At 48.4% G+C, this 72,089-nt stretch overlaps 1 protein-coding gene across 3 annotated transcripts; it reads left to right on the top strand.

The window, feature by feature from the left end:
- Positions 1-32,399: 32,399 nt before the first annotated feature.
- Positions 32,400-69,669, top strand: OSGEPL1 (O-sialoglycoprotein endopeptidase like 1). 3 transcript variants are annotated; one of them, XM_088475495.1, is made up of 9 exons: positions 32,487-32,505; positions 35,829-35,898; positions 42,354-42,577; positions 53,555-53,942; positions 56,343-56,550; positions 61,728-61,876; positions 65,160-65,290; positions 68,191-68,262; positions 69,182-69,669. In XM_088475495.1, exons 2-9 carry the CDS (start codon positions 35,881-35,883, stop codon positions 69,258-69,260), a joined length of 1,269 nt encoding a protein of 422 aa, XP_088331621.1. In that variant the 5' UTR covers positions 32,487-32,505; positions 35,829-35,880; the 3' UTR covers positions 69,261-69,669. The 3 variants fall into 3 exon arrangements, with proteins under 3 accessions (XP_088331622.1, XP_088331621.1, XP_088331620.1); XM_088475496.1 differs by lacking the exon at positions 35,829-35,898 and having other exon boundaries at positions 32,400-32,505; XM_088475494.1 differs by lacking the exons at positions 32,487-32,505; positions 35,829-35,898 and adding an exon at positions 35,104-35,282.
- The last annotated feature ends 2,420 nt before the right edge of the window (positions 69,670-72,089 follow it).

The raw sequence follows: 72,089 nt of genomic DNA, 5'->3' as shown, positions 1-72,089 counted from the left end.
ATTGGGCATTACTGTGGCATAATGTGTTCTAAGGGGCATTACTCTGGCAGAATGTACAAGGGGCATTACTGTGGCATAAATGTATAAGGGGCATTACTGTGGCATAATGTATAAGGGGTATTACTGTTGCAGAATGTGTTGTAAGGGGCATTACTGTGGCATAATGTGTAAGGGGCATTACTGTGTTGTATAATGTGTTGTAAGGGGCATTACTGTGGCATAATGTGTTATAGGGGTTATTAACGTGTACCATAACGTGTTGTAAGGGGCATTACTGTGTCACAAAACCACACACCCTTTTCGTTCTCTATGTCGTATTTTTTTTTGGGGGGGTGCCAAATTATGACCTTACCCCAGGTGACAAAAATCCTGGTTTTGGCCCTGCTATGGGAGGGTTAGGCTCTGGGAGGAGTGTTATGGCTAAGCTATGGGAGAGTTAAGGATAGGCACAAGGGGGAGGCTGTGGGAGGGTTAAGGTTAGGAACTAGTGGGAGGGTTAGGGTTAGGCTGAGGGAGGATAGGGCTAGGCACTAGGGGGAGGGTTAGGCTATGGGAGGGTTAGGGTCAGGCTGTGGCAGCAGAGGGTTAGAGTTAGGCTACAGGAGGGTTAGAGTTAGGCTAAGTGACGAGTATGGTTAGGCTGCAGCAGCAGAAGATTAGAGCTAGGCTGCGGCAGGGAAGGGTTATGGTTAGGCTCTAGGGCTAGAGTTACAGTTAGGCACTAGGGGCTGGGTTGGGGTTAGGCTATTGAAGGTTAGGGTTAGGTACTAGGGGGAGGGCTTTAGTTAGGCTACGGGATGGTTAGGTTTAGGCTGCAGCAGCAGAGGATTAGAGTTAGGCTATATGAGGGTTAGGGTTAGGCTATGATAAGGGAGGTTAGGATTCGGTGCTAGGGGAGGGTTAGGGGCCAGTAATACTCAATGCTGGGACCACCGCAGGATCATTAGGACATCGCTGCCACACCCGGAAGCCACAACTGGAGCCGCTGGACCACCAGGAATGTTTTGTTGGCATTCTATCTATTCATGTCGGCATTTCATCAGTGTCGACATGATGAATGCCAATGTGGTCAGTTTCAACATGTTTACATTACGACCATGTCGACATTATGAATGTTGACGAAATATACCAAACTCCTCTAGGGAATTACGCAGGCATCTATAGCATTAAACAATGAAATAAACTGTAACATATGATAAATGAGCCGTACACGTCAGCTCTGTCTTATCAGAGCACATTTTCCATATCTCAGGATTGGATAATATAACCATCTTGAATATTGAGGTCTATTCTCAGTTTTCTACACTTGTGAGCACAAATCTAAATAAATAATCTCCAATAATGTCTTACAGGAACAATTTCCAATGTTATAATCACCGTTACAGGCAGTGGAGGAACTGCTGGCCGTGCGGCCACTGCACTGGACCTTAGGACCCTGGGGACTTTGTGGAAAGCAGAAAGGGAGACACTATGGAATGAGTGGGGGAGAGACTATAGAAGTATGGGAAGAAAAGGTTGGGGTAGAGGGAGCCAGGGCCATAACAGGGCTTAAATGTGCATGTGGCGGCCCCGCCCCCTTATGATGTCATTACATTGTGCAGAGGAGGCCGTCAGCACTGGTGAGTGCAGCGCTAACCGCAGGGCGCCTGTCTGGTGCTTCGAATGGACGCTGCGGCAGTGATCCTGGCACCGGATTGATTGTGCATTCAGCCTACCAAAATAAAGCATTTAAATGACCGGTCTCAGTGAATCCAGCAGCTCTCAGTAACCCGTGGCAAAAGCAGATTGACGCGTTTCATCTGACCGTGGACACTTTTACAAAGATTACATTTTTGAAAACTGCCTCTCGGTCATAGATCGGGCAGGACGGCGGTTAGCGCACAAGACAACATATACGTCTGAGCAATGAAGGATGCACTGATCAATGTCATTAGTGCTGGTGACCATAATCCTCGTGAGTGTGTATGAGCCTGCCGCTGACCACCTGCCAGTAGTACGGCTTCCTCGCTGGCATATATGTCTATGTACCCTGCTCTGCATGGGCTCGCAATTATGGGAACACGCCCTAACTGCACTCGCCATACTCTAATACTGATACAGAAAGAGATAGGAAGAAGAGCTGACAATCTAATAGCAATGCATAGTGAGAAAGGCAGGAGAGCTGACACTCTAATAGTACTTAATACACATTACTGTGACATAGGAAGAAAAACAGATGTTCTAATACTGATACACCATGTGATAAGAAGAAGAGCTGATGCTCTAATGGTTATACGTCAGGTTATGGGAAGAAGAGCTGACGCTCTAGTACTGATGTAGAGAGAAAATGCAGATACTGTGAATTAATTCCTCCATCCAGCAAGTAGGGAGTCCTACATCCTCATCACTATCGTGCTGTAAATGCTGGTTTTAATCTCTTGAAAAGCCCTCTTGTGATCTTCAATTAATTAGTTAATTAGCATCTTAACCTACTAAATAACCTTTCCTGTGCGCTAAACACACTCAGCGAGCGAGGCTGTGATATTATCAAACTGTTTTATTGACGGATGTGAAATGAAATCACATTATACGCGGAGGAGATATAAAACCGGGTATGGAGGGGATGTCTGATGACGGGTACAGAGATCACATTAAGATTATCAAAGTTTTCTGCGCAAAAGAAGTTTTGGCCACAATTTTAGGGTGACCCAGAATTTTAGGGTTACCCGGAAACAAACTCTCTTCAGTGTCTTCTATATTCAAATGTAAAAGGTTACAAGAAAAACGAGCAGACTTTAAAACAAAAACCTAAAGTAACATCTGTAAATGTACAAATAACATCTATAGCGTGGAACGTACAAGAACAAGAAGGGATGTAGTCAAAAGGTCGAAAATGACAATGCAAAACATTCAAAATGACATCACCGCAATGTCGACATTGTTAAAATCCAGACAGGCAAAGTGTTGCCATTCTCAGAATGTCGACAGGTGAAATGTCGACATTGGGCCTTATTCAGCTTCGGATGGAATTGCAAAGCTGCTTGCAAGCAGCTTAGCTATTCCGTCTGTGCTGATATGGGGTATCACGTCTCCTGCTGCATTACGTATCCTATGGTATCGGATAACCTGTGGAACATCGGTCGGCTAAGGTGACTGGCCGCCGCAGATGAGAGGAAGAAGCCATGAATTCTTCGTCAGCTCTTCCCTCAACGGCGGCGACACACCTCCGTTTTCGAGAAACGGAGGCCATTGCCGCCCCCTCCCCGCCCAAATAACGACAGCAGACTGATTGTTATCGTTCAATCGCTCAACTTAATCGTCTAGTAGATGGGCAGCATTAGTCTGCAGTGGGTGGGTTAGTGTTAGGCTGCAGGGGGGCTTAGTGTTAGGCTGTGGTTGGGTGGGTTAGTCTGCAGTGTGTCAGAGTTCAGCCGGGGATTAGCCGTCCCTTACCGTCCCGCCGGCTTCCTCTGACTTCCCGGGCAGTCGGGCGGCTGGTGCGGCGACGTGGGAGGTGCTGAGCATTCTCCCTGATGCTGGTGCGCAGGGATCGGAGTCTTTGTCATGGGCGCCGCCATGACACTTCCTTCTCTGACTAGTCTTCCTTACCTGACAGTCTGGCCGGTCAGCTGACACTGTGGGCTAATCAGTGGGCTTCCAGGGGTATATATCCGGCTCCTGTGTATCAGGTAGTTGCCTGAACAACCATTGTTGCTGCTAGTGTTACTAGTGGTCTCTCGTTCCAGGTTCCCTTGCTTCCAGTGATCTATGCCTGTGAGCAGCTATATCGTCCATCTCACCAGTGCTTTACCACCTCAGCCTGTGTGCAGCTATATCGTCCATCTCATCAGTGCTTTACCACCTCAGCCTGTGTGCAGCTATATCGTTCATCTCATCAGTGCGTTACCATCTCAGCCTGTGTGCAGCTATATCATCCATCTCATCAGTGCTTTACCACCTCAGCCTGTGTGCAGCTATATCATCCATCTCATCAGTGCGTTACCACCTCAGCCTGTGTGCAGCTATATCATCCATCTCATCAGTGCTTTACCACCTCAGCCTGTGTGCAGCTATATCATTCATCTCACCAGTGCTTTACCACCTCGCCTGTGTGCAGTATACTATCCATTTCACCAGTGCTTTACCATCACAGCCTGAGTGTAGTTATATGTACCCATCTCTCCAGAGTCATCATCTCTGACTGGTCCCAGCACCACTACCCACCTCGTTACTGGACTCTGTGGTCCCTACCTACGTGCTACAGTATTGCACCGTGGTGCACTCCTTCTGACCGGCAACCCAGTAGAGTGTGTCCGTAGTGCACACGTCCTTGTACCTCAAGTACAGTATCCCGAACTAGGGGTTCCACCCCTGTCCTTACGTGCCTCTTACTGGCACCGACCCTTTGGGCCACTAGTGTTCGTCTCTCCTTTTTCCCACAGGCTTTGGTCACCTAGTCAAAGGACCGCAACCTGCTTACGAGGTGCAGCTCAAGCCCATATCCCGATTGGTGGGGTCACTGGCAAACACCATCTCGTGGGTTAGATTCCGCACCTTTGACTAGGTCTTGTCAACAACCAAGTCCCGTGGATGCGGAGGTCGTACACTCAGGCCCCTCACCTCCATTTCCTCCCGCAGCCTCAGCTTTCAGAAACCCGCCTCCTAGAGTGACAGTTTGTTCAGGCCCAATAGAAGCTGCAGGCTCCCCAGGTACTGGGAATCTCCAGGAGCTAACGGCTCGCATGGATAACCAAGAGGCGGCACAGCAGCATGTGGCCCAGTACTTACAGGAATTATCCAGTCAACTCCTGTCCATTCAGAACACCTTGGCAGCTATGTCTCATGCTCCACCTTCTGTCGTTCCTACGGTTTCTCCTGCATTACCTTCAGGGGTCGTTCCCCAAAAATCCCGTCTGCACTTGGTTACTCCCGAGAGGTTCAATGGTACTCCTCAACGATGTCGTGGTTTCATAAACCAGTGTGAGATCCAGTTCGAATGCCTACCCCAGAATTTCCCTACCTCCCAGTCTAAGGTGGCCTATGTAATTTCATTATTAACCGGGGCAGCTCTGGATTGGGTATCCCCATTGTGGGAACGAGCAGATCCGCTCGTATCTAGATATGAAGAGTTCGTGGCCGCTTTCAAAAGGATCTTCGATGAACCCGGGAGATCGGTCTCTGCTTCTTCAGATTTGCTTCGTGTCCATCAGGGTACACGGTCCGTTGGGCAATATGTAGTACAATTTCAAACCCTGGCGTCCGAACTAAAATGGAATGAGGAAGCACTTAAGGCAGCCTTCCTACATGGTTTATCGGAGAGGATGAAGGATGAATTGGCATCTAGGGATTTACCTCCCGCCTTCTCGGATATTATATCCCTCTGTATTAAAATTGACCTTCACCATAGAGAGCGGTGGGGAGGTAGGGGGCGTGGAGATCGTCCTCGGTATCGCCCATCCTTGGGAGGTCATTCCTCTCCTTCCTTCCCTAGCAGTGAGGAGCCGATGCAAATTAACAAATCCCGGTTGAGTACCGCCGAACGGAACCAGCGTTTCCAAAATAAATTGTGCTTGTATTGTGCTGCTCCTGAGCACATATTAAGGAATTGTCCTGTATTGGCGGGAAACGCAAAACCCTAATTGATGTTGGGAGCATGCAATTGGGGGTTATTTCTGACTCCTCCCAGATAAATGACAGTTTATTGCCCGTGTCGCTCTCCAGTCCAGGACGAGGATGGTTAAAGCCCTTGTAGGATCTGGGGCTGCCGGCAGTTTTATTTCTAAGTCACTGGTTCGGACCCTAGACATTCCGGTGGTTCCATTGCCAAACAGATTACTGCTCTCTGGTGTAGATGGCAAGACCTTGCTAGGGAGATCTATTTCCTCAAAAACCTCAAAAAATTGAATTTTTTGTTCTTCCCGATTCAGCCTATGAACTAGTTTTAAGCCTCCCCTGGCTAAAAAAGCACAATCCTACGTTTGAGTGGTCCAGTATGCAAATTTTATCGTGGGGTCCAAGTTGTTTTCATGGATGTCTCATCCAAGTACTCCCTGTCCGCACTAATGCAGTGTCCTCCAGTGGTAATGTAAGCCTCCCCCCGTCTGACAAGCCCAAGTGTTCCTCTGTTCCCGGTCTACCAGCAGCTTATCAAGATTTTGCCGATGTATTCTGCGTGCAGGCTGCGGATAAGCTTCCACCTCATCGTTCCTGGGACTGTGGTATTGAGCTCCTGCCAGGGAAGAACCCTCCTCGGGGTCCAACCTACCCATTATCAGTACCTGGAACAGTCGCTATGGTGGCATATATAAAAGAAAATCTAGCTAAGGGGTTTATCCGGCCATCCACTTCTCTAGCAGGGGCAGGGTTTTTCTTTGTTAGCAAGAAGGACAGCGGGCTTTGGCCTTGTATTGACTACCGTGGTCTCAACCAGATTACAGCAAAGAATCGATATCCTCTGCCTTTGATTCCGGAGCTTTTTGACAAAGTTCGCGGGGCCTTTTTGTTCACCAAACTTGATCTACGGGGTGCGTATAATTTAATACGTATTAAAGCTGGAGGTGAGTGGAAGACCGCTTTTAACACCAGAAACGGACACTTCGAATATCTCGTAATGCCCTTCGGACTCTGCAACGCCCCAGCGATATTTCAGGGTTATGTGAACGAGATATTTCGGGATGTCCTCTACAGCTTTGTTATAGTCTATTTGGATGATATTCTAATTTTTTCCAAAAATGTGCAAGACCATCGCCAGCATGTCCGCGAAGTCTTGTCATGCCTCCGGAAGCATCATCTTTATGGAAAAATATCCAAGTGCCTTTTCGAACAAACCTCGGTACCCTTCCTAGGGCATATCATTTCTGGAAAGACCCTCCAGATGGATCCGGAGAAGTTAAAAGCCATTTCTGACTGGCCGTTACCCAAATCCTTGAAGGCTACTCAACGCTTCTTGGGAATTTCAAATTATTACCGGCGGTTTATACCAAATTTCTCCACACTAGTGTCACCTATCACTAATCTCACCAAGAAGGGTGCCAATCCCGTCCGCTGGCCAGATACTGCCATCCAAGCCTTCCAAAAATTAAAAGAAGCCTTCTCCACTGCACCTATCCTGTGCCAACCCCGATTGGACAAACCGTTCACAGTTGAGGTAGATGCCTCTTCAGTAGGGGTAGGGGCAGTGCTGTCTCAAATCTCAAGTGATGGAAAGTACCATCCCTGTGGCTATTTTTCTCGTAAGTTTTCCGTTGCCGAAAGAAACTACGGAATTAGTGATCAGGAACTACTAGCTATGCGGTTAGCTTTAATGGAATGGCGGCATTTGTTGGAAGGATCATAAAAATTTAATCTACCTCCAAACAGCTCACCATCTAAATGCTAGACAGGCCCGTTGGTCCTTGTTCTTTTCAAGATTTGATTTAAAACTTCAATTTCGTCCTGGCAGTCTAAACAGAAAAGCTGACGCCCTCTCACGGTCTTTCCTGTCCAGCACTCAGGAGGAGGATCATCAACGTTTCCGACCAATTTTACATTCTGTAGTCTTCGCCTCTACTCAAATTCTGACTCCTCCCCAAGGGAAAATTTTTGTGACCCCGGAACTATGGGGAAAATTACTAACTTGGGCACATAGCTCTTTGTTCGCTGGCCATTCTGGTATCCTCAAGACTTACAAGTTCCTTCAGCATTCCTATTGGTGGCCCACAATGAAAGGGGATATTCGAGAATTTATTCTTTCATGTGTAAAATGTGCTCAGCATAAGACTCCCCGCAGGAAGGCAGCAGGTCTCCTGCAACCCCTATCCATTTATAATACTCCTTGGACCCATATATCCATGGATTTCATCTCTGAACTACCATGCTCCCAAGGACACAATACCATATGGGTAGTGGTGGTTCGCTTTTCCAAGATGGCACACTTCATTCCACTGATGGGGCTCCCTTCTGCCCCTCAGTTGGCAAGAGGTTTTGTTAAGGAAATATTCAGGTTGCATGGACTTCCTAAAGAGATCATTTCCGACTGCGGAGTTCAATTCGTAGCTAAATTTTGGAGAGCCTTATGTAGCACTTGCGGAACCAAGTTAAAATTTTCATCAGCCTATCATCCACAAACTAATGGGCAAACCGAAAGAGTTAACCAAGAGCTGGAGACTTTCATAAGACTTGCATAGGATCTATTACCTTGGGCAGAATTTTCACACAACTTCAAATATCACATTTCCTCCAAAGCCACTCCTTTTTTTACGGTGTTTGGGAGACATACTCGAGTCCCAGATTTTCAAAATTTACCTACAGTAGAGGTCCCTGCAGTTTCTAAATTGGTGGAGTCTTTCACAACCATTTGGAAGAGGGTTCATTCTTCTCTGAAGCAGTCGTCTAAAAACTACAAAAAATCTGTGGATAGACGACGCGTCGCTTATCCACTGCTGAGAGTGGGAGATAAAGTCTGGGTATCCTCCAGGAACATTCAATTGAAAGTACCCAGTATGAAGCTAGCCCCACGCTTCATTGGTCCTTACCGTGTTCGCAGGGTCATCAACCCAGTCGCGTATAAGTTGGAACTCCCTCCTCAACTAAGAATATCCAATACCTTTCATATATATTTGCTGCGTCCTCTAGTGCTGAATCGTTTTCAAACTTCTGCTCCCAAGTTACCTCAAGTGCAAACTTCTCAAGGTACAGAGTTCGAGGTAGGGAGGATTTTGGACTCCCAGTTTACCAAATCTAACAACCTCCAATATCTCATTGACTGGAAATGGTATGGATCAGAGCCACAGACGTTCACGTGCCTCAAATGATTCGAGCCTTCCATATTAGATTTCCTGGTAAACCTGGTGGGTGTCCGGTGTCCACCCTGAAAGGGGGGGGTACTGTCAGAGTTCAGCCGGGTATCGGCCATCCCTTACCACCCCGCCGGCTTCCTCTGACTTCCCGGGCAGTTGGGCGGCTGGTGCGGCGACGTGGGAGGTGCTGAGCATTGTCCCTGATGCTGGTGTGTCGGGCTGCCTGGTGCGCAGGGATCGGAGTCTTTGTCATGGGCGCCGCCATGACACTTCCTTCTCTGACTAGTCTTCCTTCCCTGACAGTCTGGCCAGTCAGCTAACACTGTGGACCAATCAGTGGGCTTCCAGGGGTATATATCCGGCTCCTGTGTATCAGGTAGTTGCATGAACAACCATTGTCGCTGCTAGTGTTACTAGTGGTCTCTCGTTCCAGGTTCCCTTGCTTCCAGTGATCTATCCCTGTGTGCAGCTATATCGTCCATCTCACAAGTGCTTTACCACCTCAGCCTGTGTGCAGCTATATCGTTCATCTCATCAGTGCGTTACCACCTCGCCTGTGTGCAGTATACTATCCATTTCACCAGTGCTTTACCACCTCAGCCTGTGTGCAGCTATATCGTCCATCTCACCAGTGCTTTACCACCTCAGCCTGTGTGCAGCTATATCGTCCATCTCATCAGTGCGTTACCACCTCGCCTGTGTGCAGTATACTATCCTTTTCACCAGTGGTTTACCATCACAGCCTGAGTGTAGTTATACGTACCCATCTCTCCAGAGTCATCATCTCTGACTGGTCCCAGCACCACTACTCACCTCGTTACTGGACTCTGTGGTCCCTACCTACGTGCTACAGTATTGCACCGTGGTGCACTCCTTCTGATCGGCCACCCAGTAGAGTGTGTCCGTAGTGCACACGTCCTTGTACCTCAAGTACAGTATCCCGAACTAGGGGTTCCACCCCTGTCCTTACGTGCCTCTTACTGGCACCAACCCTTTGGGCCACTAGTGTTTGTCTCTCCTTTTTCCCGCAGGCTTTGGTCACCTAGTCTAAGGACCGCGACCTGCTTGCGAGGTGCAGCTCAAGCCCATATCCCGATTGGTGGGGTCACTGGCGACCACTATCTTGTGGGTTAGATTCCGCACCTTTGACTAGGTCTCACCAACGACCAAGACCCGTGGATGTGGAGGTCGTACATTCAGGCCCCTCGCCTCCATTTCCTCCTGCAGCCTCGGTCCTCAGCTTTCAGAAACCCACCTCCCAGCGTGACACAGTGGAAGGGGTTAGTGTTAGTCTGTGGATGGGAGGGTTAGGGTTAGTCTGCAGGGGGAGGTTAGTGTTAGTCTGCAGGGGGAGGTTAGTGTTAATCTGCAGGGGGAGGTTAGTGTTAGGCTGCAGGCAAGAGGGTTAGGGTTAGTCTGCAGGGAGAGCTTAGTGTTAGTCTGCAGGGGGAGGTTAGTGTTAGTCTGCAGGGGGAGGTTAGTGTTAGTCTGCGGGGGGAGGTTAGTGCTAGTCTGCAGGGGGAGGTTAGTGTTAGTCTGTGGGGGGAGGTTAGTGTTAGTCTGCAGGGGGAGCTTAGTGTTAGTCTGCAGGGGGAGCTTAGTGTTAGGCTGCGGGCAGGAGGGTTACAGTTAGTCTGCAGGGAGTGCTTAGTGTTAGGCGTCGGGCAGGAGGGTTAGGGTTAGTCTACAGAGGGAGCTTAGTGTTAGTCTGCAGGGGGAGGTTAGTGGTAGTCTGCAGGGGGAGGTTAGTGTTAGTCTGCAGAGGGAGGTTTGTGTTAGTCTGCAGAGGGAGGTTAGTGTTAGGTTGTTTTTAGTCTGAAGTGGGAGGTTAGTGTTAGTCTGCAGGGGGAGGTTAGTGTTAGGTTGTTTTTAGTCTGTGGAGGTTAGTGTTAGGCTGCATTGAGGAGGTTAGTGTTTGGCTGCGGGCGGGAGAGTTAGGGTTAGTCTGCAGGGGGAGCTTAGTGTTAGGCTGCAGGGGGAGCTTAGTGTTAGGCTGTGGGCGAGAGAGTTAGGGTTAGTCTGCAGGGGGAGCTTAGTGTTAGGCTGCGGGCAGGAGAGTTAGTGTTAGTCTGCAGGGGGAGGATAGTGTTAGGCTGGGGGCAGGAGGGTTAGGGTTAGTCTGCAGGGGGAGCTTAGTGTTAGGCTGGGGGCAGAAGCATTAGGGTTAGTCTGCAGGGGGAGGTTAGTGTTAGTCTGCAGGGGGAGCTTAGTGTTAGTCTGCAGGGGGAGGTTAGGGTTAGTCTGCAGGGGGAGGTTAGTGTTAGTCTGCAGGGGGAGGTTAGTGTTAGGCTGCAGGGGGTGCTTAGTGTTTGGCTGCGGGCAGGAGAGTTAGGGTTAGTCTGCAGGGGGAGGATAGTGTTAGGCTGCAGGGGGAGGTTAGTTGTAGTCTGCAGGGGGAGGTTAGTATTAGGCTTCAGGGGGAGGTTAGTGGTAGTCTGCAGGGGGAGGATAGTGTTAGGCTGCAGGGGAGGTTTGTGGTAGTATGCAGGGGGAGGTTAGTGTTAGGCTGTGGGGTGGAGGGTTAGGGTTAGTCTGCAGGGGGAGGATAGTGTTAGGCTGCAGGGTGGGTTAGGGTTAGGCACTAGAGGGAGAGATAGGGATAAAGGAAAAATACTCACCAAAATGCTGGAAGATCGGTGGTCTGATCCAAAAGTCACTGTCACATGACAGCCAGGACCCTGAAGCCGCGGTGGAGCCTTTGCAGGGGGAGGTAGCAGGTAAGTCACCGCTGAGCCACTAACTACAATATGGTCGACATTTTAACATTTCTCAACATTTCATCATTGTCTACATGATGAATGTCTACATGGTCACCGGCAACTATTTGATCATGTCAACATGTCATACCCAACCCTACAGGACAACTTGGGAAAGCAGAGTTCAACCATAGGCCAGTAACTAAATAAACAGTCACAGAACAGGATAATCCAATTACAAAGCACAACGTAATATACTGGAACTATAGAAATAAATGTTCATAATAATAATAATGATAATAGAATCAGAATGGTATCTTTTTATATATTAATCTCACATGTTTCCTGGGAGTGTGGGGACACTGGGACTCTCTGTATTACATATGTCCTGAGGAGAGGCTTCCCGACTGTCTAATCCTGGCAAGTGTCGAATGACAGGCGTGAAGATCCCGACGTCTGTCATTAGACAAACGCCGGGAGCCCGACTTCCGGCTTACCGATCGAAGGTAAGCTGGGCGCCGGTGCGGACAGTCATGGGGGGGGTTAGGTTAGGGGCTCCCGGGGGGGGACTTAGGGTTAGGCACCCCCCGGGAGGTTAGGCTTAGGCTAGGGGAAGGGGGGGAAGGGTTAGGCACCCCCTGGGGGAGGTTAGGGTTAGGCAACCCCCGGGAGACTTAAGGTTAGGCTGTGGGGAAGAATGGGTTAGGTTTAGGCACTTAGAGGGGGGTTAGAGTTAGGCACTTGGGGGGGAGGTTAGGGTTAGGCACCCCTAAAGGAGGGTTAGGGTTAGGGGGTAGAATAGGGTAGGTTATACTTACCTGAAGGACAATCGGATTTTCCTCCTCTGTCGGGCTGCCGCTGTCGGGATTAGAACCACCGGTCATGTCCCAGAGGGGACAGTGGGACTGTCTGTATTACATGTGTTCTGAGAGTGAGGGGACACAGGGACTGTCTGTATTACATGTGTCCTGAGAGTGAGGGGACGCCGGGACTGTCTGTATTACATGTGTCCTGAGAGTGAGGGGACACCGGTACTGTCTGTATTACATGTGTCCTGAGAGTGAGGGGACACCAGGACTGTCTGTATTACAGGTGTCATGAGAGTGAGGGGACACCAGCACTGTCTGTATTACATGTGTCCTGAGAGTGAGGGGACATCAGGACTATCTGTATTGCGTGTCCTAAGAGTGAGAAGACACTGGGACTGTCTGTATTACATGTGTCCTGAGAATGAGGTGACACTGGGACTGTCTGTATTACATGTGTCCTGAGAATGAGGGGACACCGGGACTCTGTATTATATGTGTCCTGAGAATGAAGGGACTCCAGGACAGCCTGTATTACATGTGTTCTGAGAGTGAGGGGATGCCGGGACTGTCTGTATTACATGTGTCCTGAGAATGAGAGGACACAGGGACTGTCTGTATTACATGTGTCCTGAGAGTGAGGGGCACCGGTACTGTCTTTTTTATATGTGTCCTGAGAATGAGGGGCACCGGTACTGTCTGTATTACATGTGTCCTGAGAATGATAGGACACCTGGACTGTCTGTATTAAATGTGTCCTGAGAATGAGGGAACACCAGGACTGTATGTATTACATGTGTTCTAAGAGTGAGGAGATGCCAGGACTGTCTGTATTACATGTGTCCTGAGAATGAGAAGACACTGGGACTGTCTGTATTACATTTGTACTGAGACTGAAGGGACACCGGGACTGTCTGTATTACATGTGTTCTGAGAATGAGGGGACTCCGGGACAGTCTGTATTACATGTGTTCTGAGAATGAGGGGACTCTTGGACAGTCTGTATTATGTGTTCTGAGAGTGAGGGGATGCCGGGACTGTCTGTATTACATGTGTTCTGAGAGTGAAGGGATGCTGGGACTGTCTGTATTACATGTGTCCTGAGAGTGAGGGGACACCTGGACTGTCTGCATTACATGTGTCCTGGGAGTGAAGGGACGCTGGGACTGTCTGTATTACATGTATCCTGAGAGTGAGAAGACACTGGGACTGTCTTTATTACATATATCCTGAGATTGAAGGGACGCTGGGACTGTCTGTATTACATGTGTCCTGAGAACATCAAAAATAGTGATACTGTAAACTGTATTACAGTAAGTCTGGAGTAACTCTCCATCTCTGGCTCTTTAGAAGTGATAGAAAAACCGTGTGCAGGGATATGTAGAACTGAGCTAGGACTTGGCCCCGTCAGGACTGTGCATGTATTATTAGCTGGATTCCCCCCTGCCTGTGAGTGAGACCCATTTACTGGTTGCAGGGAATACATAACATCCCACAGCAGCTGAGAATGAGAATAGAGAAGGCTCCTGTAAAGCTGATTGTTCTGTCCCCGGACGCTCGGCTACTTCACATGAAACACCTCAGAAAACAAGTCCTTTTATATTGTGCCTGTGCCGGGAATCTAATCTCCTCTTGTATCATTCACATCACATAGATAAACTCCAGACAGCAAAGTGATCCCTTTGAAGAAATATTGATTTTCCTTTGCTCTAGTTCCTAGATCTCTGCATCTCTGAAGACTCGGCTGGAGGTAACAGCGGTTACATGAGGAGTTTTCCAAATGACCATTGTCACATCCATCACAGAGTTGTGTTATTTTGCTTTTGTGTCTTGCGGGCTCCAATTTAGTGGACAAGTTACATTCTTGCAGCAGTAAAGGACTTTTGCATTGATGAGAGACGTTCTGTGCTGCTGCCATCCAGCATCTCTGTCTTATCCTCCTCCCAAATTACCTGTCTCACATCAACCACCCCTCCAAATAAAATCATACAGAGAGGGGGCCAAATTCCTGCCGGGGGGGCAAGCAACTCACAAATAGTATTCATGCCAAGGTGTTAAGCTGCATACATACACACACAACGATTTAGTAAATGAACGATTTTAGTAAACGATTTTCGTTAATTTTTTCAAGGGAAAAATGAACGAAAATCGTTTACTAAAATCGTTCATTTACTAAATGTAATGAACGATTTTTTTTTGAACTGCAAACAATTTTTGCATATTCCCTTACTGAAAATCGTTGAGTTGGTCAGTCTGACTGAACTACAAACTATAAACTACAAATGTGAACGCGCATGAACGATAATCGGTCATCGTTTTAACTCAGAAAGTGAACAATGTTTTCAACGATTGAACGACAAACGATATCGTTATCGACAATCGTTCAAAAAATCGTTGTGTGTGTATGCACCTTAAAGGTGCGTACGCACACAACGATGTAAGTAATGAACGATTTTCGTTCAGTTTTTCCCTTGAAAAAGTGAACGAAAATCGTTTTACAAACTAGTTGGTTTTACTTTACTTAATAAACGATTTTCTGTGTGTTGAAGGAAAAATGTCGCAACTTCTATTGAAAATCGTTCAGTTGGCCAGTCTGACTGAACTACAAACTACAATCGACAAACGTGAATGCGCATGAACGATGATTGTTTATCGTTTTACAATGAACGATTTTTTGAACGGTTGAACGATAACGACGTTGTTATAGTTAAATTGTTGTGTGTGTACGCACCTTTAGTATTATTTTCATTGATCACCATTGAATATTGATCGCCAAATAAATACATTATTACTATAAATTATATTAATCTTGTAACACTAATGCTAGTCTATATAACAAATCCACTGCTTAGAAAAATAATGATGTAAAACGTTGGCATGTAATGACAGTTGTATGACCTCTGACCCTTCCCAGCAGTGTCAGTGATGTCACTAACAGAAAGCACATCTATAGTTTTCAAACATTTCTGATATTTCCCTGTACTTACTTATCACGCACCACTTCATGATGACACCACACTCCCGATAATCACCCAATAACGTTACCACAACAGTAGCCACGTCCAAAACTGCATAACAGTGTAGAAGAAAGGAAAAACGCACGCAGGCCACATACAGAGACAAGGGGCCTGATTCAGAGCCGCTCGTAAGCGGCCGCTCGTTCGTTCCGAGCGATGTTTGCACAACTGCGCATACGTACGGATCGTAATACGCATGCGTGAACCAGTCAGTGCGGCCGAAAATCGTTTGTTCGCTAAATAGCGAATGCCTGCTATTTTGAGTGACAGGATGAGGCGTATGTGGGTGGTAACAGGGGAAGGTGCTTGAAAACGGGGAGTGGAGATCGGAATGCAGGCATGCTTAAAGGTCAAAACGGGCGTTTTATGGGTGTGCATAATTAATACAGCAGCGTCATTGACCACGTCACTGGGTTATTTTATAGTCAGAACTGCTCGCAAGATTGCGGTAGGAAAAAACAACCACAAGAATAGCGAGCAGTTCATTCATACGCTGGTCGATGTACTCAATTAATCTAATAAATAGCGGACATGACGTAGGATGCGAGCGGCCAGGGGACGTAGTTTTCCAAAAAACGACCGCAAGTTTTGTTCGCTCGTTCAGACCTAGAGGCGTGAACAGACCGCAAAGAGCGAACGGTTCATTTGAATAGCCACCCCTATTTTCTGAACGAGCGAGCGCAAATAGCGTCCGGCTCTGAATCAGGCCCAAAGAGCATCCCAAAAAATACTATAGTAAAGATAAAAAGAAAAAAAAATTAAATGCTATGTATAATATATGTAATAAAATCAAGTGCCAATGACAATGATGTCGTCACGTTGCTGCGCGCACGTCATACCTAAAATGCACAGTGCTCGCCTACCGCCAGGTCTGATTAAAATAAATAAATAAAAACCTTCACACACTCTGAGCGCCCCAAAGAGAGGCAGACAGGCGTGGGGGCATTGACATAGCAAGACACAGGAGGGGAATATTTCTAAACTTCAATAACATCGCATACCATTGGACTGCACAAATCAGCTGATGAGGAAATGCAGGATATTTGGGGGGGTGTTTCATATATGTGAAATATACACACACACACACACACACAGAGCCGGCTCCAGGGGTCGGAGCACCCTGTGCCGGCCCAGAACAAGGTGCCCCCAAAATTGGGGGAGTGGCCTAATTACCGTAGACCACACCCCTTTCATAACGTTATTTGGAGGCGTGCCTGCATGGCATGCCTCCAAATAACGTCAGGCTAGGGGTAAAGCCCAGCCCTCCGTCACTGGCTGGGCTTCCCCCAGCCCTCTCCCGTCAGTGAATGCATGCCGCGTGCATGCGCGCTGCATCCATTCACACTCCGCCGCAGCTGTGTTGGGGGTCCCCAACCTCCCGATTTGACCACCCGCGGGCCACTTTGGCCCATGGGTGGAACAGCGGGACAGTATTGTCCCATTGAAATCGGGATGCTGGGGAGGGGTGCGCCCTCTACAGGTGGCACTGGTTGAACACCCCTAGAGCTGGCCCTGCACACACACACACACCATACTTGGAGGCCGGAGTCAGATAACAGATGGCCTGCGAGTGAATTGCTAATGGCTGGGCACGTGCCGCAGCTCCCTCGGTCATCTGTAACCAGCGCAAAGAGCTCTCTGTATGAGGAGCTGCCGTGGCCGGTGCCGTGACCGAGGGCCTGATTCACTACCGTACGCAACTGCGTTTACCAAGCCATCGTCCGATTGTTGCGTACTGCGTATGTATATGCCTCGCAGCGCGCGTGTGCGAACGAGCTATTATGAACAAGATTGTGATCGCAGTGACTACACAGACCCATCGCAGAGTGATTGACAGGAAGTGCAGTTTGCGTGGTGGTGATGGGGGAACTTCGGGCGAACGCAGGCGTGCCATTGCGTTTCAAAGCCGTTTCAGGGGCGTGCATAAATTATCCACTGCGATGGGCTACGCAGACTGAGGCCTGATAGCGCTCGTGGTTGTTAGTACTTTATTAGTAAGGTCAGAGCTTGTGGAAGTGTGCGCGAGGCTGCGATGGTACTCCATGTTACCAATGGTTTCACAGTCTTGCTAAACATTCCGGATGTGTGTAAGGTAAGGTGAGCGTCCTTGTGTAGTGCTTTGAGGGAATAGCAATCGCAATGAATTAGCATACTATCGCAGTTGAAATGCGTGCGTGATTGCTATTGCATACGCAGTTGTGTACGGTTGTGGATCAGGCCCAGACACAAAGATTTGGTCCATCAGGGGGAGTTCATGGATACTGGTCTTCTGTTGTTTGTGTGCAGTCTGCAGTGCCCCAGGGCAGTTCGCGAGTCGGGACCAGAAGGCACGGTCAGCCCCACTGCTCAAGCAAGGTAAGAGCTGCCACTGATTACAAGCCATTAGCAGGAAGCTTTATATTTAGCGTAACATACCCACCTGTGGCTCTTAAACATTCATTTATTTAATTTGGAAAACATCCAACATCATCCAACTGTGAAATAACACAATTTCTCACAATAAAGCTCAGATAAAAGACATTTAACATTTAAAAGGATCCAATTAAACCTGTTTCAATTTTATCATAACAGCAACATTAGTTCTGATAATGGGGTAAATTCAAATAAGTGCTATTTGGGTCCTGCGAGGCCGTTCTCACAGCAAACTCTCACAGCGAACTCTCACGGCGAAATTACATTTGTAATCCTATTCCAAACTCTGGGTACAGTGCCAGACTAACAACAGGGCAGCCGGGGTGGTCGCCCCAGCGCAATCGCCCCCGCCTGCAAAACATCTCTGCCCTCTACCACTAGAGAAACTCTCTGTTATATGAGTGGAATAACTTACTAACACTACAGCTACGAATGAGCATGATTGAGATATGAAGTTACCACTGAGCATACCAAGGGGGACATGTAACGCAATACGAAGTGCTCAACTTGCCGGTTTTCTGCAGGTTTTGGGGGGTTTTTTTGCAGGAGACGTGCAATTCGCCAGATGTGTTAAAGTGCCCGAAAAATTTGATTTTCAAACACAAGGATGCAATAAGTGTCGAGTTCACAAATTGCCCACAAGCATGCGGAACAAAATGCCAAATAATAGAGGCGGCTGTGACAGGTGCTCAAGCTCTAGTCCATCCAGATCTATTGAGCGTATAACAGTGAGTACGGCTGTACAACAACTCTACTACACTTCAATAAACCAAACACCTGGATAAGTACTTGGGTTGTCTGCTGTATCTAGACCATACTTGCTAACTTTGCTGCCCCCTCCTCCAGGATGGGGCAGCCAGGTTGCCATAGAAGGAGGCCTGGTGGCCGCAAAGGTGGGCTATGCAAGTGGTGTGGCAGCACAATCATATAATCGAGGCCCCGTCCTTCGCTATACAGTGCTGAGAAAACAGACACTGCATAGCAGGGGCGGAGCTACGATGATTCAACGCGAATCGTGTCATCGGCCACTTGTGCACTGTTAGTGGGCAGCAGCGGGGGGCGGAGGGTTGGTCAAGTGCGAGCTGCTGGCGGGAGATGTGGGAGTTCCGGATGGCTAGTGAGGTGTAAGAGAGACTTGCCCGCTTTTCCATGCGGCCGGGAAAGCCACCCGAACAGTTCCAGGACAGTAGGCAGGAGTGATCTGGGTTCCGCTGGTGTCTACTATTTATAAACTGTATGATTCAACAGTAAGGAGAATATATTATTAATTAAAACAAATTAAAGAGACCATATGAAGGTGCCATATTATTCATTTTCAAATATATCATGGGGAAACACATATAAATTGTCTTTATTACTGGGACCCAGATATTTCTTTTTATAGACAAGGGGGCACAATTTTTTGGGTAGTTCAGGAAAAGGGCACAGAAATTAGTTTTATAGATTGGGGGCAGACATTTTTTTCCCCTGGTACACACTCACCAGGGTACCAAGATAGAGCAGTGCTACTTAGAACCTAAACAGATATTGGGGCACCCCCTGGAATGGAGAGTGGGCTTTGAATAAAGTAAACCATCAGAGATTTTGGCTATTTAGCAATTTAGGCAATTTAAACCTCCAGCAAATTGCTATAAATCAACACAGAATTGTATTATAACCCTAGAAATCGCTGCTCACTGTGATTTGCACCAAAATTTCATTCTACTGTATTACATTACCCTATAAATTGCACACTAAATATATGGAGAAATGCTGCCCTCTGCTGCCGGTAATTGGAATTATAATAAAGTAGAGGAACATAGACAACGGGGGAAATATACTGTAGTTCATTTATCTGATTTAAGCAGGGTCTGGTTGTGAGTTGAACGGAGACACGAAACTACATCTGCGCCTCTTGCATTTTTACCTCTGTATTTTGAATTGCCCATATCTTAAGATGCTTCTAGATGAAAAAAAAAAAAAAAGTATATATATATATATATATATATATATAATATATGTGTGTGTGTGTGTGGTGTGTGTGTGTGTGTGTGTGTGTGTGTGTGTGTGTGTGTGTGTGTGTGTGTGTGTGTGTGTGTGTGTGTGTGTGTGTGTGTGTGTGTGTATACTGATTCTGTAACCCGTAAGCAGCACCAGTGCAGGATAGGTCACAGATGTCCTCATACACTGAGCGAGACACCCAGCATGACAGCGGTGCTCTGAGAAGTGCAGCGTTCTGTAGTTTTCTTTACATCTTGCATCTTAGTCGCATCAAAGACGCAGCAAAAAGCCGCTCACAGTATACTATAGATGCTGGGCTGTGACACTGGCCTGCACAGAAATAGGCATTACACACGTACAAAGTCACAGCTGAAGCACAACGGAACTTGACGCGAGGAAAAGCCGCTGCTGCTGCATCGGAGCCCAGTTTACACAGATTCGCACTTATGGTGCATACACACGGTCAGATCAGACAACAATAACGATATTGTTGTCCGATCGTCCTGCATGTGCTGGATAATTGATATCGATCATCAAGCACACCACCAACCCCCAAACGACTCGTGATCAACGATCGCGGGTCCCTATAGTAACCTGGTCGATATCGTTATCCTGCCTGCATATCGTTATCCTGCATCCTGCCCCTGCATGCATGGGCGATGGTCATTATCGTTATCGACCATCCGTGCCCGCACATCATCTGTCGTTTGGGAGTTGGAAGGGGCTAAAAAAATGGACAATATAAACAATATATTGTCATACATAATCTGACCATGTATATGCACCATAAGTCACACACAGATGTACAAATGTCACACACCTCACTGATCAGTGTACACTGCCACAGCAAGAGGGGCTATTTGGCACAACCCTAACATACTAGGGTTCAAATCCAGAGCGCAGGACCACCCAAAACTGGCCCAGCCAAGCTACCCCAGGGCACCACCATCTTACTATGGTGGTGCCCTGGGGCAGCTTGGCTGGGCCAGTTTTGGGGGGTCCTGCGCTCTGGATTTGAACCCTAGTATGTTAGGGACCTAACCGAAAGAGGTTACCTGGATAAGGTGGGTAGGCCCATAACCTTGGCCATGATTATGCTAAAAACCTCTATTGATTGTAAAATGTTATTGCATTTACATATATTATTAATAATTTGGAGTTGTGCACCTGAGATTTGTCTGTTTCTGTGCCTGCCGGCATATATATAGTCAGGTTATGCAGTCCAGAAATATTTCCCATATACAGAATCAGACTAGTCAGGCAGGATTCTGTACCTGCCTCCCAGCCTGCAGCCACAGAGCCGGATTAAGGGGAGGGGGTCATACTTTAAATCACAGCTGCAGTGTAGAGCAGGAACTGCACTGCGAGCTGGAGAAGAGAACAGGGAGGCGGAGTCCGGCATTCTCACATTACATCATGTTTTTTATGTTTAAACATTTATTTTGTTGAAAGTACCAATAAATCTAAAGATTTTATTTTACTGATAGTTTACATTTGTATTCCCATGAATGGTTGGGTAGGGACCCCAGTGCACAGTTTTGCCCAGGGCCTACAATGTTGTTAAGACAACTCTGGATAGTACCGCAGAATTGTCAGAGTGTCTCATCCTGCTGATTCTGCATTTCATAGAGTTTTACATCTGTTTTGTGTGAAACATGGGGGACTGACTATCACTACTCAGATTCTTTACTCTGGCAGCGCTGAACTACTCCAGAGACAGACGGCCTATAGATGCAGAGCGGAGCCTATAGATTCAGAGCGGTTCACCATCCTGCCATCCACTCCCCTACCGCTTTGTCTACCCAGACCCTGGTGGACTCCTCTCTCTGCGATGGGCAGTACAGGCTTTTGAGGCTCTATGGTGAATCCAACGGACTGGCAGCTTCTTCCATGTGGCTGCTGCCTATATTTCTACGAACTTTCGTATTTCTGGACTCACCTTTATGCTGCCCACCATGGGCGTAGTTATAGTGGGTGGTGGAAGTGCCATTGCTATGGAATCCAGAAGCTTAGGGGGTCCACATTTGGGACCTGACTCAACTGCATCCAGGTTATGCAGTTGTCTATTAGGTTTCTGGAATTACCCACTAAGCACTGTATGGCATAGTGTGAAGCACAGTGTGGCATGTGTAATGGCGGCAGTACAATGCGACATATTGTTAATTTGAGGCTCTATAATATGACATAATATGAACTGTGTGCACTGTATGGAATAATATGAACTAGAGCATTACTATGGGGCACGACATGATCTAGGGCACTACTATGGGGCATAACATGATATAGGGCACTACTATGGGGCATAACATGATCTAGTGCACTACTAAGGGGCATAACATGATCTAGGGCACTACTATGTGGCATAACATGATCTAGGGCACTACTATGGGGCATAACATGATCTAGGGCACTACTATGGGCATAACATGATCTTGGGCACTACTATGAGGCATAACATGATCTAGGGCACTACTATGCTATGGAATCCAGAAGCTTAGGGGGTCCACATTTGGGACCTGACTCAACTGCATCCAGGTTATGCAGTTGTCTGTTAGGTTTCTGGAATTACCCACTAAGCACTGTATGGCACAGTGTGAAGCACAGTGTGGCATGTGTAATGACGGCAGTACAATGTGACATATTGTTAATTTGAAGCTCTATAATATGACATAATATGAACTGTGTGCACTGTATGGAATAATATGAACTAGAGCATTACTATGGGGCATGACAAAATCTAGGGCACTACTATGGGGCATAACATCATCTAGGGCACTACTATGGGGCATAACATGATCTAGTGCACTACTATGGGGCATAACATGATCCAAGGCACTACTATGTGGCATAACATGATCTAGGGCACTACTGTGGGGCATAACATGATCTAGGGCACTAATATGGGGCATAACATGATCTAGGGCACTACTATGGGGCATAACATGGTCTAGGGCACTACTATGAAGCATAACATGATCTAGGGCACTACTACGGGACATAACATGATCTAGGGCACTACCATGAAGCATAACATGATCTAGGGCACTACTATCGGGCATAACATGATCTAGGGCACTACAAGGGATAACATGATCTAGGGCACTACAAGGGGGATAACATGATCTAGGGCACTACTATGGGGCATAACATGACATAGGGAACTACTGTGGGGCATAACATTATCCAGGGCACTACTATGAAGCGTAACATGAAGCAGAGCACTACTATGGGGCGTAACATGATCTAGGCTACTACTATGGGGCGTAACATGATCTAGGGCACTACTATGGGGCGTAACATGATCTAGGGCACTACTATGGGGTGTAACATGATCTAGGGCACTACTATGGAGCGTAACATGATCTAGTGCACTACTATGGGGCCTAACATGATCTAGGGCACTACTATGGGGCATAACATGATCTAGGGCACTACTATGGGGCATAACATGATCTAGAGCACTACTATGGGGCATAACATGATCTAGGGCACTACTATGGGGCATAACATGATCTAGGGCACTACTATGGGGCATAACATGATCTAGGGCACTACTATGGAGCATAACATGGTCTAGGGCACTACTATGGGGCATAAGATAATCTAGGACACTACTATGGGACATAACATGATCTAGTGCACTACTATGAAGCATAACATGATCTAGGGCACTACTATGGGACATATCATCTAGGGCACTACCATGAAGCATAACATGATCTACCGCACTACTATGGGGCATTACATGATCTAGGGCACTACAAGGGGGGATAACATGATCTAGGGCACTACAAGGGGGATAACATGATCTAGTGCGCTACTATGGGGCATAACATGACAAAGGGCACTACTGTGGGGCATAACATTATCTAGGGCACTACTATGAAGCATAACATGAACCAGAGCACTACTATGGGGCATAACATGATCTAGGGTACTACTATGGGGCATTACATGATCTAGGGCACTACTATGGGGCATAACATGATCCAGGGCACAACTATAAAGCATAACATGATCCAGGGCACTACTATGGGGCATAACATGATCTAGGGCACTACTATGGGGCATAACATGATCCAGTGCACTACTATGGGGCATAACATGATCTAGGGCACTACTATGGGGCATAACATGATCTAGGGCACTATTATGGGGCATAACATGATATAGGGCACTACTATGGGGCATAAAATGATCTAGGGCACTACTATGGGGCATAACATGATCTAGGGCACTACTATGGGGCATAACATGGTCTAGGGCACTACTATGCGGCATAACATGATCTAGGACACTACTATGGGACATAACATGATCTACGGCACTACTATGAAGCATAACATGACCAAGGTCACTACTACGGGACATAACATGATCTAGGGCACTACCATGAAGCATAGCATGATCTAGGGCACTACTATCGGGCATAACATGATCTAGGGCACTACAAGGGATAACATGATCTAGGGCACTACAAGGGGGATAACATGATCTAGGGCACTACTATGGGGCATAACATGACATAGGGCACTACTGTGGGGCATAACATTATCCAGGGCACTAATATGAAGCCTAACATGAACAAGAGCACTACTATGGGGCGTAACATGATATAGGGCACTACAATGGGGCGTAACATGATCTAGGGCACTACTATGGGGCGTAACATGATCTAGGGCACTACTATGGGGCGTAACATGATCTAGGGCACTACTATGGGGCGTAACATGATCCAGGGCACAACTATAAAGCATAACATGATCCAGGGCACTACTATGGACATAACATGATCTAGGGCACTACTATGGGGCATAACATGATCTAGTACACTACTATGGGGCATAACATGATCTAGGACACTACTATGGGGCATAACATGATCTAGGGCACTACTATGGGGCATAACATGATCTAGGGCACTACTATGGGGCATAACATGGTCTAGGGCACTACTATGGGGCATAACATGATCTAGGACACTACTATGGGGCATAACATGATCTAGGGCACTACTATGAAGCATAACATGATCTAGGGCACTACTATGGGGCATAACATGATCTAGAGCACTACTATGGGGCATAACATGATCTAGGGCACTACTATGGGGCATAACATGATCTAGGGCACTACTATGGAGCATAACATGGTTTAGGGCACTACTATGGGGCATAACATGATCTAGGACACTACTATGGGACATAACATGATCTAGGGCATTACTATGAAGCATAACATGATCTAGGGCACTACTATGGGACATAACATCATCTAGGGCACTAGCATGAAGCATAACATGATCTAGGGCACTACTATGGGGCATAACATGATCTAGGGCACTACAAGGGGGGATAACATGATCTAGGGCACTACAAGGGGGATAACATGATCTAGTGCACTACTATGGGGCATAACATGACATAGGGCACTACTGTGGGGCATAACATTATCTAGGGCACTACTATGAAGCGTAACATGAACCAGAGCACTACTATGGGGCATAACATGATCTAGGGTACTACTATGGGGCATAACATGATCTAGGGTACTACTATGGGGCATTACATGATCTAGGGCACTACTATGGGGCATAACATGATCCAGGGCACAACTATAAAGCATAACATGATCCAGGGCACTACTATGGGGCATAACATGATCTAGGACACTACTATGGGACATATCATGATCTAGGGCACTACTATGAAGCATAACATGATCTAGGGCACTACTATGGGGCATAACATGATCTAGGGCACTACTATGCTATGGAATCCAGAAGCTTAGAGGGTCCACATTTGGGACCTGACTCAACTGCATCCAGGTTATGCAGTTGTCTGTTAGGTTTCTGGAATTACCCACTAAGCACTGTATGGCACAGTGTGAAGCACAGTGTGGCATGTGTAATGACGGCAGTACAATGTGACATATTGTTAATTTGAGGCTCTATAATATGACATAATATGAACTGTGTGCACTGTATGGAATAATATGAACTAGAGCATTACTATGGGGCATGACATGATCTAGGGCACTACTATGGGGCATAACATGATCTAGGGCACTACTATGGGGCATAACATGATCTAGTGCACTACTATGGGGCATAACATGATCCAGGGCACTACTATGGGGCATAACATGATCTAGGGCACTAATATGGGGCATAACATGATCTAGGGCACTACTATAGGGCATAACATGGTCTAGGGCACTACTATGAAGCATAACATGATCTAGGGCACTACTACAGGACAAAACATGATCTAGGGCACTACCATGAAGCATAACATGATCTAGGGCACTACTATCGGGCATAACATGATCTAGGGCACTACAAGGGATAACATGATCTAGGGCACTACAAGGGGGATAACATGATCTAGGGCACTACTATGGGGCATAACATGACATAGGGCACTACTATGGGGCATAACATGACATAGGGCACTACTGTGGGGCATAACATTATCCAGGGCACTACTATGAAGCGTAACATGAAGCAGAGCACTACTATGGGGCGTAACATGATCTAGGCTACTACTATGGGGCGTAACATGATCTAGGGCACTACTATGGGGCGTAACATGATCTAGGGCACTACTATGGGGCGTAACATGATCTAGTGCACTACTATGGGGCGTAACATGATCCAGGGCACTACTATGGGGCATAACATGATCTAGGGCACTACTATGGGGCATAACATGATCTAGGGCACTACTATGGGGCATAACATGGTCTATGGCACTACTATGCAGCATAACATGATCTAGGACAACTATGGGGCATTTCATGATGTACGGCACTACTATGAAGCATAACATGATCTAGGGCACTACTACGGGACATAACATGATCTAGGGCACTACCATGAAGCATAACATGATCTAGGGCACTACTATCGGGCATAACATGATCTAGGGCACTACAAGTGATAACATGATCTAGGGCACTACAAGGGGGATAACATGATCTAGGGCACTACTATGGGGCATAACATGACATAGGGCACTACTGTGGGGCATAACATTATCCAGGGTACTACTATGAAGCGTAACATGAACCAGAGCACTACTATTGGGTGTAACATGATCTAGGGCACTACTATGGGGCGTAACATGATCTAGGGCACTACTATGGGGCGTAACATGATCTAGGGTACTACTATGGGGCGTAACATGATCTAGGGCAGTACTATGGGGCGTAACATGATCTAGAGCACTACTATGGGGCATAACATGATCTAGGGCACTACTATGGAGCATAACATGGTCTAGGGCACTACTATGGGGCATAACATGATCTAGGACACTACTATGGGTCATAACATGATCTAGGGCACTACTATGAAGCATAACATGATCTAGGGCACTACTACGGGACATAACATCATCTAGGGCACTACCATGAAGCATAACATGATCTAGGGCACTACAAGGGGCGATAACATGATCTAGGGCACTACAAGGGGGATAACATGATCTAGGGCACTACTATGGGGCATAACATGACATAGGGCACTACTGTGGGGCATAACATGACATAGGGCACTACTGTGAAGCGTAACATGAACCACAGCACTTCTATGGGGCATAACATGATCTAGGGTACTACTATGGGGCATTACATGATCTAGGGCATTACTATGGGGCATAACATGATCCAGGGCACAACTATAAAGCATAACATGATCCAGGGCACTACTATGGGACATAACATGATCTAGGGCACTTCTATGGGGCGTAAAATGATCTAGGGCATCACTATGGGGCGTAACATGATCTAGGGCACCACTATTGGGTGTAACATGATGCAGGGCACTACTATGGGGCACAACATGATCTAGGGCACTACTATGGAGCATAACATGACCTAGGGCACTACTATGGGGCGTAAAATGATCTAGAGCACTACTACGGGGCTTAAAACTGCTGTGGAGAGAAGTGTCTCTCTAGAAAGGGATAGTGGATCCTTCAAAATTTTGCTATGGGGTCCACAAAGGTCTGGATATGCCCCTGCTCCCCCCGTGTGTTTTAAGGCCAGGTGCAATTTTTAAAATGATTTGGCCATTTTCGATCGATTGGAACGACAAAATCATTTAAAAAGTGTGTATGCGTGATAATGATGCCGATGCGCGCTCCCGCTGTAATTGATCATGGTCGCTGATCTCTTGAACATGCAGAAAGATATCGACCTATCGTTAATGACTTGGCACACATCGGTCCGTGTGTATGCACGATGAACGATGCAATGGACGATTTGTTGACAATTTTCCTGGCCACTCCCCTCCTCCATTTAGTGCCAGACAACGAGGAGGATCAGCAGCAGCAGCAGCGTGTATCGTCTAGGGAGAATTTGCCTCTTGTTTTATGTGAGTATACCCAGCATAGCACCAATGTATTCCAGTGCACCCCAATGTATTCCACTGCACCCCAATTTATTCTACTGCACCCCAATATATTCCACTGCACCCCAATATATTCCACTGCCCCACCAATGTATTCCACTGCACCCCAATGTATTCCACTGAACCCCAATGTATTCCACTGCACCACTAATGTATTGCACTGCACCCCAATGTATTGCACTGCACCACCAATGTATTCCTCTGCACCACCAATGTATTCCACTGCACCACCAATGTATTCCTCTGCCCCACCAATGTATTCCACTGCACCACCAATGTTTTCCACTGCACCCCAATATATTCCACTGCACCACCAATGTATTCTACTGCACCCCAATGTATTCCACTGCACCCCAATGAATACCACTGCACCCCAATGTATTCCACTGCACCCCAATGAATAACACTGCCCCACTAATGTATTCCACTGCCCCACCAATGTATTCCACTGCCCCACCAATGTATTCCACTGCACCCCACTGTATTCCACTGCACCACCAATGTATTCCACTGCACCACCCATGTTTTCCACTGCAGCACCCCAATGTATTCCACTGCACCTCAATGTATTCCACTGCACCACCAATGTATTCCACTGCACCACCAATGTATTCCACTGCCCCACCAATGTATTCCACTGCACCCCAATGTATTCCACTGCACGCTCACTGTATTCTACTGCACCACCAATGTATCCCACTGCCCCCAATGTATTCCACTGCACCCCAATGTATTCCACTGCACCACCAATGTTTTCCACTGCACCACCAATGTATTCCACTGCACCCCAATGTATTCCACTGCACCCCAATGTATTCCACTGCACCACCAATGTATTCCACTGCCCCCAATGTATTCCACTGCACCCCAATGTATTCCACTGCCCCCAATGTATTCCACTGCACCCCAATGTATTCCACTGCACCACCAATGTATTCCACTGCCCCCAATGTATTCCACTGCACCCCAATGTGTTCCACTGCACCACCAATGTGTTCCACTGCCCCCAATGTGTTCCACTGCACCGTCAATGTATTCCACTGCACGCCCAATGTATTCCACTGCACCCCAATGTATTCCACTGCTCCACCAATGTATTCCACTGCTCCACCAATGTAATCCACTGCCCCCAATGTATTCCACTGCCCCCAATGTATTCCACTGCACCCCAATGTATTCCACTGCACCACCCATGTATTCCACTGCAGCACCCCAATGTATTCCACTGCAGCACCCCAATGTATTCCACTGCAGCACCAATGTATTCCACAGCTCCACCAATGTATTCCACTGCCCCACCTATGTATTCCACTGCCCCACCAATGTATTCCACTGCCCCCCATGTATTCCACTGCCCCCCATGTATTCCACTGCACTTCAATGTATTCCACTGCACCCCAATGTATTCCACTGCACCACCAATGTTTTCCACTGCACCCCAATGTATTCTACTGCACCACCAATGTATTCCACTGCCCCCAATGTATTCCACTGCCCCCCAATGTATTCCACTGCACGCTCAATGTATTCCACTGCCCCCAATGTATTCCACTGCACCACCAATGTATCCCACTGCCCCCAATGTATTCCACTGCACCACCAATGTATTCCACTGCACCCCAATGTATTCCACTGCACCACCAATGCTTTCCACTGCACCACCAATGTATTCCACTGCACACCAATGTATTCCACTGCACGCCCAATGTATTCCACTGCCCCAATGCATTTCACTGCACCCCAATGTATTCCACTGCATGCCCAAAGTATTCCACTGCCCCATTGCATTTCACTGCACCCCAATGTATTCCACTGCACCCCAATGTATTCCACTGCACCACCAATGTATTCCACTGCACCCCAATGTATTCCACTGCACCACCAATGTATTCCACTGCACCCCAATGTATTCTACTGCCCTCAATGTATTCCACTGCACCCCAATGTATTCCACTGCACCACCAATGTATTCCACTGCACGCCCAATGTATTCCACTGCACCCCAATGTTTTCCACTGCACCCCAATGTATTCCACTGCACCACCAATGTATTCCACTGCACCCCAATGTATTCCACTGCACCACCAATGTATTCCACTGCACCCCAATGTATTCCACTGCACGCCCAATGTATTCCACTGCCCTCAATGTATTCCACTGCACCCCAATGTATTCCACTGCACCACCAATGTATTCCACTGCACGCCCAATGTATTCCACTGCACCCCAATGTTTTCCACTGCACCCCAATGTATTCCACTGCACCACCAATGTATTCCACTGCACCCCAATGTATTCCACTGCACCACCAATGTATTCCACTGCACCCCAATGTATTCCACTGCACCAATGTATTCCACTGCCCCCAATGTATTCCACTGCACCCCAATGTATTCCACTGCACGCCCAATGTATTCCACTGCCCCCCAATGTATTCCACTGCACCACCAATGTATTCCACTGCACCCCAATGTATTCCACTGCACCACCAATGTATTCCACTACACCCCAATGTATTCCACTGCACCACCAATGTATTCTACTGCACCACCAATGTATTCCACTGCACCCCAATGTATTCCACTGCACCACCAATGTATTCCACTGCCCCCAATGTATTCCACTGCACCCCAATGTATTCCACTGCCCCCAATGTATTCCACTGCACCACCAATGTATTCTACTGCACGCCCAATGTATTCCACTGCACCACCGATTCCACTGCCCCACCAATGTAAACCCACTGCACCACCAATGTTATTAGGCCACTGCACCACCAATATTATTATTATATTTTGTAATAAATACATTGATTAAAGAATAAATAAATTGTATGGTTATTTTGTACCCACTTTTAGCTGCTCCTAGATGGAGTATAACACATATACAGTATATATCCTATATACAGCAAATAGAGGGATGGAGGGAGGGGAAGGGACGATGAATATAAATATAAAAAGGGGGGGTAGAGAGAAAAAGATGTAATTTCAGAGAAATTATCCAAGTTTAGTCCTCTCACTGGTATCCGGGTAATAGATAAATAAAAGTATTATTATTATTATTATGGCGCAGGTGCGGACTAAGGGCCTGATGCAGCGAGGATCGCAGTTGCTAATACGCATGCAATTGTCAAATTGTTGCATTCTGCGCATGCGTATGCATCGCCACGCGCGAATACTCCTGTGCAATCGCAGTGTCTACGCAGACCCATCGCAGAGTTATTGACATAAAGTGCCATCTGTGGGTGGTGACAGTGGGGCATACATGCCTACCCTCCCGATTTTCGCGGGAGGCTCACTTCTCCCACATTCTGCCCACTGTCTAGTGAAGTGGGCAGAATGGGGAGAATATTAGCGGGGATCGGCGGTTCTGAGCATTGTGGGCAGGGCCTAATGATTTTAATTATGCATAATCGTGGTGGATTCCCGCGATGATGCGATCCGGCCAGTCCCACCCCCAACTCCACCTACCTGCTTCACCTCCACGGCCTTCTCCCAGGATTTAATACTCGGCAAGTATGCGGGCAGATGGTCGGAGAAACGCAGGCGTGCCAGTGCGTTTGAACGGCATGCATAAATTATCCACTGCAAATGCCTACGCAGCCTGAGGCCTAATAGTGTGCGTGGCTGCTAGCAATTCCTGAGTAAGGTCAGAGCTTGTGTAAGTGCGTGAAGCTACGATGGTACTCCATGTTACCGATGGTTTCACAGTCTTGCTAAACATTACGGATGTGTGTAAGGTAAGGAGAGCGTCATTATGTTGCGCTGCGACGGCATAGCGATTGCAATGAATTAGCATACTATCGCAGATAAACTGCGTGCGTAATCGCTATTGCATTCGCAGTTGCGATCCGTTATGAATCAGGCCCTAAATGATATATATGTTGCCATTTAGTGGCTGATTGGTAATATCACATGATATATTGAAGCCAATAGTAAGGACTTACATAATATAAAGAGAGATAAATATACTGTAGCATAAGGAAGTATTAGTGTTGCAGATTGTACAAGGGGCAGGTGAAGTGCTGATTAAATCACTGCAGTTACCAGGACACAACATCATTATCTGTGGGAAGACTTGCTGCCTATTTTGATCACAGTTCTTCTTGACCCCTGATAGGTGAGTTCAGGGGGGCAGCTGGGGCGGGGCAGGCACGTCACGTGCTCCGGGTGAGTGACAGCTCTTGTACATCGCGCTCCAGTGTATGACAGCTGATGACAATACTGATGTGATACAATGTATCAGATAGATAGACCGTGTATCACAGGAAGCCTGGGAAAGAGGCAGCCAATCGTTACGCTGAAATGATGAATGACAGGTCCAGGAGCCAATTAGCTGGATGATGAGTTAGCCAATGGGGAGAGCAGCTCCGAAGCAGGGGCAGGAAGCCCGGTCTCTAGGCTGAGAGACAGTGGCGAAGTGTGTGTGAGTAGGAGACAATAGTGTCACATGTGCTTGTGTGTCAGGGGGACACAGTGTCACAGGGGTCTGTGTACCAGGAGGATACAGTGTCACAGGGGTCTGTGTGTCAGGAGGATACAGTGTCACAGGGGTCTGTGTGTCAGGAGGATACAGTGTCACAGGGGTCTGTGTGTCAGGAGGATACAGTGTCGTGTGTCAGGGGGACACAGTGTCACAGGGGTCTGTGTGTCAGGAGGATACAGTGTCACAGGGGTCTGTGTGTCAGGAGGATACAGTGTCACAGGGGTCTGTGTGTCAGGAGGATACAGTGTCGTGTGTCAGGGGGACACAGTGTCACAGGGGTCTGTGTGTCAGGAGGACACAGTGTCACAGGGGTCTGTGTGTCAGGTTGACACAGTGTCACAGGGGTCTATGTGTCAGGGGAACACAGTGTCACAGGGGTCTATGTCACAGGGGTCTGTGTGTCAGGGGGACACAGTGTCACAGGGATCTGTGTGTCAGGGAGACACAGTGTCACAGGGATCTGTGTGTCAGGGGGACACAGTGTCACAGGGGTCTGTGTGTCAGGAGGATACAGTGTCACAGGGGTCTGTGTGTCAGGAGGATACAGTGTCACAGGGGTCTGTGTGTCAGGAGGATACAGTGACACAGGGGTCTGTGTGTCAGGTGGACACAGTGTCACAGGGGTCTGTGTGTCAGGGGGACACAGTGTCACAGGGGTCTGTGTGTCGGGGACACAGTGTCACAGGGGTCTGTGTGTCAGGGGGACACAGTGTCACGGGTCTGTGTGTCAGGGGGACACAGTGTCACAGGGGTCTGTGTGTCAGGAGGACACAGTGGTCTGTGTGTCAGGAGAATACAGTGTCACGGGTCTGTGTGTCAGGTGGACACAGTGTCACAGGGGTCTGTGTGTTGGGGACTCAGTGTCACAGGGGTCTGTGTGTCAGGAGGACTCAGTGTCACAGGGGTCTGTGTGTCAGGAGGACACAGTGTCACAGGGGTCTGTGTGTCAGGGGAATACAGTGTCACAGGGGTCTGTGTGTCAGGAGAATACAGTGTCACAGGGGTCTGTGTGTTGGGGACACAGTGTCACAGGGGTCTGTGTGTCAGGGGAATACAGTGTCACAGGGGTCTGTGTGTCAGGGGAATACAGTGTCACAGGGGTCTGTGTGTCAGGGGGACACAGTGTCACAGGGGTCTGTGTGTCAGGGGGACACAGTGTCACAGGGGTCTGTGTGTCAGGGGGACACAGTGTCACAGGGGTCTGTGTGTCAGGAGGACACAGTGTCACAGGGGTCTGTGTGTCAGGGGGATACAGTGTCACAGGGGTCTGTGTGTCAGGGGGATACAGTGTCACAGGGGTCTGTGTGTCAGGTGGACTCAGTGTCACAGGGGTCTGTGTGTCAGGAGGACTCAGTGTCACAGGGGTCTGTGTGTCAGGGGAATACAGTGTCACAGGGGTCTGTGTGTCAGGGGAATACAGTGTCACAGGGGTCTGTGTGTCAGGGGGACACAGTGTCACAGGGGTCTGTGTGTCAGGAGGACACAGTGTCACAGGGGTCTGTGTGTCAGGGGGACACAGTGTCACAGGGGTCTGTGTGTCAGGAGGACACAGTGTCACAGGGGTCTGTGTGTCAGGGGGATACAGTGTCACAGGGGTCTGTGTGTCTGGAGAATACAGTGTCACGGGTCTGTGTGTCAGGTGGACACAGTGTCACAGGGGTCTGTGTGTTGGGGACTCAGTGTCACAGGGGTCTGTGTGTCAGGAGGACTCAGTGTCACAGGGGTCTGTGTGTCAGGGGAATACAGTGTCACAGGGGTCTGTGTGTCAGGGGGATACAGTGTCACAGGGGTCTGTGTGTCAGGAGAATACAGTGTCACAGGGGTCTGTGTGTCAGGTGGACACAGTGTCACAGGGGTCTGTGTGTTGGGGACTCAGTGTCACAGGGGTCTGTGTGTCAGGAGGACTCAGTGTCACAGGGGTCTGTGTGCCAGGGGAATACAGTGTCACAGGGGTATACAGTGTCACAGGGGTCTGTGTGTCAGGGGGACACAGTGTCACAGGGGTCTGTGTGTCAGGAGGACACAGTGTCACAGGGGTCTGTGTGTCAGGGGGACACAGTATCACAGGGGTCTGTGTGTCAGGTGGACACAGTGTCACAGGGGTCTGTGTGTCAGGAGGACTCAGTGTCACGGGTCTGTGTGTCAGGAGCACACAGTGTCACAGGGGTCTGTGTGTCAGGTGGACACAGTGTCACAGGGGTCTGTGTGTCAGGTGGACACAGTGTCACAGGGGTCTGTGTGTCAGGAGGACACAGTGTCACAGGGGTCTGTGTGTCAGAAGGACACTGTCACAGGGGTCTGTGTGTCAGGTGGAAACAGTGTCACAGGGGTCTGTGTGTCAGGAGCACACAGTGTCACAGGGGTCTGTGTGTCAGGTGGACACAGTGTCACAGGGGTCTGTGTGTCAGGAGGACACAGTGTCACAGGGGTCTGTGTGTCAGAAGGACACTGTCACAGGGGTCTGTGTGTGAGAAGGACACAGTGTCACAGGGGTCTGTGTGTGAGAAGGACACACTGTCACAGGGGTCTATGTGTCACAAGGGTCTGTGTGTCAGGTGGACACAGTGCCACAGGGGTCTGTGTGTGAGAAGGACACAGTGTCACAGGGGTCTGTGTGTCAGGGGGGACACCTGTGCTCAAGTATGGATATCCTTAATCACTGGACTGATGGTGTGCATGGAGGACCGTGGTTAGGAATCCGTGTACTATGGCCATCGGTAAGTTAACCATTGATGGTACCATTGGTGGTTGGCATCAGTGGTATGAAACCATCAGCTGTGAAGCATTGATAGTTCCATCCACCAATAGGCTCACTGTTTTAATACTGACCAGACAGCAGCCCAATCTGAGAGTAGGGGCAGGGCTTTGCGGGTCTTGTTGGGGGGGGTCGAACTAAGCTCTGTGTCCTGGCACATGGTGGAAAAAAAAAACATATTGGCTCTGTGCCATCGATAGCGGTGAACCATTAGAACCATCGATGGCAAAACCATCAGCCATTGGTGGTCAATGGCCATCCTTACTGGAAGCACTATCTCTGTTAACCGCTGCCTGGACTGACAGTCCCAGGGGGAGAAAACACCTCTGAATGGGAACCCATTCACTGCCAGTTCAGCACGGACTTCCTCCAAGCTCAAACTGAGCAGCTCATTGTGGGTGGTACAGGGGGAGCTGCTGCCCGATGGTAAAATACGCCACTGTTTAATTACCAGGCAATGTGTGTTGTTTTTATGATATGCAGAAGTTAAATATAGGCTGTTTTTCAGTTATTACTGATCCTGCTATCTGGGGTATCAAGCCATATTGTCGACATTCATAATGTCGACACTGAGTGAGGTGAGTAACACTTTGTATAAAAAGACATTTAGGGGTATTCAATATAAATGCGTTAACTTCGAAGTTTTGAAGGCTGCAGTTAACGGAGCACATCGGAGATTTTTTTTGCGTTAAAGTATGGTGCGCGCTCCCGCTTATCCCCGCATTCAATATAAAATTAATGAAAACGGCAAACTCCGAAGTTGGACTTGCGTAAAGTTACGAATTTTTCCTTAAAATAATTGTAAGACCCCCCTAAAGTTGTAAAAACATGGGGGAACACTATGGGTACCCCCGTTTTAGCCTTTAATTGAAAGTCGGGTATTTAAATAGCCGCAGCAGGTGTTTTTTTCCCGACATTGAAGAAGTGATGCAGAAGAGCACTTAGGTTATTTTTTTATTTTTTTTTAGTGGTCCCATCAAATTTGGGGTACATGAAAATGGGTACTAGCATATTTTGATGTCCCTAAAGTAATTTTTGAAAAATTCTGCATTTGTGCACCTGCCGCTATAATTCTATTCTAGAAAACACGTGCCGCATACTTGCAGAATAGCCCTGAACCTATTTGCCTATTGTTTAACAATTTTTTCCCATTTTTTTTTTTTTTGCACCCCAATTTTAAAAGTAATTTTTTGGGGTGTCCCTATTTTTTTTTTTAAACTTTTTTTTGACAGTTATTTTTTAAATGTCAATCTCAGGGGTGCAGGCTATTTTTTTTAAGCCTGCACCCCTTTTTTTCGACACCTATTCAATGGTGAAAACTTATCCCCGTTTTTTATCAAAGACTTTTCAAAAATGCGATAAGTCTTTGAAATTGAATACGGTGTAAAACTAAAACCAGTGATATTAACACAAAAACGATAAAAAATGCGATATTAACGCAAAAAACACCCATATTGAATACCCCTCAAAGAGTGCAAACTATTCTTTGTTTACACGTGTGTGTGTGTGTACATATATATGTATGTGTGTGTATATATATATATATATATATATATATATATATATAAATAATATATACGACAGGCTCAATCCACGGCACTCGACCATCTGGGGTGCCCTTGGTATGTGACCACACCATCTACATAAAAAATATCATACAAACTCGGCACTCACATGCTTTTCAAACTGCAACTCCTTTGAACATAGGGAATGTTGGTTCCAAAATATTGCAATAATTTGTTAAGCTGGCCACCGCTTCACGGTCATTCCCATCTAGCCAGTCCCTACACTGTTTCTCAGATAAATGAACTTGATCTGCCATCTTGGCCTCAAGCTTGCATACATTTTAAACAGAAAACTGGGTCCTGCCTTAAAGAGACAGGACCACACCCAGGGCTATCAGTTAATAAGCACCTGGAAAAAGAAAAAAGTTTGTCTTACATTTGAAAAACAGGGTGCCCTAGCAAGTGTGACCACAAAATTTTCCAGGTGCTTATTAACTGATAGCCCTGGGTGTGGTCCTGTCTCTTTAAGGCAGGACCCAGTTTTCTGTTTAAAATGTATGCAAGCTTGAGGCCAAGATGGCAGATCAAGTTCATTTATCTGAGAATCAGTGTAGGGACTGGCTAGATGGGAATGACCGTGAAGCGGTGGCCAGATTTAACAAATTATTGCAATATTTTGGAACCAACATTCCCTATGTTCAAAGGAGTTGCAGTTTGAAAAGCATGTGAGTGCCGAGTTTGTATGATATTTTTTATATATATATATATTAGGGGTGTGCACCGGACACTTTTCGTGTTTTGTGTTTTGGTTTTGGATCTGGATCTTTCTTCGTGTTTTGGATCTGGATTGGTTTTGCCAAAACCACCCTTCCGTGTTTTGGGTTCTGGGTTTTGTGTTTTGGATCTGGATTTTTTCTTAAAAAATAAAAAAAAACCGCTAAAATCACATAAATGGGCCTTTTTTTGTTCCTACGCTATTAATAACCCCAATAACATTAATTTCCACTCATTTCCACTCTATTCTGAACACCTCACACCTCACAATATTGTTTTTAGGCCAAAAGGTTGTACCGAGGAAGCTGGATGACTATGCTAAGCGACACAAGGGGGCGGCACAAACACGTGGCCCATCTAGGAGTGGCACTGCAGTGGCAGACAGGAAGCCAATCAGCGTTATGGTGCCCATTTGCATGTAGCACGAACCCGGGAGATCCGTGCTACATGCATCTGTGTGATTGGCACAGAGCAATGACAGGTCCGTGAGACCCGTCTGTGCTGCTGTGGTAAAAAAAAAAAAAAAAAACCTGTGTAAAAAAAGAAAAAAATGGCGTGCACCCCCCCAAAAAAGAGCAACCAGCCCCGGGCATTAGTAACCCAGTGCTGGGTGTGCTTAAATACAGGGGACAAACGACGTAGGGGTCCCCTGTACTTAAGCACAACCAGCACCGGGCTAGTCAGAACCAGCGCTGGTTGCCAAAATACGGGGGACAAACGACGTAGGGGTCCCCTGTATTCTGCGCAACCAGCTCTGGGCTCTGATCCGGTCCTGGTTCTGGAAATATAGGGGACAAAAAATGAGTAGGGTTCCCCTGTATGTTCCAGAACCAGCACTGGACTTTTTCTAGCGGGGGGCTGATGCCACAGCCAGGGGAGCCCTTTCACCGGGCCCCCCAGCCGCAGCATCAACCCTGACCGCTAGTCAGCCCAGGCCGGGGATCCCTGGAGAGCTGGGGACCCCCCCAATAAAGGGGTCACCCTCTCCAGGGCACCCCAGGCCCAGGCTGATAGCCCGGGGCTATCCCCGCCACCCCTGGTGGCGGTGGGTGGCGGGTTGATTGTGTGGTGTGGTGTAAATAAAGAATATCAAACATTGTCTTTACAAGTAGAACTGCAAGTCCCAGCTAGCCTGCCCCGCATGCTGGTACTTGGAGAACCACAAGTACCAGCATGCAGGGCATTAAGGGCCCACTAGTACCTGTAGTTCACCTGTAAAAAAAATGTTTAAAAAAACACAGGACACACACACCGTGACAGTATAAGTTTATTAAACATACATACACACACACACATGTACACATACTCACCTATGTAACCTGTAGCATCGGTCCACTTGTCCGGTAAAGTATCCCTAGGGGACCTGTGAAAAAAAACATACTCACCATCTCCTATGCGAGGTTCTGTCCTCTTCGTTCCAAAGTAGGCATCCCCGGACTTGGCAAAAAAAAAAAAACGAAAACGCGATCCACGAACTTCCCGAATGAGAGCTTAGCGGCGGGGTATCACCATGGAAACCCCGCTGCTAAGCGTTCATTGGCTGAGAGAGGTCATCTCCCGTCTCTCAGCCAATGAACGGCTCCCTCCATTGTAGTCAATGGTGGGAACCGCAGGGTAAACTTTAATAACCTTGCGGCTCCCAGCATTGACTACAATGGAGGGAGCCGTTCATTGGCTGAGAGAGACGGGAGATGGCCTCTCTCAGCCAATGAACGCTTAGCAGCGGGGTTTCCATGGTGATACCCCGCCGCTAAGCTCTCATTCGGGAAGTACCGTTCTATAGAACGGTACTAAGTTCGTGGATCGCGTTTTCGTTTTTTTTTTTTGCCAAGTCCGGGGATGCCTACTTTGGAACGAAGAGGACAGAACCTCGCATAGGAGATGGTGAGTATGTTTTTTTTCACAGGTCCCCTAGGGATACTTTACCGGACAAGTGGACCGATGCTACAGGTTACATAGGTGAGTATGTGTACATGTGTGTGTGTGTATGTATGTTTAATAAACTTATACTGTCACGGTGTGTGTGTCCTGTGTTTTTTTTAAACATTTTTTTACAGGTGAACTACAGGTACTAGTGGGCCCTTAATGCCCTGCATGCTGGTACTTGTGGTTCTCCAAGTACCAGCATGCGGGGCAGGCTTGCTGGGACTTGCAGTTCTACTTGTAAAGACAATGTTTGATATTCTTTATTTACACCACACCACACAATCAACCCGCCACCCACCGCCACCAGGGGTGGCGGGGATAGCCCCGGGCTATCAGCCTGGGCCTGGGGTGCCCTGGAGAGGGTGACCCCTTTATTGGGGGGGTCCCCAGCTCTCCAGGGATCCCCGGCCTGGGCTGACTAGCGGTCAGGGCTGATGCTGCGGCTGGGGGGCCCGGTGAAAGGGCTCCCCTGGCTGTGGCATCAGCCCCCCGCTAGAAAAAGTCCAGTGCTGGTTCTGGAACATACAGGGGAACCCTACTCATTTTTTTCCCCTGTATTTCCAGAACCAGGACCGGATCAGAGCCCAGAGCTGGTTGCGCAGAATACGGGGGACCCCTACGTCGTTTGTCCCCCGTATTTTGGCAACCAGCTCTGGTTCTGACTAGCCCGGTGCTGGTTGTGTTTAAGTACAGGGGACCCCTATGTCGTTTGTCCCCTGTATTTAAGCACACCCAGCACTGGGTCACTAATGCCCGGGGCTGGTTGCTCTTTTTTTGGGGGGGAGGACGCCATTTTTTTCTCTTTTTACACAGGTTTTTTTTTTTTTATTTACCACAGCAGCACAGACGGGTCTCACGGACCCGTTAGTGCTCTGTGTCAATGACACAGATGCAAGTAGCACGGATCTCCTGGTCCGTGCGTGCATCTGTGTCATTGAAATACACAGCAGCACAGACGGGTCTCACTGACCCATCTGTGCTCTGTGTCACTGTCAATCACACAGATGCATGTAGCACGGATCTCACGAGTCCGTGCTACATGCAAATGAGCACCATAATGCTGATTGGCTGAGAGCCGTGACAGACGGCTCTGTCAGCCAATCAGCACTTTGCCCATTAAAGGCAAAGGCATTTTTTTTTAAATGGCCGCTCGAGGCAAAACCTCGAGATCCGACAGCAGATCTCGAGGTTTTGCCTCGGGAGAGGGATCCGGGGCAGACAGGGAGATCCGAGCTTGGGCTCGGATCGCCCCGGATCCCCGAAGTTCGGGTGGGTTCGGTTCTCAGGGAACCGAACCCGCTCATCCCTAATATATATATATATATATATATATATATATAAATTTATTTGTGGTGGGAGGGGTGGTCTCTCACCTGAATTGCCCACATTCTAGAATTCTGGACCAGTGGTTCTCAAGCTCTGTCCTCAGGACCCCACACAGGTCACATTTTGCAGGTCACCCAGCAGGTGCACAGGTGTAATCATTACTCACTGACACATTTTAAAAGGTCCACAGGTGGAGCTATTTATTCAACTTGATTCAGTGTGGAGACCGGGAAAACATGCACCGTTTGGGGTCCTGAGGACCTGTGTTCTAGTGGAATCAGCTCACTCCAAGGAAGGCTGGAGTAAAGCCTGTGCATTCTGCATTAGCAGTGGAGGTGTGGAACTCCAGGTTTTCACAGTTGCACAGGCCCAGCTGCAACTCATTACTGAGCAGCAGAGGAAAGCTGCACACACACGTAAAGATTTTCTGTCCAACCATCCAACTTGTTGATTGGTTGGAATGAAAATCTGGTAAGGTACGAAAGCAAATGACAATCAGCAATTTGCTCCCAAACACCGGAAAATGGACAAAAACTGTTGTTTGAACAAATTGTTTAGATCAAACATTTAACAAACTTGTCTGACCGACCATTTTCCTCTGTTTTCTGGCATTTAGGAGCAAATTGCTGAGCATCAGTTACTCCCATACCTTACCAGATTCTCATTCCAACCAATCAACAAGTTGGACAGAAAATCTTTCCGTGTGTACCCAGCCGAAGAGTTGAAAACTCTCACAAACCTACTGCTCTGTGCCCTGATGCTGTCTAGCGGCCAGGTCGTAGGCCTTACCGTGTTGTAGTGCCAGGGAATCGGCTATGCTGAGAGAGCATGGACGATTGTGGCTGCAAGCCACTGCTGACTACTATGTTATACTCACGTATGCTAAAGTGCAGTGTCTGCTGCCATTAAAAACACAGCTTTTCCCGTAATGGTTTTGAAATACTGGCCCTTGGTGGTGCCTAACCCTAATTCCCCCCTGGGGGTGCCTAAAGCAAATATATAAGCAATGTTTAGGGAAAATATCTGCCCTTTATCAGGCTTTATAAACATCACTGATGTTTTTCCATCAGTAATGAATAATTAATATAATTCTACGCAAGAAACGGAAATCTGCACCCCAACCCCCAGCATAAGGCGATTTACATTCTAACTCTGTTTTAACCATCACTTATCTACAAGAGGAATTATATAGAATCTATACTATATATTATATATTATCACACACGGCCCTTTTTATGGCACTTCAGAATGTAATATAAAAGGAGAGGGGCTTCATATTTCCTTGTGTTCCTGATGACATTTTCTAAGCTTATCTGTAAACCCATGAAAACGCTACATTTCAGCAATACATTACAGACCTATCACACCGCATTTGATACATGAGCGTTAACATTCCATGCACAAACTGACATCTCTTCTGAAGCCAGTTCTTATAGCTGGAGTAGTTCTGACTTTATTATGACTGACAGATTGAGGTGATTTTTGCTTTATGTTTTTTCTAGGTTGCCGGTGAAGGGCCGTTAGAGATGACAAGACTGTTTTATAATATGTGTAGGACTACACGGACTCTTGGGAAAGAACGGGTCTTTGTGCGCTCCTTGGTGACGCGCCCTAGGGTGGTCCTGGGGATAGAAACCAGTTGTGACGATACCGGGGCCGCTGTAGTGGACGAAAATGGCAAAATACTGGGAGAATCCCTCTTATCTCAGAAAGATGTGCACTTAAAGTATGTAAACTCATAATTACTAAATTGAGTGCAGTACACATAATACATTTATTTTTTTTAATTTTGTTTTTTACCTGTTTAATACCTTAGTTTATATGTGATATACTAGATATGAAATAAATGTGTTTCACTGAAACCATATGTTTATTCATTATATATTTTTAATTTGGGCACAAAGTAACTTTATTTGGGACCCTGAGTGTAGCATTAAGTCATCTTCCTTTATAATAAGTAGTTAAACTATAATTAACAATAGATCTCATTTATACGCACAATTCATATGATAAATTTAAGTTATTTAAAGCAAACAAGAATATTAATTTCTGATTGCTGTACAATACAGAGACCATCCCAGTGACCTCCACATAATGTAGAGTAGTGTTCACGCTAGGAAAGGCAGGGGGCATGGCAGCTATCTAAGGAGAGCATTTCTGCGCGCACCCAAAAAAGGGGCGTGGTTACTCAAAATGATGTGACCTTGAGACGTACACCCTTCTCATCAGTGTAGGGGGAGTGCCCAGCACTCACAGAGATGCTGGGCTGTCCCCAAGCTCTCCCCGCGTTTGAATTGATGCCATGCTACATAATACAGAGTGCATTATAAAGACCACCATATAATATAGAGAGCATCCTAGTGACCGCCATGTAATACATAGAGCATCTAAGTGACTGCCATACAAACCACATAAATAGTCCATCATTATTGAATCATGGTGGTGAAGAAAACCAAGCCCAGCTGAAAAAAATCAGCGCATCGCATCTAGAGCTGGGGAGGATGTAGCTGGGAGTCCAGTGTTCTCCCAAGGCTGTTTTTTGCAGGTGCACCACCCGGCACTTTGGGAGACTGCAAGTGGGGACAGTGGCCCTGATTCAGAGCCGGACGCTCTGAAAGAGCGCTCGCTCTGAATCAGGGCTTTTTTTTTTTTTTTTTTTGGAGCGGCCTCCCGGCCGCTCGCATAGCTGTGGGTGACCACCCACAGCTATAGCGAGCGGCCATGATGATGGTCGCGATGGTCAAGACCATCGGGCTTGCAACAAAACCCTTGTGGTAGGGTCTCGTTCATCGCAAGCTCCAGAGAGCTTTCGGCTCTAACAGAGCCGGATGCTCTCCACTGACATCACTCGTGATGTCAGTGGGGCCGCCCCCAAACGGCAAGCGTTCCCTCGGGAACATTCCCCCAAACGGCAAGCGTTCCCTTCTCAACATCTACAGTTCGCCCCCTTTGGTGCGAGACCTGGAGCGACGGATTGCCCGTCGCTAGCCGGGTCTCGTGCATGCGCACGACGGAGCCGGCTCCGTCGTGTGCATGTGCTGTGGGCCACCATCGACCCGGCTGCGAGCGCTCAGCGCTTGCGTCCGGGTCTGAATCAGGCCCAGTATCTGTTAGCTGTATAAAAAGGACCAGATCCTACAGACTTTGCAGCTTTTTCATAATCAGACGACTGGGTCTCTAATAAGAAAAGGATAATTATACAATTTTATTTAAAGTTTAAATCATTATAAGGTCAGGGTTTAAAACATTTTATTATTGCTATTATTAAGGCCCATACCCGGCTACTTGTTGATACCACCCGGCTGGAAACATTTTCTGGGGAGAACACTGGAGTCCGCACACGTTTTTGCTGTGGTAGGTGAATGGAAATAATGAGGTTTCCCACTGTGAGAAATCCGCAGCTTTGCAGGATACATTAGGGAAAAACGGATCCCAGTTTGAAGACTTATGCAGACTGGAGAAAATTCCCTGCGTCTCATGGCGACTCGATGCAAAATGTCTTGAAAGGGCAGGAGTTTGTATCCTTGGTAATTAAGACCAGGATGCTTTATATAGGCCTCCATAGCTTGTACTTTGCATAATTGAGGATACATATAATAACAGGCCGAGGTCTACGCTGGTCATTTTGGCGATCTGGTCCCTCTCGGTGAACTGGCTCCACCACCAAAGGTACCAGTGAAGGGGATCATTTTGAGCTCCGTAGGAAGCCAGTGGGAGACTAGGGAGCTCATTCAGAGCCACTCGCAAGTGGCCCGATGTTTGCGCACTGGGAATGCGCAGGGTCCGGCGTGTGCGAGCCCCGCTGAGCAACTGAAGTTCAGTCGCTACGGGGCTCGCAACAAGACAGGGTGGCTGTCAAAAAACGCCTACAGAGGCTGCGAGCGGGTCTGAATCAGGGCCTAGGTGCGTCAGCTCCTTTGGTTTCACTGACTAAGCATGACCAATGGGACGCAAATTATTTCATCTATTTTTGTTTTCCAAGTCCTCTATTTTGTCTTGCATTGAGAGTATTGTAGACTATTGAGCGTGGATTATAGTTTGAGTTTCTGCCAGATCTTCGTCCATATAGGAAATACACTGCTCGGACTCATCACAGCGACGGGTGTGTTGCGTAGTTGTGCTTAAACAGAATCAATGGTCACCTTCAGGCCCGCCAGCTTTTTATCTAACGGGGATGAGATGATTTTAGGCGTTTCCTGTGCTTTGGAGACAGAGGCGGACGCTAATGCGATTTTCACACAGATCGCACGATTGTTTGCCATCATGCATGCGTATAAGCCACACTGCATGTGCGCAGCGATCACATTGCGATTACGGATGCACATTTTAACCATGTACTAATGCCACGGCCAGTGATCTTCCTAATAAGATGCCTGTTGGCCGCGGCACTATTCCGTCGATGTACAAAGACGCACCAACCCTTTGGCGGCGGAGAAAGTCTGTGTGAACATGGCCGCTGGTTTCAGTGCAATTGCGCCACACCCACGTATGGCTAGCCACCCCCCCTATTACCACTAAAATTGCCTCTCTGCATACAAATTTGTTCTGCGTTTTACGGCACTAACCATCGGGACATGTGCAGTGCGACTCGTATGCATGAGCAAACTGAAAGCATCGGGCGTCTGCATGCGGTATCGACATTACGTCCACCTCTGAATCGGGGCCTTTGTGACTTGGATTGGAGGTCTCCGAGCTATACGGTTTACATTAGAGCATATTAACTGGTTAACGTCCTTTTATTTTTTTTAGAATGGACCATTTCACTTTTAAAAGTTTTTAATTTTATCTGAAAATGTTTTCCCTGTTACATACATATTGCATATGCAGGGTCACCTTGATCCACCTGCTATTTCGCCCAGCTCTGCCCCCTGCTCTACCCTGACGTCCGCTCTGTCCCGCCCCCTCACTGCTGTATATACTTACCCCTTCCCGGGTCAGAGAGGTCCTCCTCCGCCCAGGTCTGTCCCTCCCCCCCACACTGCTATATATACTTACCCCTTTCTGGCTCAGAGAGGTGGTCCTCTGCCCAGGTCTGCCCCTCCCCCACACTGCTGTATATACTTACCCCTTCCCGGGTCAGAGAGGTCCTCCTCTGCCCAGGTCTGCTCCTCCCCCACACTGCTGTATATACTTACCCCTTCCCGGCTCAGAGAGGTCCTCCTCCACCCAGGTCTGTCCCTCCCCCACACTGCTGTATATACTTACCCCTTCCCGAGTCAGAGAGGTGCTCCTCCACCCAGGTCTGCCCCTCCCCCTCACTGCTGTATATACTTACCCCTTTCCAGCTCAGCTAGGCCCTCCTCCACCCAGGTCTGGCCCTCCCCCTCACTGCTGTATATACTTACCCCTTTCCGGCTCAGCTAGGTCCTCCTCCGCCCAGGTCCATCCCATTGCGTGCTGCAGTGGGAGCTGTTAGAGGGACGGTGCGCACCCCGGCTCCCGCTGTGCATATATGTAAGAGACAGGACAGATCTAAGGAGGTTGTTATATGGAACATTTAGGACATTTTTCAAGCTCTTCATCCAAACAACAGTTGCGCCTTATCCTGAGAAACTGATGCATCAAACTCAAAGCAGCTTTGCTTGACATCTCATAACTGGATGATAAATCTGGTCTAAGCAGATGTGTAGAATCCTGCCTTGCCCGTCATTGGAAGATGCACATTGTGTACTGTAGTATATTAAACATGTTGAAACTTATTTTTTAAAATGTCCATTGTCTTTTGCTTTTAAGTTCTTTTCTACTTCAGGGTCCATAGGGTATCCACAGGATACCTTGGGGTATAGGTGTGACGTCAGTCGCAGGGCACCAAAGAGTTAAGCTTTCAGCCTCCCAGGATGCACTAGGTCCCCCTCCTATACCCCGCCCCCGGGCCAAGGCACCTCAGTTTAGTTTGGTGCCCGGCCGGAGTCGGGTGCACCTGTTGGAGTGGGGGCTAGAAGAGCCCCTGAAGCTTATTCTTCATGCAGCTGTGGCTGCACATCTGGATGAACAGCATGGACAGTCAGTCCTGACGTCCATGCTGTCTTCCCTACACCCCGCCGGTACCAGAACGCCGGTACTGATCCGGGGATGCTGGTGGGCGTCTGGGGTCACAGCTAGCGGTGACCCCAGATGCTCCGGACCATGGCCGGATTCAAGGGGGACAGAGGTAAGCAGCGGGGTCCCGCGGTGGGTCCCCGCTGATCACATGGTCCTAAGTCCCCAGGCAGGGGGCTCCCTGGGGACTGGCTGCAGCGTGGAGCCAGGCGACCAACCTGCGCTTCCACTACCCCCTGGGACAGCGGACCGCAGCAGAGCGGTAGCGCTGCGGCGTCCCAGGGGTTAAATGCATGCCAGGGGAGCGCGCCTTCCCTGTCTCACAGCCGGCGCCTCCCCCGCTGCACACAGCCCTCTCTGCATGCTGCCGACTGGTCCTGTGGCAGCGCTCCTCCCCCAGGCCAGCCTCCTCTCTGCTCCTCGGCGGCCATCTTCTCCAGAACGCATGGTGAACGCTGCTGGAAGCGCTGGACGGAAGCATCGTGGTCTGGGTCCCCCCGCATACCTCTCCTCCGCTGTGGTCAGGTCTGTGTATGCAGCGCTGTGTCCTACCAGGCCCTGTGTCTGTGTAGTTGAGTGATCAGCGCTGTTAGTGCAGGAATTGTTATTTTTCTGCATTGTATGTGACTGTGCTAGCGCTGCTGCCTGTAATCTTTTCTTCTCTAAACTGTCAGCTTTATTACTGTCCCTGTTCTTTCTGCTAAAGCCCTTGCGGTGCGGTGCTGCAGGGTGGTCTCTCGCCTATTTAATACTTAATTGGTGAGAGAGGTCACATACGTGGTGCCATCATGTCTGAAAGTGATTTTCCCCTCCGGCTACAGTGTACCACGTGCAAAGTACCGTTAGCGGAGGGGGAGGGTAGCGCGGAGGGCCTTTGCCGGCAGTGTTTGTCCATGGCGCGGCCTATTACGGTTACAGCACCGGTACAGGAGCCGCCCTGGGCTTGTTTCGCTCAGGCGTTAACAGCTTTAGTGGGCCAGTTAGCTCCGCAGCCCGCGTTTACTCCGATGGGTTTGTCCCAGCAGTCTGTGGTGTCGTCACCCATGCAGGGGTTCCCACGACAATTGGTGGTACCCCACAGTCTCCCTATTTCCCCGCTCCCGGGTTCTCAGGAGCCAGCGTGGGTTAACTCCCTGACAAGTTCTGTACAGCACTTGTCGGATGTGTTGCAAGGGGAGTCTGTGATGCGGTCTCATAAAAGGCCGGTGGCGTCTCTGTCCGCTCCTTATGAGGATGACGAAGGGACGTCTGATGATGGGGAGATTCTAGATCCTTACGATCAGGAACCTCTCCATACTAAGGACGCTGATGCTAAGTCCAAAGTATATATTCCTGGACTTATTCGGGCGGTCCGCACAGCCTTGGTGATTGAGGACGAAGTTCCCCCAGCGGCTAAATCTAAGTATGCCTTTTTCAAAGATGTGAAGGGCGATGCCACAGTCTTTCCTCTTTCGGGTCAGTTGGTGGACCATTTAGAGGAGGCGTGGAAACAACCTGGCAAAAGATACCAGCCGCAGAGACGCCTGGCGGTGGCTTATCCGTTCGCGGATAATTATTTTGCTAAGTGGGAATCCCCTCCACAGGTGGATTCTCACGTGACCCGTCTTGTCCATAGTGCCACATTGCCGATGCCATCCATGTCCTCCCTTAAGGATGCTACGGACCGCAAGGTAGAAATCTGCCTGAAGTCCGCTTATTCCCTTGCAGGGGGGGCAGCACGGCCGGCTATGGCCATTTGCTGGGTTGCCAGAGCGATGGAGCGCTGGGCGGATTCATTAGAGGCTTCTTTTGAATCCGACTGTCCGGCCGATCAGGCGGAGTTGATTGGCAATCTCCGTGATTCGGCCACCTACATCAACGAGGCGGCTCTAGACATTAGTACTCTGGTGTCTAGAATTTCTTCAGCAGCGGTAGCTGCTCGTCGCACCTTGTGGCTGCGATCCTGGAAGGCGGACGCAGATTCCAAGAAAGGTCTGGAAGCGTTGCCGTTTACCGGAGAAGTTCTCTTCGGTCCGGATCTGGATAAGATTGTGGCCACGCTGGCGGCAGCCAAATCTGCCTGTCTCCCGTCGGCCGCTGCTCCTTCTGGTTCGGGACCATCGTCCTTTCGGTCATCTAGGGCCCAGGGCAGGCCCAAACCACAGTCGTTTCCTCGACAGGCTGGCCCTAAGAAATCGGTCAAGCCCCGGAAGCAGGCATGGAGTACCAGACGTCCGGCCCCCAAGCCAGATGACAAGCCTGCGGCCTGACGGTCCGGGCCTCCCTTTGGGGGATCCCAGGGTGGGAGGCCGCCTGCTACAGTTCGCCCAGTGTTGGTCGACCACTACGACAGACACTTGGGTTCTGGAGGTGGTTTCCCACGGATACGCCCTCTCCTTCCGGCACAGACCCCCGGCTCGCTTCTTCACCACGGGTCTCCCATCAGACCGGAACAAGGCTACGGAGCTGCGGAAGGTATTGCACACTATGCTCCAGGCTGGAGTTATAGTGGCGGTTCCATTCTCCCAGAGGGGCCAGGGTTTCTATTCAAATCTATTTTTGGTACAGAAACCCAATGGGTCATATCGTCCGATACTCAACCTCAAAGCACTCAACAAGTCTTTGCGGGTCCCGAAGTTTCGGATGGAGACCCTACGGTCCATCATTCTGGCGCTGGAACCTGGGGACTACTTGGTGTCATTGGACATACAGGACGCTTACCTGCATGTCCCTATTCTTTGGCGCCATCAACAGTTCCTCAGGTTTGCAATCAGCAGCGACCACTTCCAGTTTCGGGCGTTACCTTTTGGCCTGGCAACAGCACCACGTGTTTTCACCAAGGTGATGGCGGTCATGGCGGCTTCTCTGCGGCTGCAGGGAGTCCGCATGTTGCCGTATTTGGACGACCTGTTATTGGTGGCAGGATCTCCAGAGCTCCTGTTACGCCACTTGGACCTGACCATTGCACTGCTGCAACGGCACGGCTGGCTAATCAACTGGCAGAAGTCCACTCTAATCCCGTCTCGGAGGATTCTGCATCTTGGAGCCTTATTGGACTCGGGACAGCAAAGGATCTTCGTGACGGAGGACAAGATCTCTGCTTTACAGTCAAGGGTGCGCAGTTGTCTGCACAGCCGCCGGGTGTCCTTACACTCGGCGATGAGGTTACTGGGCTCCATGGTGTCGGTGTTCGACATGGTGGAATACGCCCAGTTTCACTCCAGACCTCTGCAGCACCTGATCCTGTCCAAGTGGAACGGGCTGACTCAGTCTCTGAAGTCCCAGACGATTGTGCTCACCCAGGAGGTTCGCCTGTCCCTTACGTGGTGGTTACAGACGACCCACCTCAACAAGGGACGTCCGTTCTGGGTTCCAAATTGGGTCCTGTTGACAACGGACGCCAGTCTTCGGGGCTGGGGAGCAGTTTCGGGTCCACACTTGTTCCAGGGCAGGTGGACGCCGACAGAAGCGGAGCTTCCAATAAATATCTTGGAACTCCGTGCGGTCTTCAATGCTCTCCAGCAGGCACAGCGGTTTCTCCAGGGTCGCCCGGTGCAGGTCCAGTCGGACAACGCTACCACCGTGGCCTACATAAACAGGCAAGGAGGAACTCGCAGTCGGGCGGCTCTCGTAGAGGTCTCTCGGATCCTGGTTTGGGCGGAGCGCAATCTTCCGGCCATATCAGCGGTCTTCATCCCGGGAGTGCTCAATTGGGAGGCGGACTTTCTAAGTCGCCAGGACGTTCATCCGGGGGAATGGTCCCTGCACCCGGACGTTTTTCAACTACTGGTGGACAGGTGGGGTCTTCCAGAAATCGACCTCATGGCGTCCCGGCACAACAACAAGTTGCCGGTGTACGGGTCTCGCACAAGAGACAAAGGGGCGTCTCTGGTGGATGCTCTGTCCGTCCGGTGGACGTTCCGGTTCGCATACCTGTTCCCTCCGGTCTCCCTTCTTCCACGGGTAATCCGGAAATTCAAACAGGAAGGAGGGACGCTCCTGTTGATAGCTCCCGCGTGGCCCAGACGGCACTGGTTCTCAGACCTCCAGGGTCTGTCCGTGGACATTCCTCTGCGGTTGCCGCTACGACCGGACCTTCTGTCTCAGGGTCCTTGCCTTCACCCGGACCTGACTCGGCTGTCTTTGACGGCGTGGCTGTTGAGACGGCCATGCTGAGGTCCCGGGGGTTTTCCAGCTCTGTGGTGCGTACCATGTTACGAGCTCGGAAACCGTCTTCCGCGAGGATATACCATCGCGTGTGGCATACGTTCTTCCAGTGGTGTCGACCGAGAGGTTATGCACCGCGGGAGTTTCGTCTGTCTCGGATTCTCGCCTTCCTGCAAGCGGGACTAGATCATGGGCTTCGCCTTGCTTCTTTGAAGGTACAGGTTTCGGCCCTATCTGTCTGGTTTCACCGTAGGATTGCTACAATCCCGGATGTGCGCACCTTTATGCAGGGTGTTCTCCGCATTCAGCCGCCCTTTGTTCCACCTGTGGCGCCTTGGGATTTGGCTGTGGTCCTGAGGGCTCTCCAAGGACCGCCGTTTGAACCACTGGGCTCAGTGGATCTTAAATGGCTAACAGCTAAGACTGTTTTCCTTCTGGCTATTGCTTCGGCCAGACGTGTTTCTGAGTTAGGGGCTCTTTCTTGTAGACCCCCTTTCTTGTTTTTTTATGGGAACAGGGCAGTGCTCCGCACTCGGCCCGAGTTTCTTCCCAAAGTTATTTCCCAGTTTCATATTAACGAGGAAATAGTTGTTCCGGCCTTTAACTCACCGGGTCTTTCCGTGGGTGAGGCCTCATTGGATGTTGTGCGGGCCTTAAGGACTTATGTTGACCGCACTTCTTCGTTTAGGAAGTCGGACGCTTTGTTTGTCCTCTTTGGCTTCCGTAAAAAGGGTTGGCCTGCTTCAAAGCAAACTTTGGCAGCCTGGATCCGTATGGCTATTTCTGAAGCTTATCTTCATGAAGGCCTACCGGTCCCTCCTTCTCTGAAGGCTCATTCCACTAGGTCTGTGGGTCCTTCGTGGGCAGCTCGACGTGGTGCCTCGGCAGTTCAGATCTGCAAGGCTGCTACGTGGTCTTCTGTCCATACCTTCGTGAGGTATTACAGGTTTGACACCTTCGCCTCTCAGGATGCTTCCTTCGGGCGGCGGATTCTCCTTTCTGCACAGGAGCGTCCCCACCCTTAAAGGATACTGCTTTGGGACATCCCCAAGGTATCCTGTGGATACCCTATGGACCCTGAAGTAGAAAATATGAGATATGGTAAGAACTTACCCTTGTTATCTCTATTTCTACGAAGTCCATAGGGTTCCACAGGACTCCCGCCCTGTCGCACCTGTGCTGCAGATGGGCTTTGCTCTGGTCACCGGTTTTCCGTCTCCCTCTGGTGAGAATGTGATTCTTGTATGTGTCCAGATCTTTGTTCTCTCTCTTCCTTCTCCTCCTCCGGCCTATGGCTTGGTAACTAACTGAGGTGCCTTGGCCCGGGGGCGGGGTATAGGAGGGGGACCTAGTGCATCCTGGGAGGCTGAAAGCTTAACTCTTTGGTGCCCTGCGACTGACGTCACACCTATACCCCAAGGTATCCTGTGGAACCCTATGGACTTCGTAGAAATAGAGATAACAAGGGTAAGTTCTTACCATATCTCATATTTTCGTATAGAATCCAAAAATGCTTTGGGTTCTAACTTTCTGTCAGTTTGGCTTTTCTCTCTGCAATTTAGGGATTTAATTTCTAAGCACCAGGTTCTAAAACCCGGCGCTTCCGATCGTGATTATGCCCGAAATGTAAAAGTGCAATACTTTTACTAGTATAAAACGGCTAGTATAGTAGTAGCTAGTATAGTAACACGGCTAGTATAGTAACACGGCTAGTATAGTAACACGGCTAGTATAATAACTCGGCTAGTATAGTAACACGGCTAGTATAATAACTCGGCTAGTATAATAACACGGCTAGTATGACTCGGCTAGTATAATAACACGGCTAGTAAAATCATTGCCCTTTTAAATTTCAACCATAACCAGAAACGGAAATCTCGGGTTTTAGAACCTGATGCTTAGTAAATAAGCGCCTTCCTCTGTATTATCATGTGTATACCTAGGTCTGATACCATTGTAATGTATTGTTCAAATGAGTTAATGTTTAAACACATGGGGGGTGACTTGGATATGGAGAAGATGGACATGGGGAAGCCATTGTGCGCAAGTATCCAATGGATTCCTTCTGTGCATGTGCCGTGATGCTTACCGCACAGCGACACAGATCCAAATTACATGGCGATCCATGCAATTTCTACGGGCGTTTTGGGTGGTAACTGGAGGTGTGGCTACCAGTCACAGGCGTGTCTGTCAAGTGCGTCTAAAGGTGCCGTTGCACTAACATTGGCAGCCATGGTTAGTCGGACATTCTGCTTCAGCCACATGCGATGTCCGATGGTCCTGCCGGCTTTATACACACATTGGTGGAATTACGCCACAGCCGGTAGGACGCCCATCGCCACTGCGCTCCCATAAAGATGCAGACACTACTGCGCCGGCCTCTGAATCTCCCCCATGGGCTTAATTAGTAATATAAACATCTGTAACCTCAGTTGATTTGTGTTATATTTATTTGACAATGTTCTTTTCACGTTTTCATTTCGCAGACTGCGATCTTTACAACTGTCTCTTATTACAGGACCGGTGGCATAATTCCGACCGTGGCCCAGCAGCTGCACAGAGACAGCATAGACAGGGTGGTCAGTGACGCTGTCCTGTCCAGTGGGGTGTGTCCTAGCGAGCTGTCCGCCATCGCCACAACAGTGATGCCTGGGCTTGCGCTGAGCCTGGGCGTAGGGCTTTCCTACAGCTTGAACCTGGTGAAAGAGTATAATAAACCGTTTATCCCCATCCACCACATGGAGGCCCACGCACTGACCATTCGGTTATTACACCCAGTGGAATTCCCCTTCCTGGTCCTCTTGATTTCGGGAGGTCACTGCATCTTGGCTGTGGTTAATAGTGTACTGGACTTCCTGCTGCTTGGCCAGTCGCATGACAGTGCCCCAGGGGACGTATTGGACAAGGTATTTATTCTACTGCTAAGCTTCTCTACAGCCCCAGCGAGGGTGATTTTGCAAGTGTTGGGTAAAGGGGCATAAATCAAGCGTGTCGCTGGTGTACCAAGAACATGCCACATTAACGTAGTCTTCATTCAAGCAACCTGTCACAGTCCGTGCAGTTCCTCTTTCCTGCCTGGGGTGTCGCTCTCTGCTCTGGTGCTTCTAGCACACTCAGCTGATGCAACAGCAGTTTGTATGCTAGAAGCACCAGAGCAGGGAGTGACACCCCCCCAGACAGGAAAGAGGAACTGCATGGATTGTGAGAGGTGCAGGGTGCTAGGGAAAACATCGATGGTGGCCACCAGATGTTAAATAGTTTTGCCATCGATGGTGGAGAACCACTGGCTCTCTGTCATCGTTGGCAAAACTATTTAAACTGGGAGCCGATGGGTTTTTTTTTTCCTTGACGGGTCAGAGCTTGGCGCTGTGAAGCTGGGGAAAAATAACACAAAATAATAAAAAGGGAATAAACTATCTTTTAATCTTTTAAAACAAGAAAACAAAAATAAAACTATTGTTTACGAACTAAACTTCTAAGTCTTCTAGTAACAACTTTTTTTTTGAAAAGATCTTTGGAACACGTTTGAGTCACAATCGTTAGTAACAATTAGATATAATTAAAATAAACGTAGGGCCTGATTCAGAGCTGCTCGTAAGCGGCCGCTCGTTCGCTCCGAGCGATGTTTGCCCAACTGCGCATGCATACGGATCGTTATACGCATGCGCGAACCAGTCAGTGCGGTCGAAATTCATGTGCTCGCAAAATAGCGAATGCCTGATAATTTGAGTGACAGGAGGAGGCGTATGTGGGTGGTAACAGGGGAAGGTGCTTGAAAACGGGGAGTGGAGATCCGATCGCAGGCGTGCTTAAAGGTCAAAACGGGCGTTTTATGGGTGTGCATAATTAAAACAGCAGCGTCATTGACCACGCCACTGAGTTATTTTATAGCCAGAACTGCTCGCAAGATTGTGGTAGCAAAAACCAACCACAAGAATAGCGAGCAGTTCATACCCTGGTCGATGTACTCAATTAATTTAATAAATAGCGGACATGACGTAGGATGCGAGCGGCCATGGGGCGTAGTTTCCCAAAAAACGACCGCAAGTTTTGTTCGCTCGTTCAGACCTAGAGGCGTGAACAGACCGCAAAGAGTGAACGGTTCATTTGAATAGCCACCCCTATTTTCTGGACGAGCGAGCGCTAATTGCGTCCGGCTCTGAATCAGACCCGTAGTCAGCTCAGTCTTTATGAGATCACTCTTGGCTGCCATCAAGGTGTTGGCACTAAACCGCCGTCACTACGCAAACTGGCAACATCGCAACTCCAGCTACACGAAATGGCAACTTACGCGCAGTATTTCTTTTTTTTAATGATAGGAGTTTAAGTCTTGCTGGGGAATGTCCCACCCCACCTAGTTCACCGTAAGGTTAAACATTGCAAACCACAAAGGGTTACTTGGCAAACGTTTATACAAAGTTGGGAACACTGGAAATACATTTACAATTACACCCATTGGCACATAATAAATAGATGATACTTGGTAAATGTCACTTCATATAAAATGGTTGGGAAATGCTGCTTGCTGTAGTCTATATCCAATACAGTGCGTACATTGGGCCTAATTCAGAGAGTGTACTCTATGGCGGTATTTACGCAGATTGAGCGATTATTAGCCATTGCGTGTAAGCCGCACCGGTCACGCGCACTGGTTGAATTGCGATTACGCTCGTACAGAAGATTCACTTGCAAAGTGAATGGCAGGTAGTCAGCATTTGGGGGAGGTAACGGGGGGTTGGTTAGAAAAAACCCAGACGTGGTACAACACGCCCTGCACGGCTGTCCGCGAGCGATTGTAACAGGAAGTGCCGTGGGGAGCACTTCTGGTCGCGAGTCACCGGCAGGCGATTGTTCCTATTGGTATGTGGCACATCTGACTTACACCATACCGCTATGTACGGGGGCAATTTGGGGCCTCCTGTGCTGTAGGATGATTTGTTATGATTCCCTGTGTACTAGACTGGTGGGATGGACCCACCATGACGTCATTTCCGGTGGCATCACCCCCGGGTGACTGGTAATTGGTTTGGGTATATATAGTAGTAAATTGTCACTGTGGCGGTTATACAGTTACTTGGCTGGTTGTCTTCACCTGAAGAAGGTCTCCTGTAGCCCGAAACGTCTTCCCCATGGACATGATGCGACTATTGGATAAATCCCTCTTTGATTTTTCTAAAAGTTCTGGTGAGTGCCTTAAAATGTGATAACCTCTATTGCATGAGCGAGGGGCAGAATAGTACATAGACTGTAACAGGTAACAGGTAACAGACACAATAGCCGTCAGTAATTATGGACTCTGTATTTAGGTGGCCAGGAGACTGTCGCTGGTGACGCATCCTGAATGCTCCTCTATGAGTGGTGGACAGGCCATAGAACACTTGGCTCGGTCTGGTGATAACATGTTGTACAGTAAGCTGGGAGCACCGATGTCACAGCACCAGGACTGCAACTTCTCATTCGCCGGTCTGCGCAACCACTGCGATCAGCTTATTCCGAAGCTGGAGGAAAAGGAAGGTACCGTACGCCTTGGTCACCTGTCTCCAATCATTCCCAGCTTTTCTTTTCTGTTTAGGAGATTGATGTCCAGATATGCAGCTTTTCTTGTATCTTCTTTCAATTAAAACTATGAACGTGATGGGGTTTAGTGAAAAATACCTTTATATCCATGTATACCCTATTCTCCTATGTATACTGTTATACGCTGGGTACACACCATACGACATTGTGACCCAGCAATGCAGCGACCAATGTAACAATACATCGCACGCGCTGTACACACTACCGAACCGGCGTACGACAGCACGGTGGATCGTTACACGGTGCATCGCGTCGCCCATTGCATCGTCCCATCTGACGGCTGATATATCGTACCGATCTGTGTCAGAATGATCTATCGTATGATACATCGTATAGTGTGTACCCAGCTTTAGGCTGTCCTTGGCACATATGCTTATAAATACAAAATGCCATATACGCTGTGTTCATAAAGTACTGTAAGTGAGAGCATTATACTATTACTAGTATTTCGGACCCATTATACGCTGGGTCGCTAAAGTATTCTTTTTTTTTTTTTTCTTTTTCGTTTCTCATATCTGCCCTTCTCATCCTCCCCTGGTTTCCTGGCTCTTATCAATGACCATGTAATAACTAATCTCACAAAGCAGTCTCCTAAAAAAGCAGTTTCCTATTCTTTGCATTAGAGGTATGTATCATTATATATTATCCAGAGCTGCATCATAGCATCCTAGATGTGGGCCATGCACTTGTATACTCATTGTATAATAGGCAGCACAGACGGTGTAGTGGTTAGTATTACTGCCTCACAGCACTGAGGTCGTGGGTTCAATTCCCACTACAGCCCTAACTGTGTGGAGTTTGTACATTCTCCCTGTGCTTGCGTGGGTTTCCTCCAGGTACGTCGCTTTCCTCCCACACTCCAAAAATATACTGGGAGGTTAATTGGCACCCACAAAAAATTAACCCTAGTGTGTATGTGTGTGAGCATGTGGTAGGGATTATAGATTGTAAGCTCCACTGGGGCAGGGACAGATGTGAATGGCCAAATATTTTCTGTAAAGCGCTGCGGGATATGTGTGCACTATATAAATAACTGGTAGTAATAATAATTACCTTCCAGCCACACACGGGGGCCTGATTCTGAGTTAGACGCAACCGGTTGATGTTTTTTTTATTTGCGCATGAGTTGTACCGCGCATGCTTCTCGATATTGTACGTACAGAGTCGCAGTACAGGTTTGGACGCACGGTAGCAGAAATAGATGGGGCGTTCCTGGCTAGTGACTCAGAGGTAATGGGGCGTGGCTAAACGGATGTCGCATTTTATGGGAATGTTGGAAGTGTCACTGGCGTGTCGTTGAAAGCGGTAGCCTACAGAGACCCTGTGATGCTCGGAGGCCTTTACTCGGAGGGAGAGTCTGCACTTAGCATGGGGTTGGAGCGAGTTTTGCACCAGACGGTAATACAGCATCTAAGGACGCTGGCAGACAGCGGGCGTCGCAGTCCCTCCACGTTCAGACGCAGGGATGTACACCAGGGAAGGGCTTTGTAGCAGCATTTGCATGAAGTCTCAGACGCAACTGCAGCAAAAGACGTAGACAAGAACGCAGTTGCGTACGATTGGGGCATGCTATTCCTTTTCCCTTTTCAGCTCCAAGGCAGCCATAACATATAAGTGTTCACGTCTTACTCAGTAGAGACAGGGAATAGAAAGACTCCCGGAAGGTATACAGCGTGTCTCCTCCTGGCGTGTTTTATCTCCTGCCTCACAGCTGAGTGACCGGAGTGTAGAGTTAGGGGCATATTCAATAGGCCATGAGAATTTTGCAGCAGAACTTAAAGCAGGAGCTATTGCAATCAATTATTGATTACTGCGACTATACGGCGGCCATTCAGTGCCGGGAGGAGGATGGGGGCAGCCAAGGAGCCGCAGGAGTACTGGGATCGACCCCCATGTGTACCGTTAAACGGAGGCGTTACATGCGGTAATCCTCACAAAAGTCTTCCTCCAGAAGGTGTGGCCTAGTGGGAACGATGTGCGCAAGGGTCCCAAATTGAAAAACAAAAATGTTGTGATGACCATCGATTGTCAATGGTTTTTCACCATCAACAATTAACATCGATGGTGATCCAACACAGGTTAGGTTATGTTTTTTGCTACCCCTTCCCATCACTAACAAATCACACACAGGGCACTGTGGGGGAAATGTGTGAAGGTGGGATGAATGTATTTTCAGTTACTGAGCGCGTTATGTGCTGTAGTTACTGTTTCCCTGCAGGTAATAAGGCAGTAAGAGATCAGAATCACGGGGGCGTTATGCAGGGCGCCGATCTGGTTTGATAAGTTATGAACGCCACTGACCATTCCAGTAACTGAAGATATCGATTCCGGCAGCTCCAGTTGTCGATGCCGCGTACACAGCACTGTCCATGGCTGTCGGAATGTGCAGTTAGGGATTGTGCCACGGGGGATTTTCGACTGGCGAGTGCGTAGACTCCCTGTAAGCGCCAATCTGAGAAGCGGAAAGAGGCAAAGTGCGATTCTTACAAGGAGAATTAACACTCTCTCCTTGTAATTATTATTTTTAAAAAAAAAATTTTAGCACCAGTCAACTCGTTGCTTTCCCAGAACCACAGCAAGTGCCCGATCCAGAGGCGCAGCCAGCGGTGATGTTCACGGAATTGAGCGATTATTTGCAACTGCGCATGCGCGAAAAATTCAGGAAAGGCCTGCGTGACGCAGAGAGGACGCACGGTCACTGGGAGGTGGCTAGAAGTGAACGCAAATAAAGTCCGTTTCATGGGCGTGTTATGGGGGTGTCGGGGGCGTGTCGGTGAAAATGGATGTGTTCCCAAACGCACAGCCGCAGCCAAAGAGGCCATGGTCAGGCAGAGAACCTGCACCTGCCAAATGGCCAGCGCAAGCACCGATGGTGGCGTCTAAAGTATCACCAGCGGTATTACAGCATTCCGAGACGCAAAGTGGGGGTCTCCGTGCTTGCACAGTCAGACACAGGCTACTACACCAGGGGGAGGCTGATACCAGCATTTGCATATTATCGCAGCTGCAACTCCAGCAACAGACGTAAGAGCGGACGCAGCAGCCTCCACCAACGAATGAGGACCCAAATCTGTGAAGATGTACTAAGCGCTGAATAGTGATAAACCACCAGGCACTCAGCTCCTAATTGTCATGTTACAGGCTGTGGGGTCTATTTACTAAGCTTTGTTAGGAGATAAAGTGTACAGAGATAAGGTACCAGCCAATCAGCTCCTAACTGTCATTTGTCAAACACAGCCTGTGACATGGCAGTTAGGAGCTGATTGGTTGGTACCTTATCACCGTTCACTTTACCTCCACCCAAGGCTTAGTAAATACACCCCTGTGTTTGAAAAATGACAGTTAGAAGCTGATCGGCTGGTAGCTTATCACTCTCTATTTTATCACTTTCCAGAGCTTAGTACATCTGGCCCCGTGAGCTCAGGGCCTGATTCAGAGCCGCTCTTAACCGTATGGTTCTAAATACGCATGCATGAACCAGTCTGTGCGATGGGAAATCGTGCGCTCTTAAAACAATGAGTGAGCGCTACTTTGAGTGACAGATAGTGGCGTTTGTGGGTGGTAACAGGGGAAGGTGCTTGTGAACGGGGGAGTGGATGTGCGAACGCAGGCGTGTCTGGCCATCAGAACGGAGTTTAATGGGTGTGCATAATTAGCAAAGTAGCGTCATTGAACACGTCACTTGGTTGTTTTTTACCCTGAGCTGCTCGTTGTGCTTCAGGGAGGGTAAGGCTACCTCAAGCACTGCGAGCAGCTCCGATGGCTCTCGATGTTACCGATTAATCCTTCAAATACCAGAGATGACGTGTGTTGCAAGTGGCAAGGGGGCGTCTTTAAACACTTGCGAGCGCAAAATACTGTCACTCGCTTAGACATACAGGCGTCCTTACAACGCAAAGAGCGAGCACATGATTTGCATAGACGGACCGTTTTTGACAGCGAGCGGCCGCAAATAGTGACCGGGTCCGAATCAGGCCCTCAATTCCTGGTAGATATACTGTAATCTGTAAGTGTGAGTCTGCCCGCATCCAGTATCATCTTAAACTGGGAATACACTGGCCGATATATTGGCCGATCAATTGATCGGCGAATATATCTGGTGCCCGTTGGCCAATGTGTACCAGCGATATATCTGTGAACAGTGTCGTTCACAGACATATTGTGTCAGCTGTGCTGCACAGCTGATGGGACAGATATAAGGTATCTGCAGACATATCTGTCCATCAGCAAGTGTGTACAGACCGCCCTACACATGCAGCCGTGGGGAGGGGGGTGGACACGTAACCGACCCACTCCCGGCCAGCGGGACCCACGGCTGCCTGGAAGATGATGGCCGTTCAATGTGTACAGTATGATTGACCATCATCTACAGATGTGAACCCAGCATTACACTTAAAGTCATATCCTCTTGAATTCTAACCCATCCTCAAACTAGTATGTAAATGCCCTTATACGCCATTCCCCATCACTAAACTTAGGAAACCGTATCCCATTGACAGCCTCCGAATCCTGTGCGTCAGCCGGGAACCAGAATAAGGCTGCTGGCTTTGTCATCGCTCTCCGTCTTCACATCCTACAATCCTCCGGGACATTGGGGGAGATTGATCAAAGCTTGGAGAGAGATGAAGTGCCAACCAATTAGCTCCTAACTGCCATGTTACAGGCTGTGTTTGAAAAATAACAGGAGCTGATTGGTTGGTACTTGATCTCTCCAAGCTTTGATAAATCTCCCCCATTAGCAACTGGCGGTTGCCGTAGAGGAATCCCTGCCTTTATTACAGCGTGTGGTAACAGGCAATGACATTAGCATTTTAATTTTCTAAAGTTTTACTTCAAAATCCATTTCAGTACCAGAGATGACAGATGGGGGACATGTGCCAAGTCTGCTACAGGTGACCAGGTGGGACATAGGATGCTAAACCTATTTAGGTAATCATGGACTGTCCAGCCAAATTCAGCCCAAAGCGCAGTCACCGGGAGGATACTGTGATCACATCGTTATCATACGCCTAAAGCTGTCGTTATTTATATGGAGAGATAGTGTGTAACGCGTGTATCTGTGTCCAGGCCTTGTTACTGTGTAAAGTAAATGCATATTGTCTCTATTACCACAGGTAAACACAAGGGGGAGCTGCTTTCCTGCGCTGCTGACATTGCCGCCTCATTTCAGCACTCTGTGACCCACCACATAGTAAAGCGAACGCAGCGAGCCATCCTCTTCTGCCAGCGGGAAGGTCTCTTACCGGCCACACACGCATCATTGGTGAGAAGTCCCAGTAGCAGCCTCGCAGAGATTATTCTGCTACAGCATAGCAGTAATGCAGCCATCTCCTACAGCATAGCAGTAATGCCGCCATCTCCTACAGCATAGCAGTAATGCAGCCATCTCCTACAGTATATCAGTAATGCAGCCATCTCCTACAGCATAGCAGTAATGCAGCCATCTCCTACAGCATAGCAGTAATGCAGCCATCTCCTACAGCATAGCAGTAATGCAGCCATCTCCTACAGCATAGCAGTAATGCAGCCATCTCCTACAGCATAGCAGTAATGCCGCCATCTCCTACAGCATAGCAGTAATGCAGCCATCTCCTACAGCATAGCAGTAATGCCGCCATCTCCTACAGCATAGCAGTAATGCCGCCATCTCCTACAGCATAGCAGTAATGCCGCCATCTCCTACAGCATAGCAGTAATGCCGCCATCTCCTACAGCATAGCAGTAATGCCGCCATCTCCTACAGCATAGCAGTAATGCAGCCATCTCCTACAGCATAGCAGTAATGCCGCCATCTCCTACAGCATAGCAGTAATGCCGCCATCTCCTACAGCATAGCAGTAATGCCGCCATCTCCTACAGCATAGCAGTAATGCAGCCATCTCCTACAGCATAGCAGTGATGCCTCCATCTCCTACAGCATAGCAGTAATTCCGCCATCTCCTACAGCATAGCAGTAATTCCGCCATCTCCTACAGCATAGCAGTAATGCCGCCATCTCCTACAGCATAGCAGTAATGCTGCCATCTCCTACAGCATAGCAGTAATGCTGCCATCTCCTACAGCATAGCAGTAATGCCGCCATCTCCTACAGCATAGCAGTAATGCCGCCATCTCCTACAGCATAGCAGTAATGCCGCCATCTCCTACAGCATAGCAGTAATGCAGCCATCTCCTACAGCATAGCAGTAATGCAGCCATCTCCTACAGCATAGCAGTAATGCCGCCATCTCCTTCAGTATATCAGTAATGCCGCCATCTCCTACAGCATAGCAGTAATGCCGCCATCTCCTACAGCATAGCAGTAATGCAGCCATCTCCTACAGCATAGCAGTAATGCCGCCATCTCCTACAGCATAGCAGTAATGCCGCCATCTCCTACAGCATAGCAGTAATGCAGCCATCTCCTTCAGTATATCAGTAATGCCACCATCTCCTACAGCATAGCAGTAATGCAGCCATCTCCTACAGCATAGCAGTAATGCCGCCATCTCCTACAGCATAGCAGTAATGCAGCCATCTCCTACAGCATAGCAGTAATGCCGCCATCTCCTACAGCATAGCAGTAATTCCGCCATCTCCTACAGCATAGCAGTAATGCCGCCATCTCCTACAGCATAGCAGTAATGCCGATATAACATCACATGCAGCACTTTTACTTTGTCAGAGATTGTTTTTTATCACTTCTATGAGCATCAGTATAGTGATTATGTTAATTTATATACACATATATATATATATATATATATATATGTACATATCTACATCCATATATATGTTCAGGGGAAGTAGATTTGGTGCAAGGAGAACATTGTGGTAAGTTAATGAGACAGGCAGCCTCCCAATATAACAGAGGGTAACAAATCTGTATTATAATAGTACATAGGGCCTGATTCTGAGTGAGAGGCAGCAGAATGATATTTTTCGTCTGCACAAGCGTCTGAGTCACACCGCGCATGCGTCCTATTGTTGTGCGTACAGAGTTACAGCGCAGATTTGGACGCATGGTAGCAGAAATATGGAAGGGGGCATTCCTGGGAGGTAACAGGAGATGGCTGATAAGACGCACTGCGATGTTGTGTCATATGGGAGTGTCGCGGAATATGGGAGTGTCGCGGAAAGCGGTTCCTTACAGAGGGCCTGATTCAGCAAGGAACGCAAGTGTGAGCACGCACACACTCGGCCGCTGCACATATATGCTAATCAATGTCATACGCACGGCGACCGCAGCATAAGATGCAGACGCCCAGCACTACACAATACCGCCCACTTCCCTGTTCGCAAGACATTGGTAACATCGAGAACCATCGGAAACAATACGCACGATAGAGGTTGACCTGATCTTGTGCAGGATTTTGGCCACGTTCTGCGTGCATCGAGTCATCTGGCTGCGTATGCCGCCGCACTGCCTTAATTATACACGCCCCTATAACGGCGTCCCAACGCACAGGCACGCCTGCGTTCGCCCGACCACCCCCCGTCACCACCCACAAACGGCACTTCCTGTCAATATCGGAAGGGTCTGCGTACACACTGCGTGTAGTTTGCGTACTCTTACCTCATCGTACTGGCTAGTTCGCGCATGCGCAGCGCGATGCATACGCAGTACGAAAACATTGGTCAAGTGCGCACGTTCCTTGCTGAATCAGGCCCAGAGACGCTGAACCCCCCACACACTCAGCCATACTCAGACGGAGAAACGGCCATAACATGGGGCTGGTGCAAGTTTCCATGGTGGAACTGGTGCATCTAAAGACACACCAAGCGATAGTTCATCGTCTACGGACGCTGACACTGGGCGTCTCCCTCCTTGCACGGATCTACTCCTGGGAAGGACTGTGTAACGGCATTGGCAAACGCAATTGTGGCAAAAGACGCAGCCATTTCCCCTTCTTCGTCCGATTCAGATTCCGCCCCATAAGGTCTGATCATAGGCGCACGGAAACCCCGCCGCGATTCCGTATATGCAGCAGTTTTGCGTAATGCCACAGCTGCTAGGGTTTCTATATAGTAGCCCACCGCAAGTAAGACGCCGGTGTCTCTGCAGCTGCGGACACAGACGCAGTCACATGCTGGGACACGCCCCCAAAATGAACGCAACGCGGCTGCATTTGACTCGTGCCACCCCGTTACCTCACACAAATGGTCACTGATTGTCAATCGCTCTGCCTCCAAGTCCTCCCTGTGACATCGTTAATCCACCGTGCGCAGTGCGCCTCAGGTGCGTGCGCAGGGCAAAATAATTGCTCGACTCCGCAAACATTGGCGCTACGTCCGGCTCTGAATCAGGCTCTTAGTACCTGTGAGCTGCTTGACACTTCCCAGCCCCTTTCACACCAAGATGCGTCCGTAGCTATGAGGGGCTTCTCCCAGAATAGCGGAGAGCCGGGGTGTTCCCTGAGCTGCTGTGAGTGGGGCATCTGGGCAGCACTGGTGCAGAACCCATGTGTTCTCTATCCAGCGTCCCTCAGAACGTAGAGCTGTGACATTACCAGGAAACCTGGACTGAGGCAGGAAGGATCCCATTGCTCTGTTCTCTCCCACCGTAGGTCATATCTGGCGGAGTGGCCAGTAACGGATACGTGCGCAAAATGCTGCAAAATTTAACAGATGCGATGGACGTGTCTTTGTTGTGTCCGCCGCCACAGCTCTGCACCGACAACGGCGTCATGATCGCCTGGTAAGAGGACATTTCTATAAGAGCTGCACCCAGATTGGATTTCATTATCGGTATCTTTTTTTTTAAATATCGGATTTTCACATAGCCAATGCGCATGTTATCGTATTTTGTTCTCAGCTGTATCCAGATTGTTTATGATGTAGTAAGGGCCTTATTCAGCACGGATCGCAAGTCTACAATCGCACGCACTCGCTGTGAAAATATGCAAAATAATGCTGTCGCAGTGCAATCGCAGCACTATACCAAGATGCCCCCCACTGTATAAAGCCGCCCACTTCCCATTACATACATCCGCAAGTCAGCGAGAACATCGATAACATCGGACCCATACGCACAGTTGTGGTTGAGCTGACCCTGACTCACAGACTGCGAAACTTCCTGTTGCCGTATAGACCTCTGGCTGCGTATACCATCGCAGGGGCTTAATTATGCACGACCCAGTAATGGCGTTCAACCGCACAGACACGCCTGCGTTCCTTTTGACCACCCCCCCCTATCCACCCCCCAAACGGTACTTCCTGTCAATCATTTATTTTGTGCTGCTGCGTTCGACCGGTTGCGTGCGTCCGCAGCCTGAATCAGGCCCTGAGGTCGCTGAAATTTCAAAATGTTTTACTATTATTTTATGCTAAGGAAAGTAGGTTAAATTCATCACTGGAATAAACTGCTAAAAAGAAATTCTGATTATTCTAATACAAGGTATATTCAGAGCTGTGTTTTTAATATTAGTCTAGCTTTTGAAATACTTGTCTTCATCTGTAAAAGCACTGCACTGCACGGCCGGGTGGGGGCTTAGACACATAGGGGTCTATTTACTAAGCAGTGGTAGGAGACAGAGTGAAAAGTGATAAGGTGCCAGCCAATCAGCTCCCAACTGTCATCTCACAGGCTGTTTTTGAAAAATGACAGTTGGGAGCTGATTGGCTGGCACCTTATCACTTTTCACTCTGTCTCCTACCACTGCTTAGTACATAGACCCCATAGTGTGAGGTACAGCATGTGCTTGTGTGTAACAGGGAGGTATAAGTATGTTCATTAACATAGTGTTAATTCTAGCACCCTGCACCTGCCATAACCCGTGCAGTACCTCTTTCCTGCCTGGGGTGTCACACTCTGCTCTGGTGCTTCTAGCACACTCTGGTCTGTATCTTCGCAGTTTGTTGCATCAGCTGAGTGTACTAGATGCACCAGAGCAGAGGGCGACACCCCAGGCAGGAAGAAGGAACTGCACAGGCTGGGACAGGTGCAGGGTGCTAGAATGAACACTATGAACATGTTGTAAAGCTTCTTGATGCACTTAATAAGTGCTCCCGTAGTGTTACATTGCATGCTACTAAACATTAACACTACAGGAGGATTGTGTGGCTGCCGGTCAGTCTGATAACATTATGGGCCTGATTCAGACCCACTCGCGAGCGGCTGTCCGCTCGCAAGTGGGTCGATGTTATGGACTGAGCATGCGCACGACGGAGGGAGCTCCGTCGTGCGCATGCGCCAGACGCGACGAGCGAAGGAAAGTCCTTCGCTCGTTGTGTCCGATCAAAGGGGGCGTGCTGTCAATGTTGATTGACAGCACGCCCCCTTTGGTGGGCGTGCCGGGGGCGTGCCTCCCTGACGGGGGCGTTCCCACGGGAACACCTCCCGTCAGAAGCCGGCCCACTGACATCACTAGTGATGTCAGTGGGAGTGATTTTGGCTCTGATAGAGCCAAAATCACTCCGGAGCTTGCGGTTGAAAACCTCAACCGCAGGCTCCGGCTCGCAATTTCGATGGTCGCGATGGTCTCGACCATCGCGGCCATCACAAAGCACGCTCGTATAGCCTGTGGGTGGTGACCCACAGCTATACGAGTGTCCAGGAGGACGCTCCATGAAAATGGAGCCCGGCCCTCATTCAGAGCGTGCGCTCTGCTCAGAGCGTACGGCTCTGAATGAGGGCCTATGTTTTGTAAAAATGAATGTAAGGGTGGCGCCAACGAGAGCCCAAACTCAGCCCCACAGGGAGCATCGAGCACAGGCTTGGTGTAACAGCGTCGCGGAGGGGTGATGGGGCGGCACCGCAGACATCTGGGGGACAGTCTAGTGCTGCTCGCCCGTTTGTAAAAAATAAAAAGTAAGTGAAATCCTAAAATGAAAGCTTGGGCTGGTTAATGCAGCCCCCTGTTTATAACGGTGACCCAGTTCCTGCCGGACACCAACAAAACTGGGTTGGGCGGGGTATAGGAGGAAGGACCGGAGCATCCTGGGATTGAAAAGCTTTGCGGTTGGTGTCCGGTCCTCCAGGTTCCACCTACACCCCATTGTCTCCCTGTGGAGCCCTATGGACCCTGAAGAAGAAACTTCATTGTGACACTTCCGCTATGCAAAACTAGTCCCTTACTCTCCATAAATGGGAGCCGAGCAATATAGGACTGTTACAGGTAGTGTCAGCACTTATTACATTAGAGGTCAAACAATCTCTTACCCAGACATGAAATATAGGCTCCAATTGGCAAATAAGGGATGACCCAACAAAAATTGATAATCAATAAACAAATGACTTTATTAGTTAGATTAATGGCATCATAATACAACTCACTATAGTTATGGATAAATTAAATTTACAAATAACAATCTTTTCACTATTGTAAACAACAATGGTTATATGAATAATGAAATATACAAATAATTAAAAATCAGACCTAAAAATAAAGCTTAAATAAGAAAGATGAAATTCTCACTTAAGGCACCCGGCCGCTTCCTCAGGCAGGGGGGCGAATCTGTGTAAATAGTGCCGCGATGCATCGGCCGCAGCTTTTTCTCACGCCAAGTTCCTCTGTGCTTCATTTGCGACATTGTACGTGTGTAAAACCACACACACCGGTCCTTCTCTTCCTAATCCTTTATGTATTCTGTCCTTAGGAACGGTATTGAGAGGTTGCGCGTTGGTGTCGGAGTTTTAGATGATCCCTACGGAATTCGTTATCAGCCAAGGTAAGATCTACAGGCCTGCGGATCATTCCTCATATACCCAACATGTAGATCTACTTCATCTAAAGGTGCCCATACACGGTGCGATATAGCAGCTGATCAGACGGATTGGTACGATATCGCTGCTATATCGTACAGTGTGTGGGCATGATATCGGCCAGTGCGCACTCCCGTGGGGTCGTACATCGCACCTCCAGATCTTACAGCAGGTTCACTTGATCTGGGGATGTGATGTACAATCCAATGGGGAGGGGGGTGCCGGCATATCGGGAGGTCACCACCCGATCGCTCCATGTGTGGGGACTGCCCAATATGTCGGCCGTCGGATCACAGGTCGCGGCTCAAGGTGCATATTGCACCGTGTATGGGCACCTTAAAGCAAGCCTGCCACAGTTTTGCTAGTAGAGCATGCTGGGATGTGTAGTTTCACAACACCTGGCGGGCCGCATGTTGAATACCCTTGGTCTATAGGTGACTATGAATTGCTCCCCTGCAGTGGGCGATACAGTGAAACTGTTAAGATGTCAAACTCTCTAATCGGGACTTTCCATGCAGAAGTATGTTATGTCGACATTCACAATATCGACTCCAGAATGTCAGCATTATCTGAATGTCTTAACACGAACATTGTGTTGATGCGCCAACGTGATCATAATGCCGACATGGTCAGAATGCCAACATTGTTCATGTTGACAGTCGGCATGTCAGCATAGCTTTTTTAAGCCCTAAACCTGGCACTGGCGACATAATAAATGGATGCCAAGGGCATAAGTAGCCACTATATCATTCAGCAAAACAGAATAGGATTAAATCTATTTTTATTTACGTATAATCATTTCCAACATATTTCCTGTACATTGTGAGCGGTCCCTTTAGTAACATTGTAGACGTACAGCACACGAATGTATTCTCTCACTTGTAGGGCTCCGCTAGGGACAGATATCTCAGCGCAAGTGCGTGAAGCTGCAATCAAGTTACCGTCACTTAAAAACAAGAAGTGATTCTTCGCCAGTGAAACTGCCGGTGTGGAGGCGAGGACGTCTGGGAGGAGACCGACCAGCGCTGAAGATGGACATCCGGTGAGCCGAGAGCAAAGACCCCATGTAAGGAAAGCATTACGTACAGCACAGTGTATGACTCCTTCATACTGTACCACCTCAGGACTGCGCAGGACGGGGACGCAGCTGTGCACAGCGAGAAACAGGATACGGGTATTTATCTGCTTAACCCAATAATAACCATACACGTTTCTATGTACATATCCATGGTTCTAGTCTTCTTATCTGCACATAGGTTGTGCTAATCCACACATCCTTTATTAACTGTATCCTAGGAATGATAGGGATAGTAAGTGTGTGTCATTTGCTAGAAGTGTGTTCTCTCTATTTGGGCCACAATAAAGTATCATTATAACACAGTGCTGGTTCTTCCTCTGTTTGATTACTGACTTTTCCTCAACAGTTTGTTACAAATACAAATGTTCTAATACATGTAGGTATCAGTAACATTCACGTTTATGTTGGATCATGGTAACATATGTTTTAACATTTTGGGCACTGGGGGGGATCAGTTCACTAAGGTTACCGAGTAACAAAGAAGTTCCGCAGCAGCTACATTCTATGTATGTATATATTAGGGGTGTGCACCGGCCACTTTTCGTGTTTTGGTTTTGGATCTGGATCTTTCTTCGTGTTGTGGATATGGATTCGTTTTGCAAAACCACCCTTCTGGGTTTTGGATCTGTATTTTTTTGGGAAAAAAGCATAAAAACAGCTAAAATCTCAAATTGTTTTTTTTCTGCTCCTATGCTATTATTAACCTCAATAACATTAATTTCCACTAATTTCCAGTCTATTCTGAACACCTCACAATATTGATTTTAGGCCAAAAGGTTGCACGAGGTAGCTGGATGACTATGCTAACCGACACGAGTGGGCGGCACAAACACGTGGCCCATCTAGGAGTGACACTGCAGTGGCAGACAGGATGGCAGTTTGAAAAACTAGGCCCCAAACAGTACATAATGCAAAGAAAAAAAGAGGCGCAAGATGGAATTGTCCTTGGGCCCTCCCACCCACCCTTATGTTGTATAAACAGGACATGCACACTTTAACAAACCAATCATTTCAGTACCAGGGTCTGCCACATGACTGTGGCTGAAATGATTGGTTCGTTTGGGCCCCCACAAAACAAGCTGACAATTAATCTGTCCCTGCACAAACTGGCTCTACGGAGGCAAGATGTTGTCCTCATCCACCGATTCCTCACTCTCTTCAGTGTTGTGTACATCCTCATCCTCATAGAGTATTAATTCGTCCCCACTGGAATCCACCACCACAGGTCCCTCTGTACTTTCTGGAGGTTGGTCTTCCCGGAAGAATTGATAATTCATTGTAATGAACATCATCTTCTCCACATTTTGTGGAAGCAACCTCCTATGCCTTTCGCTGACAAGGTTTTGAAGTACACACTGGAGGGGGGGGCAACTTAGGTAAAATAGAGCCAATTTGTACAGGGGCCTCCAAATTGCCTCTTTTTCCTGCCAGTACAGGTATGGACTGTCTGACATGCCTACTTGAATCCTCCACCATTCTGTCAATGGTGACAGCATCATATGCAGTGACAGTAGACATGTCAGAAATTGTTGGCAGGTCCTTCAGTCCGGACTTGGTCCTGCCTGCCCTGCATTACTGCCAGCAGGTTGGTTAGGATATGTAAGTTGTTTCCTGGCAGCCCCAGTTGCGGGAGAAAATTAAGAAGGAGCTGTTGCCGTGTCATGTTCCACTTCAGCTGACAGTGTTTTCACCAGCAGGTCTTTGCACCTCTGCAGGCTTGTGTCCGCCGGAAAGAGAGACACCACGTAGGCTTTAAACCTAGGCTCGAGCACAGTGGCCAAAATGTAGTGGTCTGACTGCAACAGATTGACTACCCCCGAATCCTGGCAAAGCGAATGAAGGGCTTCATCCACAAGTCCCAAGCGGAATCGCTCCGTCTTAGCTCCTCCTTCACTTTTTCCAGCTGCTTCTGCAAAAGCCTGATGAGGGGAATGACCTGACTCAAGCTGGCAGTGTCTGAACTGACTTCACGTGTGGCAAGTTCGAAGGGCTGGAGAACCTTGCACAACACGAAAATCATTCTCCACTGCACTTGAGTCCGGTGCATACACCCTCCTTTGGCTATGTCATAGGTGGATGTAAGGCTTGAATGGCCTTTTGCTCCTCCTCCATCCTCTGAAGCATATAGAGGGTTGCGTTCCACCGCGTTACAACCTCTTGCTGCAGGTGATGGCAGGGCAGGTTCAAGATAGTTTGCTGGTGCTCCAGTCTTCGGCACGCAGTCGCCGAATGGCGAAAGTGGGCAGAAATTTTTCGGGCCATCCAAAGCGTCTCTTGCACGGCCCTGACGTTTTTCAGAAAATTCTGCACCACCAACTTTATTGTGTGAGTAAAACATGGGATGTGCTGGAATTTGCCAATATTGGTGGTGTTGTCAGATATCACAAATCCCCAGGAGAGTAAGTAGGGTAAGCCCTTGGGCGATGATTTCCCTCAGTTTCTCTAAGAGGTTGTCGGCCGTGTGCCTCTTACTGAAACCGGTGATACACAGCGTAGCCTGCCTTGGAACGAGCTGGCGTTTCTGAAATGCTGCAACTGGTGACGCTGCTGTTGCCTACCCTCCAACATGACCCATTCCATTAGGTACAAAACATTCTGCTCCTGGACTTCCCACCTAATGTATGATTGCAATCACCTGTGTTGAACTAGGTAATTGATTGGACAGGTGTATATGCAGAGGTGGCTGCAATCATAAATTAAGAGGGAAGTCCAGGA

This window comes from Taudactylus pleione, unplaced genomic scaffold (assembly GCF_031769625.1).
Source record: "Taudactylus pleione unplaced genomic scaffold, aTauple2 ptg000173l, whole genome shotgun sequence".
NCBI classification, from domain to species: domain Eukaryota; kingdom Metazoa; phylum Chordata; class Amphibia; order Anura; family Myobatrachidae; genus Taudactylus; species Taudactylus pleione.
This window is presented reverse-complemented; position numbering and strand designations above follow the sequence as displayed.

What these genes read in the sequence shown, in the direction of transcription:
- OSGEPL1 (XM_088475494.1), top strand. Translation starts at nt 35,208, where the DNA reads ATGGATATCCTTAATCACTGGACTGATGGTGTGCATGGAGGACCGTGG. An exon ending in CAGGGGACGTATTGGACAAG is followed by an intron (nt 53,943 to 56,342) that starts GTATTTATTCTA and finishes CTCTGTATTTAG; the next exon opens with GTGGCCAGGAGACTGTCGCT. An exon ending in CGGCCACACACGCATCATTG is followed by an intron (nt 61,877 to 65,159) that starts GTGAGAAGTCCC and finishes CTCCCACCGTAG; the next exon opens with GTCATATCTGGCGGAGTGGC.